This window comes from Mytilus edulis, chromosome 11 (genome assembly GCF_963676685.1).
Source record: "Mytilus edulis chromosome 11, xbMytEdul2.2, whole genome shotgun sequence".
Taxonomy (NCBI): domain Eukaryota; kingdom Metazoa; phylum Mollusca; class Bivalvia; order Mytilida; family Mytilidae; genus Mytilus; species Mytilus edulis.
Window position 1 is genome coordinate 49,069,370 of NC_092354.1, and position 72,089 is coordinate 49,141,458.

The 72,089-nt window shown below is 31.9% G+C and overlaps 2 protein-coding genes across 12 annotated transcripts in view; one reads left to right on the top strand and one right to left on the bottom strand.

The window, feature by feature from the left end:
* Positions 1 to 11,561: 11,561 nt before the first annotated feature.
* On the bottom strand, positions 11,562 to 32,912 carry LOC139494718 (collagen alpha-1(I) chain-like). 4 transcript variants are annotated; one of them, XM_071282913.1, is made up of 31 exons: positions 32,751 to 32,912; positions 31,222 to 31,236; positions 30,794 to 30,811; positions 28,899 to 28,955; positions 27,608 to 27,667; positions 26,935 to 27,000; positions 26,364 to 26,420; positions 25,648 to 25,815; positions 25,121 to 25,183; positions 24,551 to 24,607; positions 24,271 to 24,324; positions 23,785 to 23,820; positions 23,449 to 23,517; positions 22,884 to 22,946; positions 22,429 to 22,482; positions 21,507 to 21,533; positions 20,931 to 21,011; positions 20,231 to 20,284; positions 19,763 to 19,816; positions 19,297 to 19,377; positions 18,777 to 18,884; positions 18,122 to 18,256; positions 17,654 to 17,788; positions 17,265 to 17,345; positions 16,913 to 17,074; positions 16,125 to 16,214; positions 15,721 to 15,765; positions 14,994 to 15,044; positions 13,092 to 13,132; positions 12,292 to 12,643; positions 11,562 to 11,932 (listed from the first exon to the last, which is right to left on the bottom strand). In XM_071282913.1, the coding sequence occupies exons 1-31, from the start codon at positions 32,818 to 32,820 to the stop codon at positions 11,625 to 11,627; spliced, it is 2,712 nt and encodes a 903-aa protein (XP_071139014.1). In that variant the 5' UTR covers positions 32,821 to 32,912; the 3' UTR covers positions 11,562 to 11,624. The 4 variants fall into 4 exon arrangements, with proteins under 4 accessions (XP_071139014.1, XP_071139015.1, XP_071139016.1 ...); XM_071282914.1 differs by lacking the exon at positions 28,899 to 28,955 and adding an exon at positions 30,213 to 30,254 and having other exon boundaries at positions 32,751 to 32,835; XM_071282915.1 differs by lacking the exon at positions 28,899 to 28,955 and having other exon boundaries at positions 32,751 to 32,878.
* Positions 32,913 to 64,790: 31,878 nt separating this feature from the next.
* Positions 64,791 to 72,089, top strand: part of LOC139494724 (collagen alpha-1(III) chain-like) — an 18,822-nt gene continuing 11,523 nt past the window's right edge. For 4 of the 8 annotated variants that reach the window (XM_071282926.1, XM_071282928.1, XM_071282929.1 and 1 more), the window contains exons 1-9: positions 64,820 to 64,938; positions 66,713 to 66,742; positions 67,177 to 67,233; positions 68,143 to 68,163; positions 69,335 to 69,388; positions 70,241 to 70,297; positions 70,854 to 70,901; positions 71,192 to 71,416; positions 71,810 to 71,839. In XM_071282926.1, the coding sequence (XP_071139027.1) occupies positions 64,866 to 64,938; positions 66,713 to 66,742; positions 67,177 to 67,233; positions 68,143 to 68,163; positions 69,335 to 69,388; positions 70,241 to 70,297; positions 70,854 to 70,901; positions 71,192 to 71,416; positions 71,810 to 71,839 (595 nt within the window). In that variant the 5' untranslated portion in view covers positions 64,820 to 64,865. Of the gene's footprint in view, positions 64,939 to 66,712; positions 66,743 to 67,176; positions 67,234 to 68,142; positions 68,164 to 69,334; positions 69,389 to 70,240; positions 70,298 to 70,853; positions 70,902 to 71,191; positions 71,417 to 71,809; positions 71,840 to 72,089 lie in introns of all 8 variants that reach the window. The other 4 variants (XM_071282930.1, XM_071282931.1, XM_071282933.1 and 1 more) reach the window with 4 other exon arrangements.

Below are 72,089 nucleotides of genomic sequence, written 5' to 3' on the forward strand. Positions count from 1 at the left end.
TTTTGATCGCTGTTGTGTGACAACTTTAATCGTTTTACACGGAGCTCCATCATTCTAAGGCAGCAACCATTTGATTTTCTGGGGGGGGGGGCTATGGTTTTTTTTTCTGTGCAAACTTTTTTTTTCGCCTTTGGCGAAGAACAATCTATTTTTTTAGCGACAAACCGAAAACAATTTTTTTCTTTCAATTTTAGCATTACATATAGTGGCAGCTGAGGGTGAAACAAACAATTTTTTTTTCTCAGGGTCCAAAACAGATTATTTTTTCACCAAAACCTGGAAACAAACTTTTTTTTCCAAAAAAAACCATAGCCCCCCCCAGAAAATCAAATGGTTGCTGCCTAAGGAAAACGTTTGAATGCATATATCTTTCTTATTATTTTATTGGTTCATATTTACAAAAAAGAATGTTTTAGCTATCAAAACTTGAAGCAGAAACGTTATATAGCAACATAAGAGTTCATCAAAGTTTCCATCAAGCAACTTGTTATTTTTAAAATATCGGAGTACCGCTTGACAGTCTCTCGAATGACCAAATTAGTAGAAAACCGTACAGTTCCGTTCCCACACTGTGAAGAATATATTTCATAAATTTGGTATGAGCTTTTTCAGAAGAATCCTGACCAAAAACTTGTTCCTATAGAGAACGTTCTATACTATAGTAGATATAGTAATATTCAGACAACAAGGGATCCTATAGACTGCCCAGGGGATCCTGTAGAACGTCCTTTAGTGTATACATGATAAACAAACAATATAAGGGATCCTATATAGAACGTTCTGTAGTAGATATATAAGGTTCAGACAACAGGGGACCATGTAGAACGACCAGAGGATCCTGTAGAACGCCCTAACAGTAGCTTTATTGTAAACAAGTAACAATGGTTCCTATAGAACGTCCAGCTATAGAAGATTGGTCAGACAACAGGGGCCGGGGTCAGATTATAGATTCGTTTCTTTAAACGCAGACCAGTTTAAACACCCTCTCACACTCCTGTAAAGCATTAGTACGTGTAACATGTTTTCTATGGTCGGGTTGTTGTCTCTTTCAAATTGGCACATTCCCCATTTCCATTCTCAATTTTATTAACATGTGTAAGCTACATCTTTTTTCAATTTGCCTACATAAAAAAACTCTTTTAAACGGATAATAAAAATATTATTAACTCCATAGTTACTGTATATCCAAAGCCATGGGACCACGTGCATGTGACATTTGCAGGTCTTTACAACATAATTAAGGCACTAAATACTACTGTTGATCATATCTATATGAAATGTATCATGTATATTTTAATAAGGAATCTGTATATATGTAACACTCCCAAACGTGTCCTGTCCCCCAAACGTGTCCGATTCCCCCAAACGTGTCTATTCTCCCTAAACGTGTCCGTAATATCCAATATTCCCCAAACGTGTCTGATTTTATAACCCCCAAACGTGTCCGATAATTGTTATTCGCCAAAACGTGTCCACTATTTAACGCCAGGACGTCTCACGTCTTTTAGCGCTAATACATGAATAAAATAAATAACGTTTACGGCAATTCTAAATGGGGGACACAGTTGATGAAGTGATCATTTATTAGTATTAGTTGGTTCAATGCCGGTTGTTATTGCAAATTTAATCTGTAACATATAAATCGACTTTTGACTGAAATTGCTTATAGTCCAGTTTCAAGTATTATGCTCGTTTAGACACAAACATGTACAAACAATTCTAGTTCAGTTGGATTAAGCGTTTACCATAGGATAACACCAAATTAAATTCAAATATAATATATTCAGGTTAAACTATGCCTATACATATTGTTTAAAGATGTCAATCTTATTTACAAAGCTTGTATTAACAATTACACAAACAAAGCAAGCAAGCCAAACAAAGTTTTACTTTGCAAGCATTAGGAAATCAGCTGTAATCCGTGAATACTGCACGGTAGGATTTTAAAAGAATTGACTTCCCTTTTTTCAACAGTTCTGATATTTTAAAAGATATTCAAATCATAAACTGGTTATCAGGTATTTTAATAAATTTTACATTTCCAGCATCACTACTAAAGTGAAGACATACAAACAAGAGTCATACATTGTAAGTCCAGTGCCAAATATTTCATGCATTATTTGAACGATATCATATTAACAATAAGTACTATACATACGTTTTATTATAATACCGGGGAATTAGGATTGGGCCTAAATTTGTTCACGATTATTCGGGATAAACCTTAGTTAAACTTAAAAATCTAAAGACCGATTTTTTTTAAAACTTCACTAAGAAACTATTTGGAAAAAAAGCTCTAAAAATTATAAACTGGTAGTAAGGTTTTACATTATGAACTTTTAGTTTCGAGCATCACTTAAATACACGCAATCAAGAGACATTACGTCCAGTGGCAAATATTTCATGCATGGACAGGACGACAACATACTTTGGATAAGTTATATAATGAGATGCGGAAGAATATTTGCCAGAACTCTTAGATTGTACCTTAATTATTCCGGGAATTTGGGATTAGGCCTAAATGAATTGTGTACAGTTATAAGAATTTACACTTTACGGTTTTTAGGAATCTACACTAATCGTAACTCGGAATTAAATTATATTTTTTTGAAGCAGAAAAGGAGAGTTTTATTTTTACGGAATATCAGTGTTACAATCTTTAAGTTCCCTTTATATTATAGGACACGTTTGGGGTATTGGGCACGTTTGACGGATTGGGCACGTTTGGGTGTTTATTAAAAAATGGACACGTTTAGGCGTTTAAATAATACAAATGACACGCTTTGACGCCCTTTTTACAACTAGACATGTTTTGCAGTTCAGTGACGTCGATGTGGACACGTTTGGGAGTATCGGACACGTTTGGGGGGAAAGACACGTTTCTGAGTGTTACATATATATTTGCACAATGATATGCTACTGTAATGCGGTACATTTTCCTTTTTTTTTCATGTGATAAAAAAATAAATAAAGCAAATTCACCGTGTTTCATGAAAGTTGATGATTTTGAATCGTTTTTTTTTTAATAGTTGTACATGTTGAGAATATTCTATTTTTAGAATAAGTATTTTCAGAATCGTTTATAAATAGCCTATAAATAGAATATGCATAATTCATGAATCGTGACGTAGGGCGGTCTACGGGATCCCTTCTTCCGCTTACCCGAAAAACAAGATAAAATCACCTCAAAAGTTATTAAACCTTAGCATCTGTACTTATTCCAAGCACATAGATACAACTATTGATACAAATATATATTATTTTTTATAAAACTTAAGAAAATTCATATTAAATTCTTTCATTTACTAGAGAGGGGAAAATAGGAAAGGGGAACGTTACATGACTAATTTGGTTGAAAATTAAGTAGTAATACTGCTATGTGATGAGTTTTATAAAAATGCTTGTAAAAGTTTTTTTTGTATGTTCTATCAAACTTTAATCTCTCAAAACTTCTTACGATTTGTTTGTTCCACTTTTTTTGTGAAAATTTACTGTTTGTGATATATATAAGAAATTTAATATACTTTGACAGACTGTACATTACATACATTTGAAAATCGTCCAACTTACTCAATTTATATGATCAAATGATATTAAAGTTTGATGTCAAATATAAGCTGATACATCACTCTTTCATTTGATACCAATGTTACGATGGTATCTCCATTCGGGAAGCTTCAATAAGCGTTCCCGTCTTTGAAAATGAAAATTAAAAAAAAACGAAAATCACACTTTAACGCGATTTTACAAAAAACTGCACCGTGGGAAAACTGTACGACAGGGCTAAAATGAAAGTCTAATGTTTACTCTATGTTCATGCGAATTTTCAGCCGTGAGGTATTTCGGTCCATTAAACTCTTTAAATAAGCGACTTTTTCCGATTTGTCACTCCACTACTTGTAGTACACTGGTTTAATTGTTACTCCTAAGAAATAATAGATGAAACCCAAATTTACGAAACACGTCTGGTCTTTGCTATAGATTAAAAACGAAATGGCAAAACATTATTTCGGCACTTTTCGGAAGATAAGTAACGTAATCTGCCGAGGTTTACCGACCGACAAAACATTATTCTGACTAACCAATTATATTCATTTTACCTTTGTTATATCGTCGAGACTGCCTGGACCGTTTAGATCTTCTGAAAAGGAATATGAGATTTTTGTAAAACTAAAATCAAAATAATGATCTAAAGTCAACTAGTTGACATTTGTGTATAAAAAAGAGTGATTTTCTCAAAGATTAATTTAAAATCTGTGAGCTAGTTATGAGTCAAAAGGCACTTTCTGGAAAAGAGAAGATACGAGGAGTCAAAAAAAAACCAGAAAAAAATAGAAGACGAAAAAACCCAAACAAAAACGGCAAGAAATTAACTGGTTAGAGACTGACGGTTCATTTGAATAAAAGAGAGTAAAGGAAAGAAGACAGGACTATCACAAATCATTGACAAAAAGACACCAAGACACATCTAACCAGCCAAACTCGTCACTGGTTGCCTATAGTTACAGAACAACACGGCGAGTGCCACATGTGGAGCAGATCTGCCTACCCTTCCAGAGCACCGGAGATCACAACCAGTGTTTAGTGGGGGTCGTGTGTACGCGTGTTGTTTAGTCTTTTGTTTTCTATGTTGTTTGTCGTTCATGGCGGTGTCATGTAAATTTTCGACTTATCAGTTTAAATGGCCCTTTGGTATCCTTTTCTTCACTTTTACACAGCAATAGCTTTTGAGTTAAGTTGTCACAGGAGACCTTTGATGGTCATTTTATGTTCACTCGACAATAGATTTGTGTAATGCTTTTTAGTGACAGTATAGAAAGTCATTATGTTGATTTCGGGTTGTACATTCTGGCGCCCGCCTGTGTGTCTCTTTGTTATTCCGATTCGAGCTGTACACGTTCGTTTATTTTTCAGTGTGTATCATACACACGTTTGGTTTTAATGTAGTTCACAATGAAATTGTGCTCACATATCATAAAAACGTGAAACTATGGTACATATGTTTATAACGATGTGAAACGATAAAAATAAATATACGAATTTTTTTTTTATTTCGTTACACATGTAGTACTGAAGATGGAATTATGATGATGTGAGCAGTGTGTGGTTTCATATTGACAAATGTTCTTGTTTACTAGTTCAAAATGCATGATTCTTATTTGTAGTTGATTAGACTTCCGGAAAATACGAAGAGCCTACGTTCACACCGCGGATTTGGTACCTTTACCTTTAATATCTGACATTTCGTTTACTATTACAAGCTGTAGTTTTAGTTTTCCAACTTTCCGATGAAAAATGTTTTTTTTTTTTTTAATAACTATAATGAAACGGTGTGAGCCAAATTATAATGATACAAATCGTTGGATATGAAAGACTCATTTTACCAGATGCAGAAAGCGCCTTATTTTTAAGAGTCTGTCATGATATTAAATTGTAAGTTCAGACCTCCCACTTTTATAATCGATCATTTGTTCCAGCCCTGAATATGTATGTGATATAGAAGGATACACATATTAAATTGTCAAAATATTTATCTAATGATGTTCTTTACACTTGAATGCACTGAAAAATACATTTTAGTAAAAATAAAATTGAAAAAGAAGATGTGGCATAACTATCAATGAGTCAACTCTCCACAATAAAAAAATTCATGACATAGACATTAACAGAGTTTACATTAGAAAGATAAACTTTTATTTCCTCTAGAAATCATCGAACGCCAATTACATTAAAACAAAAGCCTTAGTAGCTGAAGACTACTATTTTAAAATAAACTGATGTTATAAAATTTTACTAGTTCGAAATATTATATGTGGAAGGCGTTGATCATCGTTACTTATCCAGTGAAAAAGATGGATTAAACACTAGGAATTACATGTGAATGCAACAATTATCTTTACCATCAACAATCTAATGGTTAAACGATTATCATTCCATTTGCAATTTCCTTGACAGACTCTATAAAGTTAGCCTCTTTAAGAATGTGGCACAAGAATCTTTAGCATCAAAATGTGTATACCACTCCGATTCCCGAATTCTTATCACTACAAACCATATTTTGACCACCATTGGATAATCTGTACTTCAAGTAATTAATTATGCTTGTTTTATACTATAACAGGAGACTTACATGTTTTCATTTTTGCTCTTCTTCTAATAATTTATTAGTTTATAGAAGAGCTTGTTTAAAACCTTGTCCTTAAATTTGTTTTGCTGGCAATCTTACCATATCCCCCCGTTTTAATATATATCAAACAGGACATTGCTAATATATACAAAAGAGAAGATATGGCATGATTGCCAATGCTACAATTACAAATCACGGAAGGTATAATCAATTCGCCGTTTCAGAATATAATGCATTCTGGGTAATATTTTCAAAAGCGTACACCAAAACAGTGTGATTGGTTCAAAACTTTCTAAACAATGGATATTCAACCAATGACGTAACGTTATTTTCATTTTGGTGTACGAACAATGAGACTACCTACATGTATAGTCCTTCAGATTCTGAAAGGGCGAATTATAGGCCGCCTTATGGCCTTTAACAATGAGAAAAACACCTACCATATAGACAGCTTAAAACAGGAAATTGCGAAACAACTAACGTCCTTATCTATAAAAATTTACAGAACGCAGACATGCCAGACTGAGAAACTCAAAAAGTACATTTACACAATTTGCTTTCATTATTCTAGAATCAAAGAACTGAATGCTGGGCAGATGGTAACCACAGGAGTTGTATTTAGTAATATTTTTAAAAATCTGTAGTGAGCTTAGCTTTTCAGGGTACATTGCTCGTGCTGAAAGTGTTTAGAAAACCAAAAAGGGTATAGCATTTGGCACCTATTTATCTATGTAGACTGTTTGTCTTCTAGTTGTCTTTTGGTTTTCCATGGTGTTGGATTGCTCCTTGTAGAGCTCTACTATGTTACCGACTGACAATTCATGGACAAGATATCGTTAGAACATTCACCAAAGTGTTGAGAAGCTAATCTTAAGTCTATCGTGATTCATTAAAACATTCACCCAAGTGTTGATAAGCTAATCTTAAGTCTATCGTGATTCATAAGAACATTCACCCAAGTGTTGAGAAGCTAATCATAAGTCTATCGTGATTCATTATATAAATAAGAAGATGTGGTATGATTGCCAATGAGACAACTATCCACAAAAGACCAAAATGACACAGACATTAACAACTATAGGTCACCGTACGGCCTTCAACAATGAGCAAATCCCATACCGCATACTCAGCTATAATAGGCCCCGATAAGACAATGTAAAACAATTCAAACGAGAAAACTAACGGCCTTATTTATGTAAATAAAAGGAACGAAAAACAAATATGTAACACATAAACAAACGACTACCATTGAATTACAGGCTCCTGAATAAGAACATTCACCCAAGTGTTGAGAAGCTAATCTTAAGTCTATCGTGATTGTTTAGAACATTCACCCAAGCGTTAAGACGCTACTCTTAAGTCTATCGTGATTCATTAGAACATTCACCCAAGCGTTAAGACGCTACTCTTAAGTCTATCGTGATTCATTACAACATTCACCCAAGTGTTGAGAAGCTAATATTAAGTCTATCGTGATTCATTAGAACATTCACCCAAGTGCTGAGAAGCTTATCTTAAGTCTATCGTGATTCATTAGAACATTCACCCAAGTGTTGAGAAGCTTATCTTAAGTCTATCGTGATTCATTAGAACATTCACCCAAGTGTTGAGACGCTAATCGTAAGTCTATCGTGATTCATTAGAACATTCACCCAAGTGTTGAGAAGCTTATCTTAAGTCTATCGTGATTCATTAGAACATTCACCCAAGTGTTGAGAAGCTAATCTTAAGTCTATCGTGATTCATTAGAACATTCACCCAAGTGTTGAGACGCTAATATTAAGTCTATCGTGATTCATTAGAACATTCACCCAAGTTTTGAGAAGCTAATCTTAAGTCTATCGTGATTCATAAGAACATTTACCCAAGTGTTGAGAAGCTAATCTTAAGTCTATCGTGATTCATTAGAACATTCATCCAAGTTTTGAGACGCTAATCTTAAGTCTATTGTGATTCATTAGAACATTCACCTAAGTTTTGAGACGCTAATCGTAAGTCTATCGTGATTCATTAGAACATTCACCCAAGTTTTGAGAACCTAATCTTAAGTCTATCGTGATTCATTAGAACATTCACCCAAGTTTTGAAAGGCTAATCTTAAGTCTATCGTGATTCATTAGAACATTCACCCAAGTGTTGAGAAGCTAATCTTAAGTCTATCGTGATTCATTAGAACAATCACCCAAGTGTTATGAAGCTAATCTTAAGTCTATCGTGATTCATTATAACATTCACCCAAGTGTTGAGAAGCTAATCTTAAGTCTATCGTGATTCATTGGAACATTCACCCAGGTGTTGAGAAGCTAATCTTAAGTCTATCGTGATTCATTAGAACATTCACCCAAGTGTTGAGACGCTAATATTAAGTCTATCGTGATTTCATTAGAACATTCACCCAAGTGTTGAGAAGCTTATCTTACGTCTATCGTGATTCATTAGAACATTCACCCAAGTGTTGAGAAGCTAATCTTAAGTCTATCGTGATTCATTAGAACAATCACCCAAGTGTTATGAAGCTAATCTTAAGTCTATCGTGATTGTTTAGAACATTCACCCAAGTGTTGAGAAGCTAATCTTAAGTCTATCGTGATTCATTAGAACAATCACCCAAGTGTTATGAAGCTAATCTTAAGTCTATCGTGATTCATTAGAACATTCACCCAAGTGTTGAGAAGCTAATCTTAAGTCTATCGTGATTCATTGGAACATTCACCCAGGTGTTGAGAAGCTAATCTTGAGTCTATCGTGATTTATTAGAACATTCACCCAAGTGTTGAGATGCTAATCTTAAGTCTATCGTGATTCCTAATTAAAATTCTGCTATCCTTCACTTCAAGCGGCATCATCTGATTTTAAATAGGACGGGGAAAAAAGAAGGAATTTGTCAAATTGCTAATACATTCAATTTATAGAAAATCAGAAAACGAATATATGTGTATTTAGGCAAACATCAACCCCAATCAAGTCTGTTTAACTCCGCCGCATTTTTGTGCATGACCCAAGTAAGGATCTTCTGGTCTTTGTAATTATATATATAAGTCTTTTTTTCAATTTAAGTTCGTTTATATGTTTTGGAGTTTTGTTTGACGTCCACTTTCACTGAATAAGTTACTGTACACTTTTTTTATGGGTTGCAGTCTCTTTGACACATTCCCCATTTACATTCTAAATTTTAGTTTAAATTTTAAGGCGTTGAAATAAATAGGACTTAAAGGGTTAAGGTGTCAATGGCAATTTTAATCTGAGCAGCTGAGTTGGGTTTTTTTTTCTGCAAAAATGCTTTCTACAATTTAAAAAAACCCTGTAAAATATGTTTTTTTTTTTTTTTTTAACAAATCAATACACCAACCCCATGAAATGTCAATGTTTTAGATATTAGATAGTTTTGAACAACTATGAATATCGATCTTAATTTCTTTTTTTGAAAAAATATCGTTATGAAGATCTCAAACGTCCTTACAAATGAGTGTACAGATAATTATCTTGGAAAGGGTTAATAACAATCTGAAAACAGCACATAATATAACTAGCTAATGCAACATCACAACCACACAAAGAAAGAAAACAATATGAACATTCTCATTTGACAAACAGATTGGTATATCAAATTATTATGAGAAATATTAACATGAAGGTCTAAAAAGGACAACATTCAGTTAAAATGTTTAATTAAGAAAGAGGAAGCTGAGATGGGCCACTACTGAGGACCAATTTCTACTTTATTTATTCTAAAACAGGGCTATTTTCTATAATTCTCTATCTAAATTTACACTTTTAAAATTCCTTGTCTGAACTCTTAGTTTCAAACAGTGATAAAGCTTACAATTAAAAATATCTCAAAACGAAGTTGTCAGGATTTTTTCTCCAAGAATGAATATGAAGGAGACAATCTCCTAATCCAAACTAAAAATCTATTTAGAAATAAAGCAACATATTGTTTAACCAATACACATTGGTCTCTTTTGGTTACAACGTCCATTGATTCTAAATTTTACAAAAAAAAACATTTAATCTGTAAAAAACCGCTTATTTTCGATTTATGAGTTTGACAGTCTCTCTGGTATCTTTCGTCCCTCTTTTATCATTTTTTTCATGTTATATGACATATCTGGAAAAGTTGATATTATAAGAAAAATCAAAGGCAACATATTGATGCTATGGAATAATTTTAGTAGGATTTGACATTTTATTTATGACCATGTAAAAAAAACAAATAAAAGGGAAATTTACCCCATCTCTATCATTTTTATATGCAGAAAAATAATGATAGTTTTCCTAGAAAGATGAGTTAACAAAAAAAAAAAAAAAAAAAAAAAAAAACGAACTGAACTGACCTGAAAGGAAAATTCTAAACGGAAAGTTCCTTATCAAATGGATAACTCAAAAGCTCAAACGAATGTCAAACAACTTTTGACTGACATGGGACAAACATTTCCTTATGATGTACAAATGTATACCTTACACCAGATTTAAAATATAACTAAATCTCTCGCTTGCATGACTTTCGTTGAAAATTCCATTATATTAACAACCAAGTGGGAACAAAACAAGCAGGCGTTATTAGTGAAAATGTCACAAAATTAGGATACAGCATTCAACATAGTGTCACGATAAAAACAAACAACTGTGCCAAAAAAAAGAAAGACAAAATGAGCAAAAATGAACGACAAGAATATGAAACATGCCAATAGCACAATTACAAAATGGTGTTGATATATCTAATATCAGAAATGCTAATGCAGATGATGGTATCAAGAAGCCACAACATTCTTACTGAAATAAGAAGTGTTAAATGTGATCTCGATGACAGTTCTACCATGTACTTTAATATATTTGTAAAAGCCGGCATTTTTTAATTTATTGTTTTATCGGTAATTCGTATATTTTCCCTTTGATTTTACTGCCTAATACTTTCGAGTATCAACGTACTGGCTGTATCACTAAAAATATTAGGCAATATATTGTATGACGTCATGATAACCGATAAACAGAATAATAGGTAGTTTGGTTTTTGATACTGACTATATCATGTGGAATATCTCAAATCGCCCTAACGGGCTCGTCTAGATATTCCACATGATATAGTCAGTATCAAGAACGAAACTACCTATTATTCTATATGACTGTAGTTGATGTTAGGATACTGATATCAAATACATTCTAGGAACTTGCATATTTTATTACTTATTATTCTATTTTAGATGTAACACGTCTTCTGATTGGCTGAAAGTATTTTGTCTATCAGTTCATGGACATAATTTTGTTATGTGATCGTGACGTTTCCAATGTTTTTTTTCAAAATTTATTTCTTACAAATGTAATTAAGAATTGAATTATAATTAATGACTGTAATTTGCTTCTGTTGATTCAAAATAACCTAAACAATGTGGTGCACACTTTTGAATAACCTGCATACTGATATCACAAACACATATTAGGAACTTGCACTTTTTATTACTAATAAAACATATTCATTTACAATACAGTTCATTTAAAGTTAATAGTCGGCTTTTTGTTTCTTGCCATAAAATGGGTCGTTGTAGTGCAGTGAGTGTCCTCCATTAGATCCTCCGAGTGATGCTCCGTGAGATACAGCATGTGCGTGTGCTGCGGCAGCTGCGTGTGCGTGTGATCCTCCGGCGTGACTGACTGAATGTGCGTGTGCTACGGCATGTGAATGAGCGGATCCTCCTCCAAGTCCGCCTGCTGAAGATGCATGTGCATGTGCGTGGGCATGAGCACTGGCACTACCGCCTGCACCTCCTGCTCCTGCATTTGCTCCTGCTCCTGCACTTGCACCGGCTCCTGGAAATAAAAATAAATATTGAAAGCATTTGTGTATACACTTGTTTTCTTTATTGGTTAATAAAAGGACCACTGATAAAGTATTTATTAAATTATTAGTCATTAATAGCTTTTCCTGTATTTGATAAACATTTTACAAAATATAATATTTAGATATAAGAAGATGTGGTATGAGTGCCAATGAAACAATTCTCCATCCAAGCCGCAATTTATGAAAATATTAATGTTTAAGTATGTATTATATAATTTTTCACAGTAGTTAATAACATCTGCACTCTGTAGCTGAAACAATCGGTTGAAAATGAAGTACGAATCTAAGCAACATTGTTAACAAATTAAAAATAGTATTTATCAATTACCTCCAAATCCTAATCCTCCGAGTCCTCCGAGTCCACCGAGTCCACCGGCTCCACCGCCGAGTCCTCCGAGTCCACCACCGAGTCCTCCGAATCCACCTCCGATTCCACCAGCTCCTCCGGCACCACCACCGTTTCCACCAGCTCCTCCGGCACCACCACCGTTTCCACCAGCTCCTCCGGCACCACCACCGTTTCCACCGTTTCCACCGGCTCCACCACCGTTTCCACCGTTTCCACCGGCACCACCACCGGCTCCACCGGCTCCGCCTTCTCCTGCACCGACTCCAGCTGGTCCACCTGGGCCGTTCAAGCTCAGGAATGTATCAAGATCTCCAATGAATTCTCGTACAAGCTATAAAAAATAGAAAATGATATTATTATAAATGTGGAATGCCTTTTTTTAGCGTAATTCTAGCATGCGTTATAGCAATAAATGAAATAGTTTACCAATACATATATACAAAACATATAATGTATATCATTAAGATTTATAAAGATCATCTATAGTTTGAAAGGTTAATAAAAGCATAAAAAAAACCTGATACATTGAAGAAACTTGAAAAAAATGTATTTCTATTGAATAATATTTGTTACTTGAGATTACTGTGTATTCATTATTTTCTTGGGATACCAATTTTCATACATTTGTTTTGAGGTTAGGGTTAATTACAAAATTAGATATTTAACAAAAAACTCAAATTATGAAGGCTTGTAGGAAAATTTTAATAACTTTTACTTATTCAACGAAAATTGGTACCTGCGAAAATAAATGTATGAACTAGTTAGGGAAAAAGACCTACCTGCATGTTGACTTCATTGCTGTTTGGTCCAGTTATATCAGCTGCAAAATAAAATGACAACTCCTTAATGAAGCTAGGCGCGGGCTTACAAAGTCATACGTGTATGTCTCACTTCAGCTTAGAACGCAGAGCAAACGCAATCGATCAGCTTAAACCGGCAAATAGGCACGCGCAACTAGGCGAATTTGCAATACCTATGCAACGTAACTTTACAATTGTGTGCCATTTCCCAAAATGCATGCTAATTGCAGCTAAGCGCCAGCGCATGCTTATCAAATGAACCACTGACAGACAAAATTGATATTTGGATGAGATACTACCGAGCTGGTGTGATGCTAGAGCGTTTGCAAGAGCCCAGATAAAATAACCTAAATGCATCCAAATAGTTAGTAAAACAGGTATAATAAAACCTGAAGTAATATTAAATAAGAAATTGTGGCATGACTACCAACGACACATCAAATACAAGGGGTGGAAAACGCTCTTGAAAACTAAAATCTCCAATTCCTTTAAAGAAAAACCATCTATTTTCATGTACATATCTGTAGTTCCTGCACTAGTATAAGAAGAGTTTTAGTCTTGAGTGGTCATTTGGTCATTTGGTCATTACAATGATTCAAATGTCACGACATCAAAATTTTCATTTTGTTATCGGTTTTTTTTGCAGAGAATTCAGTACTGTTTAAACGTTTAGTTTCATGAAACCACTACAAACCAGGGAACAAATGACAAGAAAGAATGTTTACATTTATAGGCCACTTAAAGTTTCCAAGACAAAATAAGACTAAATCAATTTATGCAAGTCCATATCGCGTTCTCAAAGAAATAATTTATTTTTGAATACAATTTTGATATGCTTTGTTCCCCAACACAGAAGTACAACAAGTTTTCTGTAAGATTGGGACAATATTTTACTATTCTGTAGTTTTACATGAGGATCTGAATGAAGATAGTTCAGTTGTTTATTCTTTTAATTGCTAGGTCATTTCCTCTATTCTTTATATGTTTTTCCATGATGCTCTTTTTTTTTAAAGAGACATCTCAAGGTAACACACACAATAGCGGCAATCGTACTAACTCCAATAGGAGAGCATCATAGGTAAAACAATGGTCGTCACATATATTAAAAGCAGTTTTGGATCGTTTTTGTAACGATTTGAACAAAACGAGCGCATGGTAATGATCTGCGCATTCGCAATTGTATCAATTTGAGCATATGAAGAGCATGTTATCGATTTAAGCATAATAAGCGTATGATTTTGCTAAATGATCATATTTGTTCAAATAAAATGTATGCAGCGCTATGAGATGAAAAATATCATATTGTATGTGTATAGGAATGACTGATTGTGCTGACCACGTGATTGATATAATGATTCTAAAGTCAATTCATTAAATACAAAATCAACTTTCAAAATTACATATAATAGTTTGAAAATGAATCAATGAAATGTTTTCTTTTTGTGAAAAAAAGATGCAGTTGTATATATCAATTACAGCTTCAATAATTTTTTGAATTAATATGTTTCTAAAAAAAAAGGGTCACATTGATAGAATAGTTATAAACATTTAATATAGAGCGTTTGCTGAAAAATCTGGTGTCAACTGATCTATTGAGGAATAGAATAATCCCAGTTTGAGAAAGGGACATTAAAAGTTTCACATCATAATTTTTTTGAACTGCAATACACGTGTTCATAAATATCATTTAAGTTTACATTTTAAAATTGTCGTTTGCATGTCATTTACAGAACATTTCACTAACAAAAACTATAAATGACCTTTGCACTTAATAACTCATTGCATTGGTGCTCCTTGATGGAACAGTAGAATCCATAAATTTTAACTGGCGAAATCAAAACGCTCTTTTACAATAAATATTTGCATATAAATGGTACCTACCGAAGTCTCCAAATCGAGCACCATTATCATCAACAATAATATGAATGGTTCCTGTAAAAAATACAAAACAATATGTTTAACGTATGATACCAAAAAACTTTAATTTAGAAATACTATGTAATTATAATCTTGATGTTTTTTCTATACCTATATGCATGTGATATATGACATTGAGTTACGAAAATATACGCAAATCGTCAATCAACTAAACATTTAGTTTATTTAATGTGTATTCAACCTGTTAATAGGGCTGAGCATAATATAAACACGTGCCTGCTAGATAACATAAACACTGAAAGTACGACTGACTTGATTGGACCGATTAAGAAAGTGTTATCGGTAGGAACCAATACACTTGTTCGTTTTATGTCAAGCAAGAGTAAGTAAGCTTTTATTATTAAATCCAATAATGTTAATATTCATGTATTTGTCAGGGGGTTAATATATGTAACTATATATCTAGAATTGAATTTCACCCTTATGATGCATTGATGTAGTGTGAGATGAACAGCCTCGTTTTGATGTCACAATATGCTCGTTTATTGTTAGTTTTTATCGTTCGTATATTTTACGAGACCAAACACGTAGATCGATCTATGATTTGAAGCTGAATGCAACATACTGAATAGTAGATTTTTTCTTTTTTTCTTTTCGACGTTAAGGCATTATGTGTATTTACTGAAAATTTAAAACAAATTCAATGACGTATCATATAACCTTTACTGACCTCCAATTCCACCGACGCCGGATCCTCCTTGTTCACCATCAGGTCCTAAAATCACAAGGAATAATTGTGAAGACAAAAGGAGTAACGAAATGAAATCAAACAGGATCAAATTGTAAATACAAAAGGAGTAGCGAATTTAAATAAAAAAAAAATGTTAAAACAAAATGTATTCAATGTAACGACAAAAGGAGTAACGAATTAAAATAAATCAGAAGTTAATTATAAAGACAATATCGAACTCGAAGGTTATTTAAGAAGAGTCATTTAATATGTACTGACAAATCTAAACGTTTATCAACCTAACAAACGAATAGAAATAAAGGCAACAGTAGTATACCGCTGTTCGATACTCACGGTCCTATGCATATCTTTAAGCCTATCTACAACAGGTAAATAGTAAATACCTTGGTTTCCTCGTAGACCTTGTGGTCCTGATGGTCCTCTTGGTCCATTTCTGCCTGGTCTGCCTGGTCTGCCTGCATTTCCGGGTTTACCTTAAATTTCAAAGTTACAATGATATAAATAATAACATTTTATATTTCTGCTTAACACAAGTCATATATGTGACATATTTTTCTGGAACCCATTGTTGAAATACATTGGAATATTTTCATTGAACAGTCGAAATCCGTTTGCCTCAGTTGATTCTTTGTAATGTAATGTCTGAAGTTATAACAATACTTTTTTTTTTAATTGATTTATAAAATGTGTTTATAATACGTTAGACCGAATCAAAAGCTTCTTTTTTGTTGGTGCTTTTGTGACATAATCTGTCGTTCAAAAGCTTTCTTTTTTGGTTGGTGATTTTGTGACACAAAAAAAGATTTTGAACGACAGATTATTCGATCTAGTAATACGTAAGAAGTGGATTTTTTTTATATCAGAATGTTTAATACCTCATATTTAATATTTTGTTTGCACTGTATCACGTAACAAGGAAAGTAGTGAAACAAAAAATGAAACGAAACAATATTGATATTATTTACCATTTCAGAATCTAATGTATACAAAACGTACACAAATACTTTAGAATAGACTAAACACATTAAAAACAATGTGAATTCATCCTCCAACAATTACTATGACTTTAATTTCACTTTTTGCTAAGACCAATGAAATAACCCATATTCCTTTAGATTCTGTAACGAAGAATTACTGCATAATGAGTAAAAAGTAATTATATAGACTGTACCTCTGTTTCCTCGGAATCCTGTTGGTCCTTTGACACCACCAACACCAGTTGCTCCTCTATTTCCTGGTGCTCCAAGATCTCCTTGTTTGCCTTCTTCTCCTGGTTGTCCGGGTTCTCCGGCAGGTCCTTTTTGGCCGAGTCTACCTTTTGGTCCAGCTTCTCCTGATTAAAGAAAATCACTTTGATAAGCAATATTACTCCATATATCTCTGAGATTATTTTTTTATTCTAAAAGATAACAATACTATGTCATTGTTGATTAGTAAATCTTATGCTTTTATAAACCAAAGAATTTAAGTGTTTTAAAAGTAAGGGTCCAGTTTAAAAATTAGAGGTTATTAAAAATGATTACCTGATGGTCCTTCTTTGCCGACTGGTCCAAGTTCTCCTTCTGGTCCTTGAATTCCTTTGGCGCCAGGAACTCCTGCAGCTCCTGTAAGAGTTAAAAGAAAACAAATAACAAATTGGTTCTCCGGTCTATATAAATGTCCATATAACATATATCAAGACCCGCTTGATTTAATGAAATTGACGATTATATTTCGTATGTAACACCATAAATCTGAACATGAATTTCATGAGACTTTAAAAAAAAACTATGATAAGAATGAAATGACGCAAATAAAAAAAAAATAACAAACAATGTCTTTCTATCGAAAATATTCATCATACATCATGAACAAAAAACATAATGACAAAAGAAAGCAGTATAACAACAAATAAAAACAAAGAAATATTTACCTGCTTCACCAGCGGGTCCAACTTCTCCGAGGTCTCCTTGTTCACCAGCTGGTCCTTGTGGGCCGTGTGGTCCTGGTGCACCGGGTCCGCCAGATTCTCCTGGAGCACCTTTGTCTCCGACTGGTCCTTCTGGTCCTGCAATACACAACATATACAAATTGTTAACAAATACAAAATTTCTTTCTGTATTGTTAATAATACAACTCACATATTCTTTATTTCGTTCTTGTCAATCTAATGTCTAAGTTAACATAAGGCATTCATCAAGGGAACCTCGGAAATAATCTTCTTAAAAGGCATTCATTAAGGGAACATGAGAAATAATCGTCATAAAAGGCATTCATCAAGGGAATCTGAGAAATAATCTTCCTTAAAGGCATTCATCAAAGGAACTTAAGAAATTATCTTCTGTTAACAGTACGAATTGTAAAGTAAAGATAACAAATAACATTAGTAAATAATTTTAACCTTGTGGACCAGCATTTCCTCGTGGTCCGGCTTGTCCTGGTAAACCATCACCTCCCTTTGCTCCTGGTTCGCCTTCACCTCCTGGTTCTCCATCTTCTCCTGGAGATCCCTTTGCACCTTGTGGTCCGGTTGGTCCTTAACGAAAAACATAGGAGTAAATAAACTCAGTACAAAAGTAAACAAACAAAGAGACAACGTTTCAAACTTTGTCAAATTGAGGGTCGTACTGTTGTCCATAAAACAAAACTCGCAATACAAACTACCAGCCATCGACCTTGTTTTTAATGTAATCAACCCAAATGTCGAAGGTGTTGAATCAATGAACTACTATATGTATACGTCAAAATGTGTTTTTCAAGTTGTTATTCTCAATAAAATTGTTAACCGATCATATTTCACGATTGTTGTTACTGGCGCCATGCATACTATCCTTGTAAGACGTAATAAAACACGTATTGGTAGTTAGTCGATGCAATAAATAATTTACAACCTATGACACTGTCACAAACCATTAAACAATCAAATGCTGAAAGTTTACATAACATTTAAGAATACAACATCATTGAAATTTGTATTTGTACTGATACATGTATGATTTCCGTATTAAACGCAGATTTTATACAATGATATAGTTTATTTGTAGTTAATCTTTTACCTTTTGGTCCTGGTCCACCTGCTGGGCCTTCTGGTCCTTCTGGTCCAACATCGCCTGGTGCTCCTTTGTCTCCTGTGGGTCCCTTTCCTCCAGCTGGTCCAATTGGGCCTAAAAAATAAATAGCAAATGTTAGTCCAAAATTAGAATAAAAAGTATTAATTGTTGTAATAAATGTAATGATTTTTCGTCTAAAGGTTTAAAAAGATGAATAAATAAATGACGTTGTTTTCAATTCAAAAATGTGCAACACATTAAAATCATTTAATTAGTCTCTTTACTTGATTTAGAAATATATTCTTTGTTTGAATCCACATCATTTAGACACACTTGAATATAGCTATATGTTATTTTTTTTTCTGAAAAACTATTGTGTTTGACTAACAAATATCTTTTCATTATTCATTGGTAATATGGTTTTGAACTGGCTTTGTTTTGTAAGAAGTAACCGTTCAAAAACAATGTTCTGTTTTACCTGTTCAAAAATACGAAATGAAAAGATGTGTAATAAATTAAATATTACCTCTAACTCCTGCTGGTCCATCGGCACCAGGTTTGCCAGGTGCTCCTTGGGGTCCATCTGGTCCCTTTGGTCCTGGAAGTCCTGTAATACAACGTTGTGAAGAAATTTACATTATTGTGTAAAGATTTCTATATTGAGGCAACAGTAATTAATCAATGTTAAAATCTTACAAATTGATCATGAAGATACACACATAGATAACCAGCATAAAATGAGATTATTGCACGAACACGAGCAATGGAAAAGTTTGTGAATAACATAGAATAAAGTATTATTTCATACATTTATCTTATCTGTTGAAGACAAGATTTCAAAGTCTTTATTTTAAAATATATACCCATTACAATTTTGAATGTTATTCAGAAAACAAATTATTAAGAACAAAAACCCAAAACAAAATTGGATTTGTATAGCTTATAAGTCATTAGTAAATATAACAATAAATGCATATAGTAATTCAATTTACCTTTGCATCCTGGTCTGCCTTGAATACCTCGTGGTCCAGCTGATCCTTGTGCACCTAAAACGTAACATTTTGACAATGTAAGAAATGATGTGAACACTTTCCCTTTTATAGGCACAATACACAACATAATTAGAATGAAGAAAGATTTGTTAAACATTTATTTAAGGATCTATGAACTTGATTATTTTGTAAAACAGATTTATCATAAATCTACGATAATTTGCATTTGGACAAATAATGTTTTCCCAGTATATATAAAACTCATCACAGATACCAAATTAATATAAGCTTATACACTAGACGTTCATGTCGTCTACAATAGACTTATGAGTTAAAGGCCAAGAAAATAAATATTTGGCGAGCATTGATGTCTCGACATGAAGAGGTTTTGTTAAAAAAACACAGGTAGGTAAATAAATTCCCGAGGTTACACGTGAGCATTGTTTTACTTTAAATTATTAATTTTACCTCGTTCTCCTGGTCCTCCGACGTTTCCGACACTTCCGGCTTGTCCAGTTGGTCCTATAAACAAAAAAATGAAAAATCCATTAAAAAGTAAAATCACAAAATTACTGAACTCCGAGGAAAATTCAATCGGAAAGTCCCCAATCAAATGACAAAATCAAATGACAAAACACATCAAACGAATGGACAACAACTGTCATATTCCTGACTTGGTACAGGCATTAAAGCCTTTCTTGACGAATTAATAACATTATGATTATGATAGATATACGTTTACCTTAACCGGTGCTACACAAATTGATCTATTCAGGTAATTGTCACTTATTTTGTTATCGTTGTCAAGATAAAAAAAAAGGAATGTGTGTGTGTGGAATGAATAGTTGTGTATGTCTGCTTTTTGTGTTAATATAATCTTGACATAAACTATTGACGTTATGAAATTTTTAAGAAAATCTTATCGTTAATCATTTTACCATCACGTGATGTTTAGCGATTGTAATATTTTTTGTGCTCAACAAAAATATATTTATAAGCTTTTGACAAGCAGTAACTTCAATAACATGCTCATATATTTAAGAATACACAACAGAAACACACATTTCGACGATTAATTGGTTAATGCCAATTTTGTTTCGTATAAATTATAAATATGTTTTCTCAAATTTAGTAAACTGAATTTGCTTTACAATAAAATATGAATTACCTGGTGCTCCTGGTGCGCCTGGATTTCCTGGGGCTCCAGGTTGTCCTGCACTACCTTGTTGTCCAGCAGTTCCGGGTTGGCCTAAAAGATAGTAAATTATTAACATGTTTGCCTTGTAAAACGTTGTCTTTAGAGAATGACAAAACACTTACATTAATGCAAAATGATTTTTTGTAACAGGACTATTTTTACAACTATATTGTTTTTAATTCATGAAAAAGATAACAAATATTAAATAAATTTAACTTGAGAACAAAATATAACGTAATTCATGAAGTAGATAAAAAAAATAAAAAAATGGATGCATTTAACTTGAACGAAATATAACGTAATTCATGAATAAGATAAACAAAATATTGAATAAATTTACCTTGAAAGATAAACAACTTGAAATGTGAAATCAATATTTTATATTATACACAATCAACGCATACATTTCAGTTATTATGTATTTTATCAAAAGGATAGCAATACATATCCATTGTCCTGCAAGTGTGATTATCTTATCGTTGTGTCACATGGTAACGTCACGTGGTACCTGCAGGATTCGAACATGAAACATTTAATTCAACTTACCGACACCTCCTTGTGCTCCTTGATGTCCTACAATACCAAAATTTAACTTTGAACTACGATCACAACAAATTCATCTTATTATTTCCGTTTCAGAATCTACTCAATTATGTGTAATGTCTGTAATTGTATTGTACCAAAATCAAAATAAACACATCGGTATGCTATTGGTTGGTGTGGCCGTTATGAACCAATCACAACCTTTTGGTTAATGCCTTTGAGAAAATATATAAAATTACATTCTGAAACGGAAATTTGACGTTCCACACTATAAAGATTCAAGTATTTTTTTTATGTATCTAAGCTTGTCATTATTACAATGTTGATATTGAAAATTTGCCAAACTATACTCAATTCTAATATAAATATTATTTCTAAAAGTGAAACTTAAGACAACCGGGTGGCCATTGTAATGAAAGCTTACATGTTACTTCTTTGAAAAAGGAATGAAGACACTAAGTTAACATACTATTCATTTTTTTTAAATACATATGTTGAATACCTGATATCTAAATTTAAAAGCATCACTTTGCATAATGCATTCTCACAATACAAATTGATCAACAGATGTGTAGAAGTTTGAAACTTTAGAGCATGAAGAGTGCGAATACATGAAGTACGAATAGAAAGTAAAGGAAGGGAATAACCATTATATCTTAAAATTCATTGTACTTTACAATCAATTGAAACACAAACATATCTATTATAGTACTACTTTGTATATACAGTGAAACCTGATAAAACCGAACCCTGAATAAACCGGAAACCTGTCTAATCCAAACTTGTTCTGAAGACCAATCATAACACATTTTATGCATTGTGAACCTGATAAAACCGAATACCTGCCAAAACCGAACAAAATCTCAAGTCCCGTAAGGGTTCGGTTTAGTCAGGTTTTACTGTAACTGCTAGATTATAAACAAACCTGCAGCTCCTGATGGTCCTCTTGCTCCTGGTGCTCCAGCTTGGCCAGGTGCACCTGGAAGGGAATAATAAATAGAAATGTTATTGTATTTAATGGACCCAACGCATGATCTAAACAGCCATCAACCATAACAGGAGATTATTAAATTCGTTTTCCGTTAGCTTATATGATTGATCATTTAAACCTATCGAATCTTCAGATTGAAAATTTAAGCTTTCACAGATTAAACAGGAAATTATGAAAACCTGCTTTATTACAATTCAACATTGAAAATCATCTCGTTAATATATGGTGCAACATATTTAAACTGCCTTTTAAAGACATGTTTGAATATTTTAGACGTTCAACTAAAAAAACATAAATTTTAAATTGTACTGAATCGGCGCCTCCTATTTCTTTTATATAAACACGATTTTATCCAGATATAAAAAAAACCCACATGTTCCGTTACATACCTGGTTGACCTGGTGCTCCTGCATTTCCGGGTTGTCCTGGGCTGCCATTGGCTCCTTGTTCACCTGCAAAGCAACATAATGATAATGAATACATTAAAAATAAATAAAACAAATTTGATCCTCCAACCGTTGAAAACTTTTCTTACAGTACAGCACATATATTGTTACTTCATTTATTAACAATTATAATGCTCATAAAATAAGTGCAAGCATTTCAACGATGTGCATATAGAAAAGTCCAAATTTCTAAGATTATCTAAGTGTTTTGTATTTACCTCAAATCATGCTCAGACTTTCAACTGTAAAATTATACTTTAATATAATAAAATCTAACAATTTGAATGAACCAATCATATATTAGTATCTGAAGATACACTACTCTTGTTTTTGTCCTTAGCTCATTGTAAAGCTTTTTAGTATGAATGTTTTTGTTTCGTTTAAGAGATGTTTCTTCATTTAAGCCTTTATGTAACATTGGTTTCCTTATTTGTATAGTGTAATCACATATTTGTGGATTAACAATTATTTAACACAAACATATTACATAATTACAGAAAGTCCATACCTGGTGCTCCTGGAGCTCCTCGTGAACCTTGTGGTCCTTGTGGAGAGTGTCCTGGTGGTCCTGGTGGTCCTACAATCACAATTGAATTGATAAAAAAGTTTGCGGGGTCGTAAAAAGTATCAAAACATAATAGTATATATTTTAAACTTAAATTTGTGAACCAAAATAAAGGTCCTTTCACGAAATTTGTAAAGGTGTTCTTTTAAATGTGCTGTTATAAAAGGTATGTCCAATCAAGCACTTAAAATCTGCATTTGTGCGTATAACTGATGCAATGAAAATTTATGACATTATCCAATTAAAATTTGTGTTACAAATAATGGAATAAATTCTTACCACCATGTCCTTGGTCACCGGGTGGTCCAGCTGGTCCTAAGAAAATAAGAAAAAATACAATCAAGTTATTACTAATTATGAATATGTAATAATAATTAATTGATATGTATAATATGACAAATACATTTCTACAAATATTGACATTGTTAAATTATTCTTTTATCCAGCAAACAAAACTGTGCTTTCGATGAATGATAAATACAATTGCTTTTTGTTTTTGTTTAGGCCTCACATATATGTTATTTAAAGTTTGGAAAACAACTGGGATAATTCGTTAAATTGCAAAATCATATGAAAGAAATGGATGTATCAACTGTAATCTTTAATGTAGTAATATATTATGTCGCGTGCCAATAAGAAAAAAATCTGCATACAATGTATTTGCTTCTACCATTTTTGTCTCAAGAAATTGTAGTGTAGTCTAAAACGGTCATTTTGATCTTAACATCTTCTTAAAATTTTGAAAACTTAAAAAGTATTGTTTACCTCTTGGGCCTTGTGGTCCGGGTGCACCTGGTAGGGGGAATCCTCCTCCGCCAGCTAAAACAACACAATATAACTGTTGATAATATTCTTATATATCTCAATCAAATGGAATAATATAGGCTTCCATATTAGTTGCATGAAAACCATGAAATTGTTTGATAACATCAAAAGAATTATATATTAATATTACACCTGTGAGTTATTATGGTCTCGTGTAAGTTACATATTTGAATGAACGAACGTTTATCTGGGATGGAATTGCTATTGAAAATATACATACTTGCAAATGCTCCTGCACTAGCGCTTGCACCAGCACCTCCTGGTCCAGCAGCTGCATCTGTTCAAATGAAAGGAGCAAAACAATGATGGATACTGGTATGATATAGAATACAAAAATCAATGATAAATACTAGTTGAGGCTGCTAATTTTTTCTGTTCTTAAGATGCTTGAGGTATAATGTGCCATATTGTGTAGGAACAAACCCTGATTATTTTATTTCTCAGGGAAGAACGGTCTTGCCAAGATGCCCATATCACTTTGTGTGATTGATTTTATGTGTTTTTTTAAAATCTCAATTGCACCAAAATTTAAAAGAAAAAGCTCATTGGTTACGTTGTTAATTCTCTATAGTACATACTAGTTACATTCCAATGAAAAAAGGCAACCAGACAAAATAACACCTTGATATAGGAATAGTTTCTGTTAAGGTTTAATTATAATACATATACTAAACTCAAATTTCATGTATAAAGTAATAAGTTGACAAGATATCAGCAGTCTTATGTGCTATTTGTTTTTGTATTTCGTACAGTACATTTGTGTAGAACTGTTAGTGTTAACTTTGCTTACTTCCGTTTCCAAATGCACCTGCACTACCAGGGCCGCCGCCGCCGCCGCCGCCTAAGAGTCCTCCTAAAATAAGCAGTTATTATAAATCACAATGCAAACATAACAGTCACAATAACAGTAATTCGTTAACGTTGTAGGATAAAACCTATATATTGATGTATCAATATTGTTTAGTAATTCTTATAATAATGAGTCAATTCTGTATAGTAATCTAGATAACGATGTGTCTTTATAATGTTGTATTCATATCGTTCAATAGAACTTTATATTGATGTATCCATATTGTTCAGTATAACTTTATAATGATGTGTCTATGATGTACAGTAAATTTCATAATGGGGTATCGATAATGTACAGTCAATTTTATAATTGGGTATCGATACTGTACAGTCAATTTTATAATGGAGTATCGATATTGTACAGTAAACATTATAAGGATATGACAAAAATGTAAGGTACACATGTTTAACGATGAATCTATATTGTATTGTAAAAAGAAACATTGATGTTTAAGTATTATTATTTACCAGGTCCGCCTCCGAGTCCGCCGCCTCCGGGTCCGCCGCCTCCGAGTCCACCGCCACCGAGACCACCGCCTCCGAGTCCACCTCCAAGTCCGCCAAGGCCTCCACCAACTCCGCCGAGACCTCCACCAAGACCTCCACCGAGACCTCCAAAACCACCACCGCCGCCTCCTGTAAGTATACAATATTATCTAAAAAGAAAATTTATTTTCAGGATATGGGTGTGAGTTTTTTCATGTAGAATTGAGATAATCATTATTCTAAGTAAAACATCCTCACTAATGAAACATGCGGAAAGATTTTTGTTGCAAAGACTTCAATTTTATGTTAAGTGCGTTGCAAACTTCTAATTATCTGTTTGTCGTTTCCGTTTTAGTCCTCGTATTGTTTGTTGTTTATTTTGGTCGACCTTTTGAATAACCCCTTTGTGTATTTTGTATTAATTAAGCCAACACACTACTGGAAGCACTGACAATTGAGGAGACATATGCACGTGCTGTTGCACTTCCTTTCTCGCCTATAAATAATATGTAAGAGTTAGAGGCAACAATAGTTAACCGTTTTAGAATTTCACAAAAGTTAAAAACGAAAACAGTGTTTATGTTAAATTGATTCTTCTTCTTCTCAATAAGCCCTGTAATTTTGAAAATAATGCTTTTACTAACATCCTTAACACCATTTTCTATTGGCTTATAATTCTATTATTAGCATAAACATACCTAGAGCGCTTGCGGCTGCTGCGGCACGGGCGGCTGCGGATGCACCTCCACCACCACCTAGAAATATAATATTACAAATATCATTCTGACAATGTCAAACATTTATTTTGGTGGGTACCAACTGTCGTGGATTGAGGAAAACTTACATATTCGTTGAAATTTAATTTCGTGGTTTTGGTAAAGTCTAATACATTCTTTCAGAAAATTAGTAATTCTTCGAGCATTTAAATTCGTAGTTCCCCTGTACCCACAAAATCCAAAAATAAAAATGGTATCCAACGAATATTAATGAATTCATAGTATAAAGATTTTATAAAGTTGTACCATTCTTCTAACAATGTTATAACGTTACCAATAAAAATATAATGTTTTCAACATATTTATAATAGGGCAAACAATTTACCATTTAAATAATAAAGATTTTACTATTATTGTTATGATTAAGGATTTTAAAATGTTACTACAACACATATTTTGATTAAAATATCTTTCTTATAAAAATAGAATTGAGAAAGGAAATGGGGAATGTGTCAAAAAGACAACAACCCGACCATAGAACAGACAAACATACCTAAAGCACGTGCAGCGGCTGCAGCACGGGCTGCTGCTGAGGCACTTCCTCCTCCATTACCGCCACCTTTAAATAAAAATTTAAAATATCATATTAATAATGTCAAACATTTGTTTTCATTAAAATTAAAAAGATTGTAAAAAGATTAACATAATATTCTAACAATTTAAAATTGTTACCATTCACAATATAATGTTTCAAGAATAATTATAATAGGGCAACAATTTTACCATTTAAATTATAAAGTTGGAAACATTGTTGTGACGTTTTGAAGAAAAATCTTATTACAACCAATATAAGGATATCAATAGTTATCAAAGGTACCAGGATTATAATTTGATAGCCAGACGCGCGTTTCGTCTACAAAAGACTCATCAGTGACACTCGAATAAACAAATGTTAAAATGCCAAATACAGTACGAAGTTGAAGAGCATTCAGGACCAAATATTCCTAAAAGTTTTGCAAATTACGGCTTAGGTAATCTATTCCTGAGGTAGAAAAGCCTTAGTATTTCAAAAATTCATAGTTTTGTTAACAGTAAATTTATAAGTATGAACATATCAATATTAACTCAATGATAACTCAATTCAACACAGAAGTGCTGGACCGGTGATACCCTCGAGGACGAATCCCTCGGGGACGAAAAGTTCAATACCATTCTACTCAACATACCTAGAGCATTTGCAACTGCTGCTGCATGGGCTGCCGCTGAAGCACTTCCTCCGTGACCACCTTGAAATATAATAATTCAAATATCATTCTGACAGTGTCAATCATTTTTCCATAAAAGATATAAAGATTGTATAAAGATTAAATTTTATTCTTACGATTTTGAAATGTAACTACAAAAAATATTATGATTCAAATATCTGTCTAAAAAAGCAAACACTTTACCATGAAAATAACAAAGATAATTCTAACAATTTTAATATGTTATCACACCATGATTCAAATATCCTCCTAATAAGGCATACACTTTATCGTTAAATATATAAAGATTGAACTATTATCTATTAAATTAAAAAATGTAGCCATTAAAATATAGATTTGAATTATAATGATTTGCAACGTATTTTTCCAATTTTTTTACATGAAATGTTTCACGTAATACGTATTTTTAATAGAAAATGATACTACAGAATTAAAAATCTACAGGATTGTAATAGATTTCAAAAGATTTTTATCGGTAAATGTTAGCTTGCTATCAAACAAGAAACCTGCATAAACCGACCAACTGTTTAAACCGGCCCTTTTTCTTAGACCCATAGGCCACCAGTATATACAGGTTTTAGTATAAAAGAATTCCAACAATTTTAATTGTTAAATTATAGTTTTTGATATGGTTAATTTGAGAAATTAATCCATGTGTTTCATACAGATCAACATCACCTATATCATTAAGAATCGACTCATTTTGAAAACATTTTGTATAAGAGTCATAATGATAGAATTAAACAACGTAAAATAATGGTTAATACTGAGTACATATTTTGCATGCTTAGGGTATATAGTTTAGACAAGTATATGATTTGAGAACAACATTACAGTAGAAGACTTCATGCATTTACTTTGAAGCCAAATAAGCTGTTATATATTGGGCAGTATTTAACTTTTTTACGTTCTGAGAAAGCATATATATCATAGTAAGCACAGACGCAATTGATGCATTGTTATGATAACTAAATTATCAACTAAAAAAAGGGTAATATTATACATTGTTATATATGAATATATATGATTATAGAGGGCACATTCCATATATTTGAGGCTAATATTGCCAAAAGATCAACGATACATTAATGTACCACCTTAGCGAGGATAGCAGTGCAGCGCCTGTTTGCAAATATAGCGAAGCAGCAACGCCGTATGATAAGCTAGTAAAATACATAATTAGTAAAGCGTTTAAAAAAATGGCGATCAAGAGGACTTCTAAATGCTTTCTTGACGGAGTGATCCTCATTACCTCCGTGTCCGCCGCCTCGTCCACCTCCATGACCTCCTCCGTGGCCGTTAAAGAAATCTGTAAGGGAAAGGGATCATGTCGAATTATTTTTCGAAATAAAAATGGATTACCAGTTGAGTTGCCAAAAACCTGGACTAAAGCTCTTTAGAAGTACATGTCGAAAAAGAGATTAGTGTCGGATATATGCAGAATTTGTATTCTAGCAACAGGACCAGCCAAAAAGATTGTCCGAAAAGTTTATGGAGCGGGTCACTTTCATAACATATGGCACATCAAAGATAAACGTGTAATAAAAGATATCAAGTAAATGTTGACAAAAAATAGATATATTTTGTGAGACCAAATATTCAGAATCTATGGCTTGTTTTTTAACTGTTAAGATTATGAGATACACTTAAAAGGGCACAAATATTTTGGATTTTATCTCGCAGCTTGTTAAAGGTCAAGGTCATCTTAATCTCTTAACAAACTGTCAAATACCAAAATCTCTCCTTCTTCTTATTATTATATGAAACTACAAATAGTACATACACTATAATGTGTGAGTTTCATGGCAGTGAATAGTGCGCACATACTTTTACTTTATTTACAGCGCTCGCACAATGACAATATTCCTAATAAAACAAGTAGTTTAAGCTTAAGAAACTTAATTGAAGTACATAATGCGTAGTCTCGTTTTTCTAGTCATAAACATTATATTGTTATTTTTAAGAAGTTACTTTTGTTTTGTTTTGGATAAGGCTTCAAGGAATAGTTCAACACATTCTTATATTTATATAAAGTTAAACAACTTTTGTCGTTGAATAGAAACATTGAAAAACAAGCTTAATTCCTTTCAGCGAAAAACAGTATTGAGATTACATTTATTAATACGAAAGAAATTTCTTCGTAAACCACATATAGAAATGCTAGTGAACTTGAGCTTGTCTTTCATATGTAAAATTACAATCCGATTTGTCACTCACATGCTACTTATTATTTTTCCTTTTTGTTACTATAGATTTTTTACAATTACATGTTAATAAATACATAGTTTCTAAAGAATTCTATGCCAAAGTGTTTTAGAATTAATCATAGTTTAAGCTCACGAAGTGTTATGATGTATCAAGTGTTTTGCGCTAATGCAACGTTATTAAAATATCATCATATGAGCTGCAATTTGCATAATATGAATTAATATACTACGTGTTCATGCTTCATATACCATGTATGTAATAAATATATGCGGATATATAGTAATATATTATTTCAATGATAGGAGCTGTATATAATAAATAGTTCGATACATATTGATTTTTTTTCAAATTTCTATACCTCCTCCAGAAATAAATTCTACGCCGGGAAATGTTTCTGTAGCTGAGTAATAATATAAAAAAAAACAATTTTTAAAATTCAATATTTGTTACGTCATAATTGTATTTCTTACATCGTAATTGTTCTTACTTATATTCAGGATATGAATAAATATCATTGCAATGCAATAACCAAAAACATTAATTATGCATCACGAATTTCTACAAACTTTACATATCTTAATAAGCCAATTTTCAAAAGCTTTTTAAATAGCGTTTTGTACAAAACCTAATATTTAAAAGTAAAACTAATTAAGGTGGTACCCAACATCTACACCTTAATTAATTTGGCTCGTTTAATTTTCATAAAATTTTGACAAAGTATTTACTTTGACCCTTTGACAAAAATATAAAAATTTCAAAACATTTGAACCAACCAATTTATCAGAAAAAATACACTGGTTATATAGCAGTTTGCTAAACACTTATTTTGATCATTGAGAAGCTTAATATTCCCTGTAGTGTTAGGTAGCACCTTAAAAAATAATTCTACAAAAATGTATCAAAGCCCAGCTTTTAAAACAAGATTAAGTGTTAACGTACCTCTACCACCACCGTATCCTAAAATAGATAAATGTAAACATATAAACTTATTTTTCTTCTGTTCTTTTACTTTAAGTACGAAAACGTTCTTTTTTTCTCTTAGAAAAATAACAATCTGATTGAAAAAAAATATGTGATCACTCAAATAATTCAATTCCGTTCATTTAATTTTTTGATAAATAAATTAAGTTTAAACACTGATGCATTGAAACAATATTGTAAAGATGTATATTATATAAGCTGTATTGGTTCTGAATAAAGTATTATTTTTATTAAACATAAGTCATTTGAAATGTGTTGTCGACTACGAAATCAAATTGATTGGTTGATTGTTGGATGTTTAACGTTCAGTGGCAAATATTTGATGCATGTTCAAGACGGTTTTTGTTTATACTGTACATATAATATAAATATAAAAGATGACTTACCGGGTTTGCCATATCCTGTTCAAAGAGAAAACAAAAAAATATTTTAGTAACTTAATATATATCTTATTGTGTATGATATGCAAAGTTTTCTTAATTTATATTCAGTACTTAACTGTTGTTTTTATTCGAATACTAATAAATCATTTTTCAAATTTATAAAACACTGTCTATTTTGACATTTTGTTGTTTCTAATTCTTATTATAGCCATTTGCCTTAGAATAGCTCAATTTAAAACAATTTAAAACAATGTTATGAAATCAGGGTCGAAAAAGGAAAGAAAATTGTAATTTTCTGTTATTAAATACATAATATCACAGCCCTTTTCAAACTTTTAATTTGATACAAAGCCGAACTATTAGCATTTGTCTGACGATACAACATTGAATCTGATTTTTCTTACGATTTTAAGTGATTTGAATAGGAACATTTATTATGTAAATACTCGTATCGACAGGCAAATAATTTGAAATATTTTAAAAACTTAATATTATACGTGCAAGAAACACGATGGTTCTGATTATGCTTTAGAAAAAAAAAAAAAAAAAAATCTAAGAAACGAACCTTCGTGTTTTCAGATTAATATTTTGATGATATGTTTATTTTAAAATTTGTAGATGTCTTTCAAACGAGCCTGATTGTACTTTTCCACAGCGCCGCCCTTTGCATAAGTATATGAAAAACTAGATAGAATAAATAAAGAATAACCTCTTTTTGAATATTTTTGTATCGTCTTTTATTTATTATAGTACAGCTGATTAGAAACTATAACATGAATTTATTCGAACTATATACAACAACAGTAATAATGAAAACAACAATTTGAAGGGATAAACAAAATTCAATATTTGATCACGTGGACAAATTCATATTAGCATAAAGGCGTGTCAGCTTCCAGATGTGAAATAAACGATTATTTAAATTACAATTTAAGGAAGATTAAATGTTGAAAGTTGAACCAACTGTAAATGATAAGTAGAATAAACGAGAATTTAAATGGATATGTTGAAATGTGAAATAATTATTTTTATTGACTGGAAACATTACATTAAAGATATGAAACAACTCAGAAATAAACAATTAATTACTCACAGTTGTCAAGATGAAATGTTTTTTAAAGGTTACATTTTTTTTTACAATAATTGAATTAATTTAGATTTCCAAAAAAGTTTAGTCTATGTGTTCACTTTATGCATTGTTCATATTACTTGCCAAAATATCTGTTTTTAATAAATATGAAGTTGTCTTTTAGTACATTTGAAAAAATTGAAGTATAAGAAACAAAGCAATAATTTTTTCAAAGATAAATTTACTCTATTTATTCAAGCGGAAAAATAATTATTGATTAGTAATAATCCATAAGATAATTGAATTAATCCGGATTAATATAACTAGACAATACAGTTAAGCACTTATCGTCCATGGCTGATATGACAATGTACCATTCCCGTCTTACCTTACATCATCGAAAATAGCGCCTTAAATCATAGAATATAACAAAATCTGAAATCCGAAAATAACGTGATCTTACCGATGCTCCCGGCTAGTCCAGTGCGGGCAATAGCCGCTACTAGGAACACAGTCAGGAAATTATGGACCATTGTTCTGGTGTTCTTGTACGTATAATATTTTACAACTATCGCTTTTATACTTCGGTATGGTCACATGTTCTACTAAGAGCGTACAAATTGACTGCGTCTACAGTTAAGCAAAGAAGGGGGACATTTGGGACAGGTCTTAAACAACATTTTTCAAACGCAATACTTCTGTATGATGTTGATACAGCACATTCCTGAGCTCAAACAATGTCCAGAATTATCTAAAAATTGCCAAAAAATAGCCAAATTATGATTAAAATTTATTTTTATTTTTATTTTGTATCAAAATGTTAACCCAATCAATCCCTCACCAGGGCTTCTGATTATTAGGAATCACTTATTCATTTTTGCAACAGTTGGGAACAAAACTATATGTAAGATTTCTGCATAATTTAAGCCTAAGCTCCTATTCTGTGTTAGAAGAGATTTGTCGTAACTTGATAAATAATTGTTCACTTTTGAAGAAAACATTTAATTCATACAAAGTAGTTTAATAGGTCTATAATAAGGAGATACTTAAAACTGCTACATACTTGGCTTTTACAACTATTTTCGATTCTTATTAACGAAATACATGTTGAAAAAGACGTATTGTTTGCAATGCATTTAATGCTATGCACTAACATTTTAAATGTAGTGGAACTGCAATCTGTCATAGCTGGGGTAACTATGCCATGCAGTTATAAATGTTAGCAATCTTCCATTTGTATTAGTTGCATTTCGGTGTTGACATGCATATCACTAATGTGGTCATTTTTATAAATTTCCTGTTTACAAAACATTTAATTTTTCGAAAAACTAAGGATTTTCATATCCCAGGCATAGATTACCTTATTATAGCCGTATTTGGCACAACTTTTTGGAATTTTTGATCCTTAATGCTCTTCAACTTTGTACTTGTTTGGCTATATAAATATTTTGATATGAGCGTCACTGATGAGACTTATGTAGACGAAACGCGCGTCTGGCGTACTAAATTATGATCCTGGTACCTTTGATAACTATGCCATGCAGTTATAAATGTTAGCAAGCTTCACATTTGTATAAGTTGCAGGTACACTCCTTTTAATTTATTATGTTATTAAATTAAAATTTGAATTTTAAAATCAGGAATGACGATTTATATCAAATTAGTCAATCTTTAGTTTTCTGTGTTAGGTTTTGTTATTTGTTTGATGTCGTTTTTTATTCTGTTACCATGACGTTGTCAGTCCTTCTTTGATTTATGAGTTCAAGTATCCGTTTGATGTCGTCCATCTCTTTTAATTAACTAGTTATGTACTATTTACATGATACTTTACAAGTAATTAAAAAAATAACCAAAATACTGTGGTTCTTAGTAGAGAAATTCATGTGTATTTACATCTTTGGCGAATAACTTTTCTAAAACAAGACCTAACATTTCCATAAGTATTTATTGTCAAATACAAACTAAGATAAACTTTTCAAATTTAATATGTTCTCGTGTGAAAGGTAAACATTTTTGACAATGTCTCAATGTTTTTTTTTTATTGCTACGCATACCATATCAATATTCTTTAATTTGGACAGCGAGGTTTCTACAATGGTTAATAAATATTGCTTTTAAAGAACTATCGCCAACCTAATGAACAAACTTTTAGTAAAGTTTATTACGGAAAACAAAATCACAACGTCCTTTCATGTAATAATAAAAAATTATGGGGATCTTATTAAGAAACAACTCATTATTAGACACATCTATTTTACCATTTATTCAATGTCTTTGCAAATACAAACACTTTTACTTTAATGCGCTAACTTTATTTAGCAATAAGAAATTAAGAGAACAAGACCAAACAACATTTGTGCAATTTTAAATGCAAACATTTTATTACTCTTCAATCCTTTCAAAACAATGTTATATTTTATTGAGAAATGGATATTATGACCTTTTTTTTACTTAAAGGGTACGTATAACATTCAAAGACATTTCATTCCTGACTAAGTGTTCTTGTTAAATGATTATCCAGTTTGGTTATACACACACTTGATTTATTTGTAATTGTAGACTGGTTATTTTCTTTTCTTTTCTATCTCCTTTCGGCTATGATCTTTTAAATTGTTCTTTGACTGTTTATTTTGACTGGCTCAACTATTATTTTAAAAGAAAATGAAAAACTTGTAGGCAGGTGCTATCAAATTTATGCATTTTCAAAATAGACAATTAAAACGTAGATTGTTTCATGAAACAATAACCCGACCAAAATGCAGAACACGACCGAAAGCATCAATTATGTACCCTTAGCGTCTATGTTGAAGGTTTGAGCGTTCTTGTTAAAATAAAATCAAAAGTTTGTTTCTGAGACGAGAAATCTTAAAATTGATATATTTTATTGGCAAATAGAATAGCCTTGTCGTTAATGTCCGTTATTTTTTTCTTCTTAAAAAATCAATTATTTAATAATAACTTCGTGGATATATAAATTGTGTTTATTTACAGAAAAATCAAAATGACGACATTACGTGAACGTTTCACTTGAATAAAAATTCAAGCAAATAGTAATATAACTTAGAAAGACATTCTATATTTTAAATGTCAATTATTTTATAACTAGATGTATGCATAAGACCTGGCATATATGCTTTCTGTTTAAGACCGATGCTTTTCAAAGTTTACCCGTATTTGTAAACGTAGTAGGATCAATCTAGTATGTGTTGTCGTTTGTAAAATTTACATTATGCTTACTACATTGTATACGCAAAGATATTTGTTTGATGATATAGGGAATACGAAGTATATAATCAATTTTTGCCAACTGATTAGGACTTTCTGATTTGAATTTTCTTTGGAGTTCGGTATTTTTATTATTTTACGTTTTGGAACAAATATATGACTTATTGATCATATTTGAAACATAAGAGATTGTGCATGCTTTACTTGAGACTTAGGTTGTCCAACTAATTTGGTAGATGTATACAAAATCGGTAAGAGTAGTGACACATGTTTTTGATCATGGTAATTAAATGAAAATGAGACATAAAATATTCAAATAAATACCATAGGTTCGGCAACAGGTCCGATAACCTTCAAAAACAGCAAAGTATATTTGAATAAATTTCGTTGAAGTCAATCTGAACCAACCAGATTGTCAACTTTATTTAACGTAAAAAACACCTTTCATTTTCGGCGACTTTCATATGATTTCAATAAGATATTGTGAAGTCGCTTTATTTCATCACAAAAATTGTAATAACTTATGGATTATTTATGTATGTAGGTTATTATCCGCTACGTTTGATTAAACAATTTGACGAAAAGACAAATCTTGTTATTATGCAGTTCACCAGGTTCATATACATACATTTATATGGACATTTTACACGCACGGAAAAAAGTGACGAGGTCACGTGCAAATTAATAATAGTTTTAAATAAATATAAGGTAACAATGAAAAAGGAGAATGCAGCTATTATTTGTACTACAGGGCAAGTCGGTGACTAAAATGTAGATAATGGGTGAAGAAAATAAAAGGAAGGGAATGAACAGCCTATCTGATCTAGATTCTGTCTTCTAATCATCCCTTCAAGTCTCCATACGGACGTCAATTTCTGGCTCAGATAGAAGTATACTAATTTACAATAGGCGTTTGGGTAGTCAAACTATTTTTCGGACTAATTAACGTTTCCAAATTGACACATACAGTCATCAACACGAATCGGTGGGTAAAAGTTGTCAGTGTCTTAACTCACTAGTGTCTTGTTTTTACGATCTGAGGTTTAATAGTCGTCTTATCCCGACCCCAAGTTTTGTTCTTTTTTTATTGTGATATTTTAACTGCGTGTGAATTCGTAAGGCGGGGATGCCTGTTTCAGTTCTAATAATAGATTAGGGATAGATACTTATAGATTGAAAACAATTGACAACGCCCAGGCTAATAACGAAAAAAACACATTGACAAATAATACTACACAAACACAACACATTAAACTAATTACTAAGCAACACGGACCCCACCAAAAACTGGGGTGATCTCTCACATAAGAGACACTTTATCTCATCGGTAATTTCATTTCGCTTTAATTACTAAATTTGTTTGGTTCTGGAGATTTCTACAAAATCAGACACTGTACACGTAGACAACCTGACTACACTCAATTGTTAAAAAAAGATGTAGGCAAATCGGTCATTGTCCCTATGTTATCACACAGAATTAAACATTTGAAAAACAACTTATATATAACAAATATTTACAACACAAGTACATGCTTAAAATCCATTCATAATCTTAAACAAAACAAGTGCTAATGAAGGATAAAAGCTTTATCAATAGTAAACTCGTGTCGTTACTGATGTGTATGTAGTACATGTAAAAGGAAACGTTCTCAGAAATATTTTTCTCTCATTTACATAAGTAAGATCATTTTATGAATGGGCGCAATTGCAATGATTTTAAATGTGTTTTTTGTTGTGTCGCCTCTGGATGTTGTTTTTTTTTCACGATTTCCATTGGCATGGAACTATGTATATTTTTGAGGTGTTAGTATCTTTTCTATTTCAATTTCTATTTATAGAATTGTTAAGCTTTCTACACACGGAACTGTTTTCCCTGTATTCACGAATAGACTTTGCCAGTTTCACCAGAAACTTTTGAAAAGATCTATGACTTTGCATTCGATATGGTATTTCAAATGGTTTTGTGTGAATGCCACTATTAAGTTTTATGTAGACGAATACTAGGTTATAACCTGTCGTTTTTGTTGACATTGTACCAACTTTGATGTGACGTATAATGAGACGCAGTAATAAATCATATGCCTGTGAAATCGTTTTTAGAAAAAAGCGTCTTTTCAAAAACTGTACTTTTTAACATTTAAAAAAAAAGTAAGTCTTAACCACTCCAAGTCATATCAGTTTGATTACAAGAGGTTTAGACATCATACGTTAAAACGGCATTCCGAAAAGGATACGCGACAAAAAATAACATTGTTTTGATAAATATTCATTTTTTGGAAGTTGATCTTATAATAAAGTGGATTTACTGAAAATTTAGAACTTTTGAATTAAGACCTGTGTGGCAAGGAAGAAATGGTTATCAAATGTACCAGGCTTATGTTTTACTACACCAGACGCGTGATTCGTCTGCATAAGACTCATCATTGACGCTCAGATCAAAATTGTTACAAAACTAATCAAGTATAAAGTTGAGATCATTGAAGACCCTAAATTCAAAAAAAAACTTTTCACGTATACTATCAATGTTGTAATCCGCTACATTTGTACCTCTCTGGAGATCGGATAACACTTGTTGAACGCAATTGGAACGCATCTATCCAATCGAGCTAGAGATAAAGGATACTACAGATACAGTTAATTTGGCCTCATATCTTGACTTACATCTAGAAATTGACAATGAGGGTCGGTTGAAAACAAAACTTTACGACAAAAGAGATGATTGCAGCTTTCAAATTATGAACTTTCCATTTCTAAGTAGCAACATTCCAGCAGCACCTGCATACGGGGTATATATCTCCCAATTGATACGATATTCCCGTGCTTGCATTTCCTATCATGATTTTCTTTTAGTTGCTGCTCACAAGGAAGCTATTAAACCAAGAGTTCCAAATGGTGAAGTTGAAATCATCCCTTTGTAAATTTTACGGACGCCATCACGAGTTGGTTGACCGTTATGGAATAACCGTATCACAAATGATATTGGATATGTTCCTTACGTCTTAACTACAATCCCCTTCCCTTTCCTGAATGTGACCTGCCGAATTAGACTATTTACCGGATTTGTTATCACATAAGCAACACGACGGGTGCCGCATGTGGAGCAGGATCTGCTTACCCTTCCGGAGCACATGAGATCACCCCTAGTTTTTTGGTGGGGTTCGTGTTGTTTATTCTTTAGTTTTATATGTTGTGTCGTGTGTGCGGTTGTTTGTTTGTCTTTTTCATTTTTAGCCATGGCGTTGTCAGTTTGTTTTAGATTTATGAGTTTGACAGTCCCTTTGGTATCTTTCGTCCCTCTTTGATTAATATGTCAGGTATTTATTTTGACTTTTTATTTTTTTTAAGAAAGTAAAATTGAGAATGGAAATGGGCAATGTGTCAAAGAGACAACAACCCGACCAAATAAAAAACAACAGCAGAGGGTCACCAACAGGTCTTCAATGTAGCGAGAAATTCCCGCACCCGGAGGCGTCCTACAGCTGGCCCCTGAACAAATATATACTAGTCCAGTGATAATGAACGCCATACTAATTTCCAAATTGTACACAAGAAACTAAAATTAAAATAATACAAGACTTACAAAGGCCAGAGGCTCCTGACTTGGGACAGGCGCAAAAATGCGGCGGGGTTAAACATGTTTGTGAGATCTCAACCCTCCCCCTATACCTCTAACCAATGTAGAAAAATAAACGCATAACAATACGCACATTAAAATTCAGTTCAAGAGAAGTCCGAGTCTGATGTCAGAAGATGTAACCAAAGAAAATAAACAAAATGACAATAATACATAAATAACAACAGACTACTAGCAGTTAACTGACATGCCAGCTCCAGACTTCAATTAAACTGACTGAAAGATTATGATTTCATCATATGAACATCAGGCACAATCCTTCCCGTTAGGGGTTTAGTATCATACCATCATAACATATATGAGAAGAAGTACATATTATTATATAGATTAGACCGTTGGTTTTCCCGTTTGAATGGTTTTACACTAGTAATTGTCTAGGGCCCTTTATAGCTTGCTGTTCGATGAGAGCCAAGGTTCCATGTTGAAGACCGTACTTTGACACCTATTATGGTTTACTTTAATAAATGTGACTTGGATTAACAGTTTTGTCTCATTGAAAATCATACCTCATCTTCTTATATATATTGTAAAGTGTTTAAACAGTCTCAGATAAATAAGTACAAATATCAAACAAAATGTAAACGACTGAACAATAAAATCCCCCCACCCCCCCGAAAAAAACCAATAAAATAAAAAAATAAAAAATAAAAAATAAAATTATAAAATTATGTATTTGTATGGTAACTATTATATGAATCCATTAAATATTGAGACATACAAAAGAAAACTGTCATTTCAGAAGTAATTCAATCATTTACTTATCTTCCGTTATTGTCAAAATAGCATACATTTGATATGAGTTGTAAAAATGTGAAATAACAGTGTTTCCGATTTATTGCTTAGATCTTGAAAATCATATCGTTACAACCCCTATACAGTCAAGCACAACCTGCAATCTCCATTGATACGTGCTGAATTTAAAGAAAATAACTAAGCCAAAATCCATGGCATTACGTAGATAATTGATAATTTGTTCAACTAACGTAAAATTGTATTCATATTTAATAAGATAAATGCTTTTTGTGATAATACGATTAAAATCAGGTAGCTGTTTATGAGAAAATAAGGAGTGTGAACGTTCGGATACGTGGAAGTATGTCAAAAAGGGACGAAGAAAACGAGGATGTCTCTCCCATAGCTTCATGCTATACAAACAATGCCTTTTCATTTAGCAGTTATTGTCTGGTGTATCAAATCACTAGAAAAAAGTGTCCTTTTAATTATATTTAAATCTAACACGACAAAAGTACCATTTAGGATATTTTGAGACATTTGATATACCTCCGTAAATGAAAAACCTAATGTCTATCAACTGATTTGTATATTTAATAAAAGTAAAATATAGACCAGGGAATAACTAAAATAGTTACAAAGAGCTGTATGCCATAACTATTCGTCTAGTTGATTAACTGTATAACAAAGTAAATTTACTGAATCCGTTATATAAACAGGGTACTGCCAATATATGTGTATATGCGTTGACTGTCAAATGATTTATACAGAATAAATATACCGAGAGGGATGGGGTAGTGAAAACGTCGCACATCGTGTCAATTTTTTAATTATTTTTTTAATCATTGACTGTCAAATGAAGTGAATATTATCAGTAGAAATGGGCTACTGAAAAAAATCGCATATCATGTCGATTTCCTTTTTTTTTTTAAATTTTTGATAATTGTAACGGACGGAAGTGCATAACCTTGAACACTTTACACCTAGCTACTTAGTATAAATTTAGAGAAACAAAAACCTTGCCAATGGGCATCAATCTTCTAAACTAATACAAACTTGCTATTTCAGAATAAAAATAAGGCTCTCTACAAATGCATGGAGAATAATAATAATTAACGACGGATCAGGGCTAGTCAATAAAAATGGGTCAAATAAGTATCAGCATGGTTCAAAATGGTTTGTTCTCTATTGATATATGTGTTACCAGTTCTCCGCCTATCGATGTACGTTTATCAGCAGGGTCCTAAGACTTAACCTAAGTTTATGCCTCAAATAGAATAAAATATAATTAGGCAATTTTTACCCGCTACTTTTACTCACTAAATTCTAATCTAAAAATCGAAATTTGACTTCTGGAACGCTTTGCACGAGTGTATGCCATGAGTACTTCGAAAATATATAATGATGTCTTATGTGCCATAATTTTTTATTTCTTTTAGTTTTGTGATAGAGAGAAGAATGATAATAAAGTGACAAAAGTCGAAAATAAACTGACAACGCCATGGTTTAAATAGAAAAATGACATACACAACTGTTACTCTAGTCTGAGGAACACAAACTAAATTAAAAACTTAGGGCACTCTCAGGTGCTCTGGCAGGGTAGACAGTTCATGCTCAGCATGACACATCCGCCTGGTTTAAATTCTTTTAGTTCTATAACTTATTCGTGTATTCTATGTTTTCAAATATTTTGTTTCGATATGATGATGTTAAATCCGAACAAACGTTTTGAACGCATAAAATGTATAAAGTGTTGTTTTCATAGTTTATATATAGCACAACTTTTAACGTTTAAACGTTGCCAGTTTGGATGATTTTGGTACATAAAGGTAACGAGACGCATAAACACGTTTTTATGTATTGCGATCTGAAAATAATTTTACAACCGTAGTAAATAAATAAAAGGAGATTATGTTTTCTTTGATATCAGATGATTATAGGTTTGTAATTTAGAAATAATCGAGTTGAAGTCAAAGTTTGTTTATGTTAATTTCTATGTCATTGTTCAAGGTTATGAATGTAAAGCTGTTCATAAATTGTTGAAGGTGGCTGGTGACCCATAACATCTATATTTTAGTTTACGTGAATTTCTTAATCGCTGTTACAATCACATTTTCCCAGCGAAATATTTTTTTTTATTTCTTAAATGAGAAAAGGGCTAGATTTTATTGGAGACATTGTTTTGTATCAAGAACTACTCAAAAAAACATAACAACATTAACAAATATGCATAATTAGTTTGTTTTCATGCTTTAAATATTTTCATTATATTAGTGACCTTTGTATATACGTAATAATTGTTTACTGCACAACATCAAACAAGTTGTTATAAGTATTTGAGTATGGAACAGATGGTAAGCTTTGATATAGTAATGGGTTTTTAAAAAGGTGAATGACACGAACTTTTTTCTGGGTGTGGTTGAAACGTTTGTTACATACTGAGTTATTGCTAAGTTTTTCCTCTTCACAAACTTTAAGCTTCCGTTGTCAAAATCCGGTTACAAACGAGAGCATTAAACTCTGTCTTATATGATAAAAAATAAGGAACTTTTAATTTTATTTTTTACAGTCCACCAATTGAAATCCTTTTCAGAAGGTATATATGTATAAAGTTGACAACAAATATGCTTGATCTTTGATTGAAATTTACATTTAAAACATTCTAGTTTGGTGGGTATCTACAGTTTTGAGTTGAATACAAAATAGAAAAAAAAAAAAATAACTAAAAAATAGGAGCGCAAGATACCAGAAGGACATTCAAACTCAACTGGCAACGCCATGGTTAAAAAAGAAAACGACAAGCAGATATAAAATAATAAAACGCAAGACTCAACTTGAAAATCCAAAGACTAAGCAACTGTACACCACCCTAAAATAAAAGGTAGAACACCAGAACTCCAGAACACCAGAACGTAAAGACAGGACATTATAAAAAATAACAGTCGAAATATGGCACCAAACTTTTCTACCTAAAGTGACTACATCAAGGATTTTAATCCCATGAGGGCAATATCTGTACATTAAACGATTGATAATCGATATATGCATCATGATCACATTTATCAATACATAAGGCATAATTAATTAGACAGCAGAAGTGCATCGATGTCCTATCTCTTTAATCAATAGATATATTCAAATCAAGGCATAACGAAAAAAAACCCACAGCCCAATGATCTAATTTTAAATAAAAACAGTCCCCTCGTGATTGCTTTTTTACCAATGATATCTCAGTATGATTGAAATAAGTAGGAGGTATGATGAAATAATATGTTTCGATAATTGAGAATAGAAAAAGAAAATGTGTGAAAATGACAACAACCCGACCAAAGAGCAGAAAACAGCCGAAGTCTTACAATAGGTCTCCAATACAGCGAAAACATCCCGCACTCGGATGCATCCTCCAGCTGGCCCTTAACACAAATATGTTCTAGTTCAGTTATAATAAATGAACTAAAAATGAAAATCTAACGTCAGAGGCTCCTGATTTGTTTCTAGCAGATAATATTTGTTTATGGTACTAAAACATCTATTTTTCCAAATATAAAGAACAGTTTGTCTTCTATTTATTTGAAGTTAGACAAAAAAAAAAAATGGAAAATATTAACGCTAAAAGTTAAAGCGACTGTATCTTATAGATATTCAAGTCTCGTAAATCGATTGTTAAAAGAGACAAATAAAAATAAGGTAACACTCAAAACCCGGTAGATCGGGTGTATCGACATGTAAGAGTAACCTGCTATGTAATAGTAAAATGTATGTCAATAGATAAAAATCATTAAGAAATAAAAACCAGAAAATAAGATAGAAATTCGAATAATCTTCTACAAAGATAAACAAACCCATATGTCGATGACAAACTTGAATCGCCATGACAACATGCATAACAAAAAACAAAAAAAAGAACAACAGTATGCAAAACGAACATTCTGAACTATAGATTGAAAAAAACAAAAGTCCCATCAGACACTTAGGATGATTGCATGTTCACTGGAAGGGTAAACAGATTCTAACACATGTGCCATCGTTGAACCACTACTAAAGATAAATCCACCAAAGTCTCGAATGCACCAAATTTTAAACAGTGTTATTTCTACCAATCGTACTGATCTAAAGCGTGATATTTTAAACACAATCGGATACTAACTTCAGACCACCCCCAGTTTTTGGTGGGGTTCGTGTTGCTTAGTCTTTAGTTTTCTATGTTTTGTCTTGTGTATTTTTATTTGTCTGTTTGTTTTTGTCTTTTTTAGCTATAAAATTGTCAGTTTGTTTTCGATCTATAAATTTGACTTTCTTTGGTATCTTTCGCCCTTCTTTTTCAGCATTGAATACTTACAAATCTTTATAAATTAAAAAAAAACTTTGGTTTACCTACCATGCACCAGGCTGCCACTCCGTTGACACATTTATTACTTTTTAAAAGTCATAAATAGTATTAATTGTAGTATTTTTTGTATATATAGAACACACATTAAATATATTTATATACAAATAAATGCAAATCGCTGCAAATATAAACAATATAAATCAAGCTCATATAAGTTCACAAAAGTGATTTGTAAGGATAATGTAGCCCCGAATGTGTTTGAAATTGTACTCTTGTATGCAGGCTTTTACAGGAAATGTTTGCAGTAATGAGGAAACTATGTTCTGTTGTGTTAGGTTTTATAAATTTGAAAATTATTTTTCCTTGACTCAGCAGTTTCAGAAATACGTGAATTGAGCTTATCCACAGTAAATATAAGCTTTACTAAGTATTTGAAATTGGTTAAGACCAGCGGTGATTGAGAATTTGCATTTTAGTATAGACAGTTGTCGATTGTTAAAACTCGCATGTTGGCATTTCATTGAATTGTACAAATTTTGACACTGTATGGTATATATGAGCAATATCAACTAAGCAATTCTAAGACATATCTTATTTCATACATACTGCTGGTTGAACCTCTACTTAGCGCCAATGCTTCGTCCTGATATTACTTTATTGATACAATTGTATTGAACATAACCGCCAATTTGTACCTGAAATTTTTTTCACGATCTGTTTACCCTTATTGAGCAGTGAACTTCGCAACTTTAGTGTTCCCAGAGATGCATAGCGGAAAATTGTTTATATATTTTATTTGTCTTTATTTTTAGCCATAATGTTGTCTGTTAGTTTTAGTCTATATATAAAATTGAGAATGGAATCGGGAATGTGTAAAAGAGACAACATCCCGAACATAGAGCAGACAACAGCAGAAGGTCACCAACAGGTCTTCAATGCAGCGAGAAATTTCCGCACTTGGAAGCGTCTCTTTTTTATTTGTAAACCTGTACTAAAATAACAGTTTCTTTAGAAACAGTAGGCCTTTCAACGATTGTTGCTGTCTTATTAAGGACCGTTATAGGTGTTGCCTTGAGAGTAAACTTAATGAAATATATAACAGATAGATACCAAATAAATATATATGGAATATACATTCTAAGTTGCAAAACTTGTGTCTAATCCTATTGCCAATGTTTTGGACAATAAAATATGTTTTAAACTATAACAGCCAAATATTTACTGATTACTTTTTGCAATTTGGTGAACATAGTTTAAACTAAGTTGATCATTGGGCAGTAATGTTAGAAACATACTGACTTATTAGAACAGATCAAAATGATGGATTTAGTTCAAATTTGTTTTATCAGTGCAAGTTACACATGTTACTCATAATTTGAGATATTTATCAGTTAGATTATATGTTCAATGATACTAGTTTTATAATATTGGTCATTTTCTTATTTCAAACGAATGTGACATTTTGCGTTTGCTTTGAGAGCAAACACTTTATATCAACAAATGTTTCACTGATTACTTATTTTGGAACTTAATATGTTGTTTCGAATACAGTGTAAACTAAATTGATCCTTGAATAGTTAAAAAAAAGACCGATTTATGCAGATAAAAAAGATCGATTCCATTCAAATTTGTTTCACCAGTGTCAGTAATACATTGTTTGAGATATGTCTTCTGTAAGATTATACGTTCAATGATACTAGCATAATACAAGTGTTCATGTTCTCATGTCAACTGAGTGTGAGAACCTTCACGTCACATTTTCAAGGTCTCATGGCCGATGTTGCTTAATACATGCCATAGACACTTGTTGTATTAGTTTGCACAAACTATCATTTAAATAAATTATAACTAAGAAGATTTGTGATGAATACCAATAAGGTTTTATAGTAAATATACCGTGCCAATTTTACATTGATGAGGTTAATGTGGTGAAATTGCTTATTAATGTCAGAAAGTATAAAACACTTAAATATTTGATTGTTGGGCATGATGTCAGCTTAAATATTTGTAGGAATTCACAGCTCTAGTAGACGAAATTCATAAACGATGTAGTTTTTAACATTCATGATTAACCAGTATCAGTCTATCTGTTTCAATATATCAAATATAAAAAGTTGATATTTAATTTCACATCTTGTCCATTCAATTAACAACAGTACCGTTTGAATCGCTATCTCTAACCAAAAAAAAAAATCACTTATTTAAAATTTGTCCATTTGGGGTATATGTGCACTTGTCATTAAAGATTTTAAGGAAACTAGTTCTGCTAAACTCAAATTATGATATTTTTCCCGATATCGATGGGTATATTTTAAACTGTAATTTATGACAAATGTGATGATTCCATCTTTCCAATTGTCAACTTTCCGATTGCATACTTTGAATTGTCAAACTCTCATTTATCAGCAGTAACATATCTAATATCGTTAATAAATTTCACTTCATTCGAAATACATTTATTTCACATTTATCCAGGACATCGACGAAAATAAGAATGCAAGGAACAGTAATAAATCCACAGTATTTTACTGCTGAGAAATGACAAACCATCAATTCAGCTTCATATGAGTACAAAAACAAGTCGGATTCATCCTAACTCCTTCCAATTTGAATGAAACATTGGTTTCGGTATGAATAGTAAACTATTTAAGAAAACGTTGTAACAATGTAAGGCCAATTAGAATTAATTAGTAGATTATTTGTCATCATAGAGCAGCAGAATACGCTGACTTAATCATTTAGCAAGATTACTCTAAGAAATACGAAAACTACAATTGTAAACTTGAAGTTTAAAATGAAACGAAATTATCGACGGTTGCCTGTAACGAAATTGAAACAATCTGGAAATCGTAAAAAGTAAAACAAAACAAAACAACACGCTTCCCACCGTAAACCAATAGTCCGAAAGTCGCGAAAATAAATCGCTCGCAAAAATTAGTTGGTTTACAGGACTGCAGTGTCACGCAGGTAACATTACAGCAAAATATATTAGTAATTGTAAATTCGAAACCTTTGCGATGATTTTAGTGGTAATGTTTTGATGTTTTATCCATATTTGTATTAAATAAAGAATTATTTTGAGTTAGTCGTTATTCGTTATTAATTACAATGACTACGAAACCACCACATTGTACACTGTATCACTATATTTTGCACTTGTATTGAATATTCGTCGAACTAGCGCATTAATACATTGATACTCTCCAACATTCCTTTGTATAATGCCGGTCAGTATTTTCCAGGCGGTCAACACTTACATGCAGGTTGATATTCGCATATTCGTATACATATTAGTATAACAGGAAATAATGTCACAAATATGTACATGCCGACCATAGTCAAACGTCGTTATGGTAACAACTTTCGATATAAATCCAGTGAGACAAATTCTTAATTTGCCCTTTTTAAGAGTATCAAGCGATTGACTAACACTTCATTTTCCTTTTTAAATAAAGCGCACATTTCAATATTAATTTTATCAAACCATAAGTCATTACACGGTTCTTGTATATATATAAAAATGTTCGCGTTATAGTAAGGACTCAGATACAGAAGGCAACCTGCTATGATACATTTATGACAGAGAAACAGCTCCATCACCGAAAATCATGCAATACGATTTTTCTTATCCCTCAACAGTTAATAGTTAAAAAAAAATAGTAGCAGTCTAAAGACGTACACCGCTAATCTTCTTTCATTTGCATCATTATTTTAAAGGTGGTTGCACAAAACCACCTGTCCTTATGTATTAATAAGTCTGCGTTATACTAAAACATAAATACAGAAAGCAACAGTCTATGTTACATTTATGTTAAACATTTTTGATACGGATATTTATAACACGATTTATTACTTTACTTTTGGAAGGAAGGTTTAATATTATTCGATTAACCTTTTCAATGTATTATCATGTTCATTTTCAATTTCAGTTCACTCCATTACACCCCTGTAAATAGTATATTCATGATTTTACTTTCAAAAAGTGATTGGTATTGTTACAAAGAAACTCTTCATAGATACTAGGATTGAAATGTGAATACCAGACATTCGATTGGTATACAAGAGACTCATCAGTGACGCTCGAATAAAAATAGTTAAAAAAGACAAATTAAGTTTCTCAATTATGACGTCAAATTAACTTGCTTTCTTCTGGATTTCATATTGGAAAGTCAAGACAAATATGAATCTAGATTTGTCGATTTTGCAACAATAATTAATTTGGCATTTTAATTCATTATAAGAAAATCGCGATAATAAATGCATGCACTAATTTCTGATTTTCTAGTATAAAGAAGACAGATGTTTGCTGGTCACCGACAAGTTTGTCTACATATCGGTAACAAATGACAGAAAAACAGCTCCATCATCAAAAATCATGCAATACGATATTTCTTATCCCTCAACAGTTCATAGTTAATAAATCTTTTTTAATTTGCATATATATTTCAAAGGTAGTTGCACCCAACACTAAATCATAAATACAGAAAGCAACAGTCTATGTTACATTTATGTAAGAAATCTTTGATACGGATATTCATAACACGTTTTATTAGTTTACTTACGGAAGGAAGGTTTAATAGTATTCGATTAACCTTTTCAAGGTATTATCACGTTACCTTTCAAATTCAGTTCACTCCATTACACCCCTGGAAATGTGATATCGATGTTAACAATTTCAACGAGCGATTGCTAAAATTACAAATAAAATCATCATAGATACTAAGATTGGATTTTTTACGCTAGACGCATGTTTGGTTAACTACAGACTCATCGGTGACGCTCGGATAAAAAATAAAGATCGAAGTTGTCGAACATTGATAACAATTGTTCATGGGTTATTTTGAAAGTACGTGACAGTACCAAACATAACTTATTCGTACTTTTCCCCACCATAATTAACATGTGGTTATGTTAATCTCTTTTCTTCATTGGTTAAATTTAATTACAACGTCATATAAACTTCTTACTGTGACATAAAGACAAAATTTGTAGTAGATTTTCTAAAATTCTGATAATTAATTTTGTATTGTTGTCCATTGATAGAAAAATATCGCAATAATTTCTGAATATACTGTATAAACACATCTTTTTGTTGATCAGGTAAGAGTTTGTCGGAATATCGTAAACAAATCATTAGGACACATATTCCATTACCAAATATCGTGCAATATGATATTTCTTAACTCTCGACAGTTAAGTTTTCAATATTAAAACATGTACGTGTTAGACTCAGACTCTAGACTCAGATACAGAAGTCAACAGTCTATGTTACATTTATGTAAAAAAAATCTTTGATACGGATATTCAAAACACGATTTATAACTTTACTCATGAATGGAAGGTTTAATATTTTTTGATTAACCTTTTCAAGGAATTATCATGTTACTTTTCAAATTCAGTTCACTCCATTAACCCTTATACATATTATATTTATGTTGACACTTTCAACAAGCGATTGTAAGTGTTACAAATGACATCGTCATAGATTAAAGGATGTTTACTCTACACTGACGCGCGTTTGGTCTACTACAGTCTTATTAGTTACGCTCGAAAAAAAGCCAAATAAAATACGAATTCGACAGATCGATGAACAAAATTTCTCATGAGTTATTTAATCTGAATACGTGAGAGTATCGATAAAAACATTCTATAATTTTTAACCATATTCATATTGGTAACTTATAGTTGATAACATTTTCATAATCAATGTGTGATTCGTTTTAACTCAGTTCTTTATTGGTCAAATTTAATTACAACATCAAATAAACTTGCTTTCTTCTGCATTTCCTATTGTGACGTAAAGAAAAAAAGAATGTATTCAGAATTTATTAGATAACAAATAAAAAATCTCGCAGCTTTGTGTATTATTCGACAATTTCAAAAAAAAAAATGCACGTAATAGTTTTTGAATTTACATTATAAGACCACATGTTTCTGCTGATCGGCGAAAAGTTTGTCTTAATATCGAAAAGAAATTTGAAGAGAAATAGCCCCCATCACAGAATATCGTATTTTACGATATTTCTCATATCTTGACTGTTATATTTCAAATATTTAAAGAAATCAGCAAGTATTGGGTATTAATTTGAATATAATTCTGTCTCACGTGTAGAAATATCGCATCACACTTAATGCAGTAGTATACTCTATATTTATAATAATATGATAAAGTTCAATCTGAATGAAACTAGTTTCAAGTCAGACAAAATGTAAATTTGCTCTGCTTTGAGAACAACCACCTATTGATTATTTCAGCTAATCTTTTTTAATTAATACATATTTCAAAGGCAGTTGGACCCAACCATTTGTATTTACACTGTTTCTTAGATATAAGATCTCTGCGTTATACTAAAAATAAATACAGAAAGCAACAGTCTGTGTTACATTGATGTAAAACATCTATGATACGGATATTCATAAAATGCTTTAAACTTTACTTATGGATGGAAGGTTTAAAATTATTCGATTAATTTTGTCATATTATTATAACGTTTCTATTTCAAATTAAGTTCACTCCATTACACCTCTGTTAGTATTGTATTTATGTTAACACTTTCAACAAACGATTTGAAATCATCCCTTCGTAAATTTTACGGACGCCATCACGAGTTGGTTGGCCGTTATGGAATAACCGTTTCACAAATGATATCGGATATGTTCCTTACGTCGTAACTACAATCCCCTTCCCTTTCATGAATGTGACCTACCGAATAAGACTATTTACCGGATTTGTAATCACATAAGCAACACGAAGGGTGCCACATGTGGAGCAGGATCTGCTTACCCTTCCGGAGCACCTGAGATCACCCCTAGTTTTTGGTAGGGTTCGTGATGTTTATTCTTTAGTTTTCTATGTTGTGTCGTGTGTGCTATTGTTTTTCTGTTTGTCTATTTCATTTTTAGCCATGGCGTTGTCAGTTTGTTTTAGATTTATGAGTTTGACTGTCCCTTTGGTATCTTTCGTCCCTCTTACAACAAACGATTTCCATTGTTATAAATACAATCACAATAGATACTAGAATTGAAATGTTAACGCTAGACGTGCGTGTTGTAACATATCAGTGACGCTCGAATTAAAACAGGCCAAATAAAGTACGAAGTTGAAGATCATTGACAAAATTTCCCATCGGTTGTTCAATCTGAATACGTGAGAGTACCGATAAAAACTTTCTTTAAATGTTTACCCTACTCATATGTGTCCCTAATGGTTGATGCTATTTTCATAATCAAAGGGAAGTTCGTGTGATCTCAGTGCTTTATTTGGTAGATTCAGTTATGACGTCAAATTAACGTGTTTCTTCTGGATTTGAAATTACAAGGTCAGAAAAAGATTGCAAGCAGACTTTCCGAAATAAGGTTTGTCTTCACACTATTTCTTTCGATATCAAGATGTCTCTGCTTTATAGTAAAACATTAATACAGAAAGCAACAGTGTATTTGCCATTATCTTACCTCTTACAGATTTATGGGGATATGATGGTTACCAGACTACACGTGGTGACTATATATATTCCGTAAAAGGTGCCCTAAAAAATACATGGTTAGTTACCATACATGGTTAGCAACCAAGTTACTCTCCTTTCAAAAAAAATAAAAAATGCCACAACCCTTTATAATAACAACACGATGTTGAGGGAAAATAAAGGATTCAACAGACGAAGAAATTGATGATGAAAGGTTGAAGTAAGTTCAAAAAACATAATTGAAGCTAACAAGTTGTTATTGTTGGCATAACGGAGTTACTTCCCTTTCAAAAAAATTAATGTATGCAATGAACGATTAAAATAAATTCATAATACAAATTTAAAGCTAAACAGTCGTTTCTGTTGGCATTTGTTTTCTGTATAGACAAATTAAAGTAGGATCTTAATAGTAAGTATTGAAGACTTGATCACTTTGATAGGCTGCTAGTCAAAATACCACATGTGAAGATAGTCGGTAAGATAAATTCGTTACACGGTGTGCTAGTGACCTAATACGATATATATGGGGTCAGTGAATTCCATATGGGGATTCGAGCTTCGCTCACACCCCATATGGAATTTACTCACCCCATATATATAGTATTAGGTCAATAACACACCATGTTACTAATATTATTGTTAAACATCTATGATACGGATATTCATAACACGATTTACAACTTATATATAACTTTATAACCTTTTCGAGGTATTATCATGTTCCTTTTCAAATTCAGTTCACTCCATTACACCCCTGTAAATATTTTATTAATATTAACACGTTCAACGAGCGATTTCCATTGTTACAAATGAAATCATCATAGATACTTAGATTTATTTTTTACGCCAGCCGCACGTTAGGTTAACTACATACTCACCAGTGACGCTTTAATAAAGAATAGGCAAAATAAAAGTTGAAGTTAACTAACATTGAAAACATTTTGTCATGGGATCTCTAATACGCAAAGTACCGATAAAAACTTATAACTCTAATTTTGACCCTATTCATACTTTTTTTTCGAACAGGGAATTATATTTTCATAATCAACGTTTGATGCGTTTGATCTCTATTCTTAATTGGTCAAAACTAATTGCGACGTCAAATAAACTTGCTTTGCTCTGAATTTCTTATTGTGACGTATAGACAAAATTTGCTTGCAGATTTTTCTCAAATTGCAATAATTAATTTCGCATTGTTGTCCATTCTTCGAAAAAATCACAATTTTCTGAAAATTATTCTCATATTTTTGTCCAATCTCAGTTAATCGCAATGAACTCCTGAATTTACAGTTTTAAGAACACATATCTGTTTGCCGGTTAGTGAAAAAAATTGTCTTAATTTCGTAAATAAATCATCATCTAAAAACAGCTTCCATAAGCGAATTTCGTATTTGAAGATATTTCTAATCTCTTGACAGTTGAATTCAATACTGAAAAATGTCGGCATGTCTTGCGTTTTAATTTGATTATTTATCTGTCTCAGGTTGAAAACTATCGTATCACGCTTATTGAAGCGGTATTATCTATATTTAGGATAATATGATAAATAACAATTTGAAAAAAAAGGGTGCATATTCCAAAAACAGATGCATCAAACCTTAAGTCATTATACTGTTCCCTAAATGTCTGCGTTATATCTTAGACTCAGATACAAAAGGCTACAGTATAAGTTACATTTGAGTAAAACATATATGAAACGAATATTCATAACACCATTTATAACTTTAATTATGGATGGAAGGTTTAATTTTATTCGATTAAGCTGTTTAAGGTATAACCATGTTACTTTTCAAATTCAGTTCACTCAATTACACCCCTGTAAACATTACATTCATGTCAACACTTTCAACAGGCGATTTGTATTGTTACCAATTATATCATGGATTGTTTAATCTAAATACTTGAAAGTATCGAGAATAACTTCGAAGCTGTGTTATCTTTCTGATGTGATTTTTATAAACATTGATTAAGTTAATTGTATCTGTTTATTTTTAATCAAAAGTTCCTAGGGACAATACGTTTAATGAGTAATTATAAAGACAAATGACTTCGAAAATTATTTTATTTGGTGTAGCAAATTATCTTTCATATAGTACACAAAATTCCTTGGCCACCAATGTATGCTATCTAATAACACCGAGAGTGACAATACGGAAACATGAAATTGGAGGTTTGGCTAGTCATAGAACCAGGTTCCACGTACCACTTTTACTTTGAATGTCCTGTACCAAGTCAGGAATATGGCAGATGTTACCAAATTGTCCGTGTTTCTGTTCTTACATTGTATTCCTCTTATAGTTGATGTGTTTACCTCGGTTTTGGTTTGTGAACCAGATTTGTTCTCGCTTTATCGATTTATAACTATTGAACATCTTATACTACTGTTGCATTTATTCATCTCAATAATATCCGGCATTCGTATTCTAACAAGGGTAGATATTGAAATCCGAGTTTTCAAACACAGTTTATGTCACAATCATAACTTCTTTAGTACGGACTTTTATTTTTTATTTTTGATTGTTTTGTAATAATTCTTTATAGCAACATACATATCTTAACCAACCTGGATATTGGATATGTGGCATTATTGTATCAATGAGAAAATAATTGAAGACAACAGGACATAGATGTGAGCAATTGTAGGTCATGATAAAACCATGCCGTATATTATTCTATAAAAGGCAAACGAGCAACAAAATTTGTGTCAATTCGGAAGAGACGATGCAACGGCATGAGTTAGTCTCAAACAATTGATGAAAACAGTGTATAAACAGATTGAATTGCTGAAAATTCAAATTGCTGATGAATACAACAAAACAAATAACAGTAAAAGACAAGTGATACACAGATGCCTGTACAAGTGGAACTAACAAATGCATTATGTTTTCTAAGACTAAGATATCATTCGGTATATTTCAGTATAACTTCGACAACAAGCAGTATATAGGCATATATGTTCAGTTATTTTTTTTATTATTTAAAGTAAAATAATGTTAGGACAGTTTCATTTAATATAAATGCGTTTTATGTTTCTATGGAACGTGAAATATCAAATAAAAAAATATGTTATACATTCATTAAGAGGTATTTTTTTCCAGAAGCGACTCTGCTCATAGTCGACCTAACAGCCTCTGGCTACACCTTAATGTGGAGCAGGATCTGCTTACCCTTCCGGAGCACCTGAGATCACCCCTAGTTTTTGGTGGGGTTCGTGTTGTTTATTCTTAAGTTTTCTATGTTGTGTCATGTGTACTATTGTTTTTCTGTTTGTCTTTTTCATTTTTAGCCATGGCGTTGTCAGTTTGTTTTAGATTTATGAGTTTGACTGTCCCTTTGGTATCTTTCGTCCCTCTTTTAAGAGACATTTTCATTTCAAGTACAAGTTGTGGTAATGAACGGATTGTCTGGTATTAGGTACACAATTTTTATATTGATAGATTATATAAATATTAACATAAAATCATAATTTTGTAGAACGTGTTGACTGTAAATTAAACGTCATTGAATAAATAAACGTTTTATTACAATGTTTTTGATGATACAGTTTGTAATGTTTGCATCAAACAAATACGATTGCTATACTGCTACATATGTCATAACGCTTAGTTTATCAAAATATATTTTCATCATTATGGCCAGAGGAGAAAAAATTATGTACACCACAAAAAATTGAAAGGAGTTTTCAATGTCTCTCCATGTATTCAAATATAAGCGTTTGTATAAAGTAATATTACAAAAATACTGAACTACGAGAAAAATTCAAAAAGGAAAATCCTTAATCAAATAGGAAAATCATAAGTCCCAACACATCAAACAAATGGATATATCTGACTTGGTATAGACATTTTCTTATGTAGAAAAATGGTGGATTAAACCTGGTTTTATAGCTACCCAAATCATCTCACTTGTATGACGCTCGCATACAATTCCATTATATTGACAACGATGTGTGAACAAAAGAAACAGACGTAAAAGGTCAAAAAGGCCAAAAATAGGGTTACATCACTTTTCAAATAAAACATAAATAGGTAGGAAAGTAGATTGAATGGTAAATCTCTGATAAATATGGTGATGGTGTAATGGTAAATGTTTAAGAATCTTTACCTCAATTCTGCCTAGAGGATCGAAAATCTACAGGAGCAGCACTACAAGTCTTTCCATCTTTCGATCAAACACAATAAACATAATATGGTTAGATACCGTTATTCCATAAAAACTTCAGGATTACAGCAATCGTTTGTATCACTCACTACAACATGTTTTCGGACGCAAAAAATTAGTAAACGTGTTGTTTTATATTTTTACATCACTGGGTCGATACCTCTGCTGGTGGACTATCAGTCCCCGAGGGTATCATCAGCTCAGTAGTCAGTGCTTCGGTACTGACATGATTAAACAAACTTTACTAAAATTGTCCGTTTATAAATTTTGAAATTATTATGAAACTAAGGTTTCAACTCCCTCAGGCAAAGTTGGCTTTAGATGAATTTGGCTATTTATTTTAGGTATTTTTAACATATAGCTCTTCAACGATTTTCGGTACTTATACATCTTTGGATTTCAAATGTTTGGCTTTGAGCGTACCTGATGAAGATAAATCCAGAAAAGCGCTTCGGACGCAATAAATTATTAAACGTGTTGTTTTATATTTTTACTTAGGTGTAAACGGATTTTAACTCCCAGACCAAGCCAACCGTCAATGAGCAAGCATTACAGTATTGTCATTGATATAAAATAAAAAGATGTGCAATGATTGTCTAATTAAAATGCCAAAAAATTTGAAGTGACGTGGATTTAGGTAGTTATTGATCACCATATTGACTAAAAAACAAAGAAAACCCATACCAAATAATCTACTGTTAAAGGCCACGACATAACGATGCCTTGCACCAAGTCAGGAATATGACAGTTGTTGTCCATTTGTTTGATGTGTTTGAGCTTATATTTTTGCCATTAGATTAGAGATTGTCCGTTTTGAATCTTCCTCGGAGTTCGGTATTTTTGTGATTTTACTTTTTGCATGTAAACCAATAAACATAAAACAATTTGTTTTAATGACAAAGCAATAAAACATATATACAGTTATAACAGAAAGCCAATAATTGGTTATCTTTAAATAAGTGTTTTACTTGGATATGCACAATCTCTCTCATTGTTAAAGGCTGTATAATGACATAAAGTTGTTCACTTGTTTCTCATTATTTTGTCTTTGGTACCATACTACATCTTCCTATTCGTATATTGACCTTCATGAAACTTTTTTGGGAGAGTGCAAAATTTAAGTGAAACTAGAATTATAGTTACAGTAAAGAAAAGTTTTACGTTGGTCAATGTCAACTAATAAACTTTACAATTTACTCAAACTTTCTGCAAAACAGACCTAACGCTCCTTTATAGCAGAAAAAAAAACCTTCGTAATCTTTTGTTGTTATCTTGATATCTTCACGTTATTCGTGATCTTTTGAACCTACGTTTGTTATTTCTTTATCATGGATATATTTTTATACTTTTATTATTTTCTTTCAACGACAGAAAACTCACATTACTTGCATTTATGTTCTGTTTAAAGTCCATTGAGACCGACGTAGTAATAATTAAAACAAATTAAATAATCAATAAACTCATTATAGATACCAGGACTAAATTTAGTATATACGCCAGACGCGCGTTTCGTCTACAAAAGACTCATCAGTGACGCTCGAATCCAAAAAAGTTAAAAAGGCCAAATAAAGTACGAAGTTGAAGAGCATTAAGAAGCAAAATTCAACTGATGACAAAAATACGTCGTTGAAGAATATAAACAATTATATATAATAACATAACAACAAATTTCGACGTTAAAAAAGTAAAATAGAACATTTTCCAATTTAAGACAAAAAAGATTGATTTGTCCTACGGTTAAGAATCTCGAACTGTCCTTGCACGCCCCGACATTGTTGCATAGTTTGTATATGTGTGTTACGTATTTACATTTAAATTTTGAACTTGGAGATTGGCGCCGCAGAAATAGGGTTAATCCTGCGGTTGACATTTGTATATGAACACAAAGTGGTTGTGGATCAGATGCTAGAGCATTCACAGACGGATAAGGTCATAGGAATGCGATCGCAATCCACATTCTGAGGTTACGAAAGGTCATACAACACTAGTCAACAGCAATACACATAAATGGCCAGACAGTAGCCAGAGCTTTATTGTATAGAATACAAATGCTGGCTAGCGATTTATGTTGAGGTGTTAATGTATGATTATAGACCTAATTGCAGGATAAAGTAAATATTGAAGATAAAGTACCCTGTTATATCATGAATATAGGATATAATACCAACGGTGGCCGTCGGCTGTTTTCTCCTCTATGTTTGGGTTGTTGTCTCTTTGACGCATTCCTCATTTTCATTCCCAATTTTATAATATCGCGTTAGTTTTAACCAAAGCTAGAACAGATCAGATGTCCTTATATATATGTGTCGACGAATATGTGGGTGAATGTTAATAGGATGACTCACAATCACAAGACATATTGAGGCAGCATACAGTCTTCAACACTCGTCAAACTGTGTCAAAATCAACCTTTTCAAGTCTTAAACTTTGGTGTAAACAAAAATAACTTTAAAAGATCTACCAAAAACAACAATCTCTAAGCAAAACCTGTTTTTATCATTGTGGAAGGCCGTAAATACTAAAGATGGTTTACCTCACGAATAAACAACCTTAGCTGTATTTCGAAAACCATTGTAAATTCAGGGTCTTTCATCTTTTCGTTCTTTATTTGTTCTTTTTAAACTTTTCTAATTCCAGCGTCTCTGATGAGTCTGATGTAAACGGAACGGTATCCGGCATGTAGTTTTATTGTTCACATTTAATGAAATGTTGATGACGACAATTTTGGTTCACAATGCTTATCAACTTTAGACTTGTTTTGCTTTCTAACTATTTTGATCTGAGCGTCACTGATTAGTTTTATGTAGTCGAAAAGCGCGTCTGTTGTATCAAATGATAAGCCTACTACCTTTGATAACCAATTAAATTTACTATGAGCGGAAGGATTTCAGAGTGTAGAAAAGTTAAACACCAAATCTAGTATTTGCTTATTAGTTTTTATATGAAGGATTTCAGAGTGTAGAAAAGTTAAACACCAAATCTAGTATTTGCTTATTAGTTTTCATATGTATGAGAATGGCTCTGTTTCCAATAACACAAGAGTAATTAATAGAAAAAAATGAAATGTGTAAAATTAATATATATAATATAAGTAAAATAATGTTTACAGTATAAGTAAAATCAATAAAATATGTCGATGTAAAATAATGAAAAGCGTATATACGTGAATTTTGATTTCAATATAATAGTGATTGCCGTCGTTTTAACCTCAGAGAATTAAGGTGAATAGAAGTTGGCCAAGGTCAAGCAGTTTATTGAAAGCTCTTTCAAATCAGGAATATAATATAATCAAGTTGATATGCAACGAAAGGCAACATCATGTTATCATAAAGTTACCACCGATTCAAATCACATTGATAATTCTTTTGAATTACTTTTTAGACACCTTAAGAATTACACGCATGTACTTAATAATGGCAACAGTAGTATACTGCTGTTCGAAATTCATAAATCGATTGAAAAAAAACAAATCCGGGTTACAAACTAAAACTGAGGGAAACACATCAAATATAAGAGGAGAACTACGACACAACAGAAATACAACATTAAAATGTAACACACACAGAACTGTAATATAATATAACAATTGCCATTACTAAGAGAGAATATTAAGGCTGCATTACAGGAAAAGCAAAATAAAAAGAGTATTTTCAGATTAAAAAGTGGTATTTGACACTTTCGTTTAGAAGCTGTTGATTTTTATCTAAACCTGCCTTAAGGCTATCACGGCTTCTTACTTCTCCTCCATACGTAAAAACTATCTTATAATTGCCCAGTTATCGTTCATACGTCATATTCACATATGTCAACATCCGTCGTAAATTAAATGCAAAGGATATACATGCAAGTAATCATCAAAAATATTATGCAAAATAACAGACCGCATCAACAAACAACAACAGACAAAAGAAAAAAGATTTATAACACCAAAAAGTAATACATTGCTTAAATTAGTATCGTTGAGAAATGTGAAGAGATTTAACAAGCTTTACTTGTCACCAATGCGTCTTCAACACAGCTAGAAAATCTTGCACCCTGAGCCAGGCTTCTAAACAAAAATGTGTGCTAGTTCATTGAAAATGGACGTCACACTTAAAGAAGGACGAAAGATACCAAAGGGACAGTCAAACTCATAAATCTAAAACAAACTGACAACGCCATGGCTAAAAATGAAAAAGACAAACAGAAAAACAATAGTACACATGACAAAACATAGAAAACTAAAGAATAAACAACACGAACCCCACCAAAAACTAGGGGTGATCTCAGGTGCTCCGGAAGGGTAAGCAGAGCCTGCTCCACATGTGGCACCCGTCGTGTTGCTTATGTGATTACAAATCCGGTAAATAGTCTAATTCGGTAGGTCACATTCATGAAAGGGAAGGAGATTGTAGTTTCGACGTAAGGAACATATCTGATATCATTTGTGAAACGGTTATTCCATAACGGTCAACCAACTCGTGATGGCGTCCGTAAAATTTACGAAGGGATGATTTCAACTCCACCATTTGGAACTCTTTGTTTAATAGCTTCCTTGTGAGCAGTAACCCTCTATCAAGAAAATCATGATAGGAAATGCAAGCACGGGAATATCGTATCAATTGGGAGATATATACCCCGTATGCAGGTGCTGCTGGAATGTTGCTACTTAGAAATGGAAAGTTCACAATTGGAAAGCTGAAATCATCTCTTTTGTCGTAAAGTTTTGTTTTCAACCGACCCTCATTGTCAATTTCTAGATGTAAGTCAAGATCTAAAGCCGACTTAACTGTATCTGTAGTATCCTTTATCTCCAATTCGATGGGATAGATGCGTTCCACATAGTCACCAAATTTTGAATTGTTTAGTGAAAGAACGTCATCTATATAGCGGAAAGTAGAGTTAAAGGATATTGCTAACTTCTTATCTTTCTTCCTAAGAAGTTCCTGCATGAAGTCAGCCTCATAACAAGTCGGCAGGTAAAGGGCGCAGTTTGTTCCCATTGGGATACCGACAGTCTGTTGAAAAACACGTCCTCCGAACGTTACAAATATGTTGTCAATCAAGAAATCAAGCATCTTGATAATATCGGTTTCAGAGAATTTTTTGTTTGAATCAGAGTGATTCTTTACAAAGTATGATTTATCCCTCCCTAAGACAAGATACTTGTATCTACGTTGGCCATTCTTTTTTATGAAGCAAAGCAATACTAACTCTTTCAATTTGTCTTTTAGTTTGGAATGTGGAATACTTGTGTACAAAGTAGAAAAGTCAAATGTTTTAATACTGTTACAAGATGAAAGAGAGTTAGATTGTATGTACTCTAAAAGATCTTTGGAATTTTTAAGTATCCACATCTGATTCACGCCACCTCTAGAATAGGCAGTTTCACAATAACTTTGAAGCCCGTCTTTGATTGCTGATAAAATAGATGTTGATAATTTAGAAAAAGGTTTCGTGGAGCACTTGGAAGACCCAGCAATATACCGTTGTTTGTAAGGACACTTATGTAGTTTAGGTATCCAATATAGTGATAGAAGATCCAGTTCTTCATCTTTGGTTGAAATACCAAAGGAACAAAGAACAGACCTATGATTATCCAGATTTCCTCTTTGAAACATATAAATGAACTAAAATAAACAAACACAAGGCAATACTCAATTTTGAGTGATTGTTTGTATCTCATATGTACCAGTAAACCTGATATTAAGATATCTTCGAAAAAGAAGCTTTACTTCAATTACTTGTTAATGACACAGATTGACGACTTTAAATTAGAATCTAAGACAATCATTTCTGCTTTCATAAAAATCTCATCAAAGATAAAATGGTTATAATTTTGTACACTAGACTCACATCTACAAAGGAGTCACTAGAAACGGTTTTAAAATTAAAAAAAAGTGCAAATAATATACGATGATAAAGAACTATTAAGTAAAAAATCCTGGGATAACGAAATATTCAAATTTTGTAAACAGTAAAGTTATAAATATGGCAATGATTATACATTTCAACATATACAGTAATGAAGTGCTGACAACTGGGTTTATGAGAACTTTAATTGAATGTCAACTTCCAATTTCTCGAAAGACACTTAACAAATGTCTCATGGTATGGCACTTCGAAGATTCGGGGTCACTTTCGTGAGTTGGTTGACCAATACGAGTTGTTGAAGGTATAACCTCATGAACGACATGGTTTTTCTTCACGGTTTTAGAATTTTATATATATAAAGAAATCGTCTAAGCGGTAAACTACCAGTTATGTCTAATTTCCGATTGTGCATTGGTCTGACTAATGATGCATGCATCATGTGCATAACGCACATCTGGAGTTTATGGGATTCTTTCAGATTTGATTTTATCTTTACTTGTTTTCGATAAGGATTTATGAGCTTTGAACTACTGTTGGCTCTTAATTTCTCTCAAAATTAATAGATGATACAATTTATCCAATTCCAAGACAAATAGCACATACTTTCTTTTACATGTCCATATGCATATCGATAGAATAAGTTTTCTGTTTAGTGCCTTGTTTTGTCTATTCATTTCTTGCTTAGTAATCTGACCTTTTTCGAGTTAGGATTTTGTATAGCCGATAAGTATCTTTTGTTTTGTTTTCAGAAGGGCAGTGAAAGACAAAAGAGGGACGAAAGATACCAAAGGGACAGTCAAACTCATAAATCTAAAACAAACTGACAACGACATGGCTAAAAATGAAAAAGACAAACAGAAAAACAATAGTACACATGACACAACATAGAAAACTAAAGAATAAACAACACGAACCCCACCAAAAACCAGGGGTGATCTCAGGTGCTCCGGAAGGGTAAGCAGATCCTGCTCCACATTACCTTTGCATATATTGGTTTTATATAGTTTTTATAGTGTTTTATAGTGATATATCTTTTTTATTTTGACTACGTTGATGATTCGATAGTTTACAACAAATATTATGAATTATCAGAGAGCAAATTCTGTTTCACTACGTACTGCCAGTTAACCCGGCGTTTGCTTATTATCGCATCACAATCTGCAAACTGATACAATCAACTGATATTCTCTGAAAGTCTTTAAATCTGCAAATTACTCTAAAACTTATAGTATTTGAATTGCATTTAAGACAATTTCGACACAAAACTGCAAATTGTACATGTTCATGTACAGCATGGAGACAAAGGACATAGATACATGTAATAAAAATCGATTTTTATGAACGATAACACATAGCGTACAATCAGATAGATTATGATAATATATTTAGTAAGAATGTTCAGTGCTCAGTATCTAGATGCAAATTCTTCTGAATATAATTTTCAAAGTATTTACAACAATAAACAAGTAAAGGCAACAGTAGTATAGCGCTGTTCAAAAGTCAAAAATCGATTAAGAGGAAAAAAATCATGGTTATAAACTAGAACCGAGAGAAACACATCATACATAATAGGAAAACAAAGGACCAACAGTAACACTAGAGTGCAGCAAAAACAAACGACAGCATACATAGAAACGAATCATTTGATGACAACTTTTATATTCCTTACTGATATGATATTTAAGAAAAAAATGGTGGTTTGAACCAGCTGATTTAAAAACTAGCAGCACCTCCGCTTTATGACAATGTTAACAAAAACTCGCTAAAATGACAATACTGCGTGACATAAATACAGCACAAATACACGAAAGAATATTAATCACAGAGAAAGGCATCGACAAATAATAAAATAGACGACACAACATTCAAATAGCAGAACAACGACGAACAAATTACATCAATGACAGACACCACAGGATATCACAAAACAGTGAAGCGATTCCGTTGTTTCGGAGTATTTACAACAAATCACACGTCATAACATTGTTGAAAATCAAGAATACAAACATACAGATTTTTTTAATGTCTTGCAACCGTTTCTGTTAAGAACTTGTACATGTGTTTGTTGTTTAATACTTTTGTCCTGCAAAACATATGTTATGGTCGTTTATTTTTCAATTTAATACCAGAAAACAATTTACAAATATTGCATTAGTGTAATATGATGAAAACATCTATAAATTTTCACAGACATGTAGTGTTCAGTTAATATTTTGATTACATGATATTCAACGTATATCATATATGATTAATTTATAATACTCTGATATTGATAAATTCATTTAGTTTCTACAATTTGATTATTTAATAATGAAACGATTTATAACGTACAAAAGATAACTTCTATGGCCACAACTGCCTCAGATTAATGAAGATTTATAAATGTTCAAATATTCAGTTGAGACCGAACAACAGGTGTTTCCCTCTAAAATGGTCCATGAAAAATGTCCCAGTAAGCAATTTTAAAAATGTACCGACCAAAATACATATTTGTATGCGAAGAATAACTAAAATAGATATTCTAAGAGTGAATCTTAAAGCCACACACAATATCAGCACAACACACCAAACTGCCATGTTACATTAATGTACATATTCTTCAGTTAAATAATATAAGAAAGGTTTAATTTGAAATATTGGTATTGTTAGTTTTATAAGATAAATTACCAATATTCCTTAAGCAGACAAGTTGAGAAGTCTAGTCTAAAACATTAAGATTTTTTGGTACTATTATGAACATTTAAATCATTCTAATCACTCATATGCACATTAATAAGTGGGGTCAAGACCCCCTTTCCATATCAGCTTAACTTCTAAATATGCATAAATAGTATTTACCCTTTGTCTCCAACTGTTGCTGTATGAAAAGGTATCTGAAGAAAAAGGCAACATTGGGGCAATATTTGTAAACTTTTGAAAAATTAATATGAATTTAATTTTTTTTTCGAACTATGTTTTTTTCCAATTTTTGACTATATATTCAATAAAATGTCAACGTGGAATATTAAAAGATCCTATTTTCCTCAAATGTTCAAATATATCTCCCAATTAGGGCCTCATTGGATATTATGAGCCATGACGCAGTACTTACCGGTCGGTATGGTAATCAGTTGGACTGTAGTATAAAAGAATGAGTCCCAGCCAAACTTTACGAGGACAACACAAGTCAGGGTTTTAAACATGGTTCGGTTTTCCCTAGCATCGGTACTATTACTGGCAGTCACCAGCACAGCTTTCGCTGGACCAGTTAGTGGTAAGACGAACTTAATTGGCAATTCATTTAATTAAATTTAAATTAGTTGTCCAATTTCAATGATTTTATTCTAATACTTAAAGATTTTTGTGAAATTGGTTTCTGATTATTTCTTAAAAAATATTCAAGATAATTATAAAGTTATTTAAATTTATAAATATTTAAATGATTTGGTGTATTCGAATGAGATGAATTATCTTACTTTACATTTTTAAAAACTATTTCTGTACACTTTTTTTGAATTTGTTTTTAGTTTTCATTAATTTTTTTTTTCTAAAACATAAGTTTAATGTTTTGTATATTGCTGTCTTGGAATTTCTTTAGGAAATAAACCAACAAGATGATAAAGAGGCAAATCGTTTTACTGGTGCATTGCATCTAGATCTAGTGAAATGATTTGGTGTATTCAAAAATGATAAAGAAACCACTACTTATGCAAGACTAAACATTTATTATTGTATATGCAATTACTCTTGTACATTTGTTTACTGTTCTACTAGTTGACTAAATTTTCCAATGATTTTGAAAATTTATTTATTTTTATCTTATTTTTTACTTTTGATGTTAAAGTTTTTACTTTGGATGTTAAAGTTTTTACTTAAGTAACTTTGTATGTAGAATGAGCCCTACCTTTCTGATACATTAAGCATAAGTCGACCTATTAACGCAACAGTTGTCACATAGAAAGGCTTAACAAACGGAAGTTAATGAAGCAAAAGGAATTATGGGTATTTGTTCATGACTGACAGAAAATCGAATGTTGTCTTTTCACAGCTCCTTTAGATTTCCATTATTTTCACATTATGTTTACATATTGGAATAACTTACACTTAATCAGATATTTAATCAGATGAATAATAACAACATATTAATATACTTGTACACCATATTGAAAATTATAATATTTTTAGGAAATACTTAAAATATTCGACTTCGCTTTCATACTTGAAAGTTATGCATCGGCATTTATATTTGATGTAGGCAATCAGTTTTAGGACTTATAAAATTTTTCAACTTTAATCATAAACAAACTTTTTGATTAATAACATACAGAAACAATCTAAATTCGAAACTAATCAATGTTGAATATGATTTATTAATTAAATTCGAGGTAAATGCAAATGATTTCTTTCCATTCTTTGGTTTAATACTACAATGTGAAAAATATATTTGAAAGCTCAGAGTTTATTAAAAATAAGCTCAACCATTTACAAGAGAGGCCCCTCATGGGGGGGGGGGGGGTCCTAGTAATCACATAATCACCATTTTTTTGCCAATATAATCACATAATCATTAAATATTTGCTTATCTTTAGTAATCAAATAATCATAAACTAAAAATACAGTCCTAGGTAATCAAATAATCATGAAATATTTGGCTTAATAATCAAATAATCATTAAAAAAACGACCAAGTAATCACATAATCAAAAACCCCATGAGGGCCCTCTTTATTTCATCAATCAACATTATGTGATTATATGTGATAATCACATACGCTCATGAATGATCAAACCATAATAGCAATCTGAAAGTCGGTACTATACTATATCGTTTTAATTAATACTTGATATTCAAACAAAAACAACCATACATCACATTGTTTTCTATTTGTTTACTTTCGATTCAATAAGAAACTCTTGAACAATCCCCGTCGCAGAGATAGTATTAGATACTTCCATATTAGGGAACACTAAGAATAGTATTTTGCGGCATGTAGGAAACGGCTACGAAATCTGTTCCGGATATTCATTCTTAAATTCTCTCTCTTTTTAGATTATGGTGGTGGTGGAATCAAAGTAGTACGTAAGTACCTATTATTATTTGTATGTGGAACTCCAATCGGCCATTGACGTTTTCCAGTGAATATGAGAAAAACACAAAGAAGTAACAGTTTCTGGATATAGAAATAACTAGTTGTAGTAGAATTGGGGGTGACCAATACAATTATTTAAAGTGTATCAATGTTTCGACGTGTTCTCACCAATTCATGTAAAATAGATTTTTTTTCCATTTTAAGGCTTTATACAAAAGTAATTCTTACAAAATATTTATAATCTTTTAAAGTATCTGGTTACTTCATCCTAGTTTTCAATACATTACATTTTCCCTTTTGATTTAAAAATATTGATTAGAAAGGGAACGTATAAAGTTCACTGACAGTTTCTAATTTGCTTTTTTTTAATGAACAACATTTAGAATTTGAGAATATTTGTAAATTGTCTTATTTCAATTTTCAGCCTACCACGGAGGCGGAGGTGGAGGCGGCGGCGGTGGCGGTGGAGGCCATGGCGGAAGTATGTATTTTTTAAATTTTAAACATGCCCCAATCTTAAGTTTGTTGTCTCATTGTTTCAATGTTCATTCATTCATTTTATATTATCCGAGAATAAGATATCTAGAATCCATAAAAAAATATTCTTTTCGGGAACAAACATCAACTACGGATAGGGTTGGTAGGTTGGATACATCCCCAGAGTCCTTGTTTTTAACTAAAGCATTTTACTAATATAGATAATCAATACAATTGAAATTAAAAAAAATCAGTTTGAATGCAGTCTTTTATATCTTATCCTCATTGTCGTGGAATATCGTTAAGTTTTAGTTCTGCAAATCAAATCTAGCGCATAGTCGGGGAATACGCACTATTCCGTCATGAGCTCTGACTTGTATATCGACTTATTAAAACTAGAGTGTAAAGCGCCAAAACTTGCGTCTCCAACAAAAATCAAGCGTCTTTGATATCATTGAGAAAAAAGCAATCAAAGGGTTAATCATATCTTTCAAATAACTTTTAGAAATAATATTGCCGCTTGTGCATCATTGCAATATGTTGTACAATTTAAATATGCTGACTTGGTTTTTGGTAGTAGAAATATGTAAAAAAAATATATGAGAGAGGCAACCATCTTTTTTATCACATAACTCAAGACACAAGTATTTATAGCAACTCTGCCCGCTTATATCTTCAAAAATTCAAAATCACTCTCTCCATATCCGTTTACTTTTGAGTTTTCAGCATTTTGAAATGTTTTAATGAAAAAACACATTGGTTCAGCTCAAGCATCAATGCTAACGATTTGAATAAATATTAATACAGATTTAAAGCAATGATAAAAAAAAATTTGGAAAAACTTCCGCAAATATACAATATCGTATTATAATGACTAGCAAAGTTAAAGAAGACGCTATTATTTCATTTGTAGGCTTTCGCAACGGAAGACATGGTAAGCGCATTCAGCTGCACTTATAATTTCTGCATCTGCATGCAAGCATTCAAAGATCAATTGTGTAACACAAAAAGATCATGCATTTTTAAAAGCAATTTTATAGGATACTAGTATGTGTAACTGATGAAATAGCTGCTTTTTTGTTTAACTGCATGAACGCTTTATTTATCAAGTATGCTGTCTGCATACAAACATTCAAAGCTGCTTTTTGTTTAATCTGCATTACATCTGTCGCTTTATTTATCAAGTATGCTGTCTGCATACAAACATTCAAAGCTGCTTTTTGTTTAATCTGCATTACATCTGTCGCTTTATTTATCAAGTATGCTGTCTGCATACAAACATTCAAAGCTGCTTTTTGTTTAATCTGCATTACATCTGTCGCTTTGTTTATCAAGTATGCTGTCTGCATACAAACATTCAAAGCTGCTTTTTGTTTAATCTGCATTACATCTGTCGCTTTATTTATCAAGTATGCTGTCTGCATACAAACATTCAAAGCTGCTTTTTGTTTAATCTGCATTACATCTGTCGCTTTATTTATCAAGTATGCTGTCTGCATACAAACATTCAAAGCTGCTATTTGTTTAATCTGCATTACATCTGTCGCTTTGTTTATCAGTTTATCAGGTATGCTGTCTGTTTCAAAGACGGGGGAAAAAGAAAAGTAAATCTTGCTGTTAAGTTAACGCAATGAGAAAAAGATCGCACAGAAAAAGATCGCACAGAAAAAGATCGCACCAATTTTTATATGCCTATGTTCTTGCTGGATGCTATTCTTTTTTTTTTATAATATCGGAGCAATTTATTATGCAATTCATATGAGCGTAGGACATTTGTACATGCTGAATTTTAATCCAATTAAACGAGTCCTTTCCATTTGAGTTGGTGTATTTCGTAAATTGTCCATAACACGTTTTCACTAAATAAACATTTCTTCAATTGGGTATTCAAATGGTTGATATTTTTCCTTTAAAATTTACAATCTGAGGAAGAGGGGCTTAGATAAAACAGATACTTATCGGACCTACCTCCTTAAATGAACATTTGTTAATAATAAATTGGTGTAGACCTTTTGCTAAAAGAGCACCATTAGGTGCATACCTGTTTAGACCAAACCTTTTGAGACAGAACATATCTATAATATTTGTTCATACCTTTTATACAGGCGGTATTGGTGGTATCGGAGGAGGATCATCACATGCACATGCCCACTCTTCAGGTACATGCACATATGATTTTTATTTTTTATTGCAATGCACATATGTTGTAAAAGTTTTATTGCAATGCACATATGTTTTAAAAGTTTTGTTGCAATACACATTTGCTTTAAAAGTTTTATTGCAATGCATATAAGTTGTAAAAGTATGTTTTAAAAGTTTTATTGCAATGCACATTTGTTTTAAAAGTTTTATTGCAATGAACACATGTTTTAAAAGTTTTATTGCAACACACATTTGTTTTAAAAGTTTTATTGCAATGCACATATGTTTTAAAAGTTTTATTGCAATGCACATTTGTTTTAAAAGTTTTATTGCAATGGACATATGTTTAAAAAGTTTTATTGCAATATACATTTGTTTTAAAAGTTTTATTGCAATTCACATATGTTTTAAAAGTTTTATTGCAATGCACATATGTTTTAAAAGTTTTATGCAATGCGCATTTGTTTTAAATTTTTTATTGCAATGCACATATGTTGCAATGCAGTATTATTTCAATTCATCAATTTGTTTCATGAACATTCGAAGAAAATATATTTGTATCTGGACAAAATAAATCAATTAATAATTATACCTATAATTACTTTGAAATTTTATTTTCGTTTGTTTCATGATAACTTATTCTTAAGAATAAAATCTGAACTTGTTCTAAAGTCCTCATCATTCATTGCAAGCAAAACAACGAAGCCTCTTAACAGAAACATTAAAACAGGATTTTAAATAAAGTTATTAATGTTTATGATTATGAAATCAACTACGATTAAACCAACGCGCCTACAAAAAGAAACTTTGTAAAATTTACTGATATATAATTAAGATATTGGCCTCAAATACGAGTTATTTTTTTTCAGCATCTGCCCATGTGCACCATTTTGGACCAGGTGGATCTTCACATGCATCAGCTGGTTGTAAGTAAAAGAAACCTTCCAAATGTTGATCAAATAATTAAAAAAACAGTTTTACTGGGAATATAGAACAATGCAAATGTCTCGAAAAACTTTTAATTTTTCCGGTTTTTTAATTTTCGACATTTAAAAATAGAAAAAATAGTTTACGGGTATAACTGAAAGTATAAACATCACGTTCAAAATCGAAATCATGAGAATGGACCTGTCAAAACTAAAGGACAAAGTCAGAAAAGAGATAATCGAATACATTGAAAATAAATGAAACAGAAATCACACATAGCTCGTCTCTAGACGAAACAAAATGAACCAAAAATACAACCAGAGCATTGCTGTGTACTGGTCGACATTGATTTAATAAAAATATAAACATATAACGATGTATTTAGTATTATTATAAATGATACAACTCTTAATCAGAGACCAGATGAGATAAAAACTAATAGAAATAGGTTACCGAATAACCATCAACAACAAGCAAAACCGCATACCGCATTGCACGCTTTTTAAAAAGCAATTGAATATGTAAACAAATTAAACGATTATGTTTTTTTTACAGCATCATCCCATGCATCCGCATCCCATAACGGTTTAGGAGGTGGCAGTGGTAAGTATCTTAGCATTTTGACCACGTGTTATTAAGTTCCGACTAGATGATGATGAATGGCTGCTTAACATTTAGCGCAAAATTGATATTCCGAAAGGAACACATGTATTTTTCTGTTTAACAACAGATAAATGTTTGGTAACTTGTTTGAATTTTTGAAATTTTAAATCTTGTCAAGATCCTACTATTCGTTGTATTTTGCTTCAAACTCATCTTTTAAACATTTGCATGCATACATTATAATTCAGTCTTAAAAAGTAACTCTTTTTACGAACCTTATTATATTTCAGCTCATGCACATAGCAGTTCCAGCGCCAACGCTCATTCCGGTGGATTCGGTGGATTCGGCGGTATTGGCGGTATTGGCCCAGGAGGAAGTGTCGGAGGCGGTATTGGCCCAGGAGGAAGTGTCGGAGGCGGCATTGGCGGTATTGGCGGTATTGGCGGCGGTGGTGGACCAGGCGGTAATGGCGGTATCGGATTCGGACCAGGATTCGGACCAGGATTCGGACCAGGTAAGCTAACTCATTTAATTTGAATATGCTTAATTATATAAAAAAAAAATCTTCAGCGTTTATTTTTTTTTTCAATCTTGCTATCTATAAAAAGATAGCGGTCTTTTTTTTTATATTCGGTACTTTATTTAACTTTAAGTTTGTTTAAGGAGACCTGAGTTTATTCAATTTACTCATGTAAAAATATGATACATGTATAATTAGCAAACATTGTTATTTTGAAAAATTTTACCCTCTATTTAAAGACCGAAAAGTAACTTATGTATGAATAATATAAAATCTGTCAATATATTGAATTTATAAGATTTGTTGTCTCCTTCGATTATACTGAAAATGGATCGTAAATCTGTTTTATATTCAATATTATTTCAAAATATTGTTTATTTGTTGTAGGTTCATCTGCTAGTGGATCCGGAAGTGGCAGTAAGTTATTCATTTCAACGTTAATATAAGGGAGCAACCATTTGACTTCAAAGGAGGGTTATTGTTTTTTGTTTTAGTCAGTTTTTAAAAAAATAATAATTTCAACGCTCTCAATCAATTTTTTTTGTTCAAAATTTAACACTATAAGGTATAGGGAAAAATCTTGATTTAGAATATATGTTTGGTATAATAGAATAATTTTTTCATCAATGTGAGAATCAAAATAATATTTTTTAGGAAAAATAAAAAA

Excerpts from the sequence above, each read along its gene's own strand:
- LOC139494718 (XM_071282913.1), bottom strand. The coding sequence starts at position 32,820 with ATGGTCCATAATTTCCTGACTGTGTTCCTAGTAGCGGCTATTGCCCGC. Across the intron at positions 25,816-26,363 it reads AGCAGCCGCAAGCGCTCTAG|GAGGCGGCGGTGGTGGTTTT; the intron begins GTATGTTTATGC and ends GTATACTTACAG. Across the intron at positions 23,821-24,270 it reads CGGACCACAAGGCCCAAGAG|GACCAGCTGGACCACCCGGT; the intron begins GTAAACAATACT and ends TTATTTTCTTAG.